Source organism: Arachis ipaensis, chromosome B6 (assembly GCF_059453495.1).
Source record: "Arachis ipaensis isolate K30076 ecotype BB chromosome B6, ASM5945349v1, whole genome shotgun sequence".
Lineage (NCBI taxonomy): Eukaryota > Viridiplantae > Streptophyta > Magnoliopsida > Fabales > Fabaceae > Arachis > Arachis ipaensis.
The window spans coordinates 72,889,374-72,961,462 of record NC_142441.1 but is presented as its reverse complement, the minus strand read 5'-3'; the positions used below and the strand labels follow the sequence as shown (position 1 = coordinate 72,961,462).

Genomic DNA, 72,089 nt, shown 5'->3' with positions numbered 1-72,089 from the left:
GAAGAAAATGGAGGAGATGGAGAGGAAGTGTGTATTCGGCCAAGGGGGGAAAGAAGTGTTTGTAATGTGTGAAAATGAAGTAGTGTTGAGGGGTTTATATAGGGGTGGGGGAAGGGTAAGGTTTTGTGTATTAGGGTTGGGTTTGGGAGGGAAAGGATTTTTGAATTTAGAGGTGGGTGGGGTTTTTGGGGAAGAGTGGATGGATTTTAGTGGTGAAGAGTATTTGGGGAAGAGATATGGATGTGATTGGTGAAGGGTATTTGGGGAAGAGTGTTATGAAAGGGTGTGAAGAGGAGAGAAGAAGAGGTGGGGTAGGTGGGGATCCTGTGGGGTCCACAGATCCTGAGGGGTCAAGGACTTAGCATCCCTGCTCCATTTAGACGTGCAAAATGCCCTTAGAGTGCACTTCTGGCATTAAACGCCAGGTTGCTGCTTGTTTCTAGCGTTTAACGCCAGCTTTTCTCCCATTCTTGGCGTTAAACACCAAGTAGATGCTCTGTTCTGGCATTAAATGCCTGTCTGGTGCCTGTTTCTGGCGTTAAACGCCCATTCTGCTACTCTTACTGGCATTTAAACGCTAGTAAGCTCTTCCTCCAGGGTGAGCTATTTTTCATTCTGTTTTTCATTCTGTTTTTGATTTTTCAATTGTTTTTGTGACTTCACATGATCATCATCCTAAAGAAAACATAAAATAGCAATGGAAAATAAATAGATATAATTAAATAACATTGGGTTGCCTCGCAACAAGCGCTTCTTTAATGTCAATAGCTTGACAGTGAGCTCTCATGGAGCCTCACAGATAATCAGAGCAAGGTTGGGGCCTCTCAACACCAAACTTAGAGTTTGGTTGTGGCCTTCCAACACCAAACTTAGAGTTTGAATGTGGGGATTTTGTTTGACTCTGTATTGAGAGAAGCTTTTCATGCTTCCTCTCCATGGTTACAGAAGGAGAACCTTGAGTCTTGAATACAAGGTAGCCTTCATTCAACTGAAGGACCAACTCTCCTCTGTCAACATCAATCACAGCTTTTGCTGTGGCTAGGAAGGGTTTGCCAAGGATGATGGATTCATCCTCATCCTTCCCAGTGTCTAGGATTATGAAATCAGCAGGGATGTAAAGGCCTTCAACCTTCACTAAGGCATCCTCCACTAGTCCATAAGCCTGTTTCATTGATTTATCTGCCATCTCTAGTGGGATTCTTGCATCTTGTACCTCAAAGATTCTCAGTTTCTCCATTACAGAGAGTGGCATGACGTTTATCCCTGATCCCAGGTCACACAGAGCCTTCTCAAAGGTCATGGTGCCTACGGTACAAGGTACGAAGAATTTTTTGGGATCCAATTTCTTCTGAGGTAATGTCTGCCTCATTAATGCACTCAGTTCATTGGTGAACAAGGGGGTTCATCCTCCCAAGTCTTATTACCAAATAAACTGACATTCAACTTCATGATTACTCCTAGATACTTAGCAACTTGCTCTTCAATGATGTCTTCGTCCTCTTCAGAGGAAGAGTATTTATCAGAGCTCATGAATGGCAAAAGGAAGTTTAATGGAATCTCTATGGTCTCTGTATGAGCCTCAGATTCCTTTGGTTCCTCAAAGGGAAACTCATTTCGGTCCAGAGGATGTCGCATGAGGCTTTTCTCACTGGGACTCATGTCCTCCTCACTCTCTCCAGGTTCGGCCATCTTAGTCATGGTTATGGCCTTGCACTCTCTCTTTGGATTTTCTTCTGTATTACTTGGGAGAGTACTGGAAGGAGTTTCAGTAATCTTCTTACTCAGCTGACCCACCTGTGCCTCCAAATTTCTAATGGAGGACCTTGTTTCATTCATGAAACTTAGTGTGGTCTTGGATAGATCAGAGACTATGGTTGCCAGGCCAGAATGGCTCTGTTCAGAATTCTCTGTCTGTTGCTGAGAAAATAATGGAAAAGACTTGCTATTGCTAAACCTATTTCTTCCACCATTATTATTGAAGCCTTGTTGAGGCTTCTGTTGGTCCTTCCATGAGAAATTCGGATGATTTTTCCATAAAAGATTATAGGTGTTTCCATAGGGTTCTCCCATGTAATTCACCTCTGCCATTGCAGGGTTTCCAGGATCATAAACTTCTTCAGAAGATGCTTCTTTAGTACTGTTGGATGCAGCTTGCAATCCATTCAGACTCTAAGAAATCATATTGACTTACTGAGTTAATATTTTATTCTGAGCCAATATGGCATTTAGAGTATCAATTTCAAGAACTCCCTTCTTCTGAGGCATCCCATTGTTTACAGGATTCCTCTCAGAGGTGTACATGAACTGGTTATTTGCAATAATTTCAATGAGTTCCTGAGCTTCTGCAGGGGTTTTCACATGAAGAGATCCTCCTACAGAATGGTCCAATGACATTTTTGACAACTCAGACAGACCATCATAGAATATACATATGATGCTCCATTTTGGAAGCATGTCAGTAGGAAACCTTTTGATCAGTTGCTTATATCTTTTCCAAGATTCATAGAGGGATTCTCCTTCCTTCTGTCTGAAGGTTTGGATTTCCACTCTAAGCTTGCTCATCTTTTGAGGTGGAAAGAATTTGGCTAGAAAAGCTCTGACCAGCTTATCCCAAGAGTTCAGGCTTTCCTTAGGTTGTGAATCCAACCATGTTCTAGCTCTGTCTCTTACAGCAAAAGGGAAAAGCATAAGCCTGTAGACCTCGGGATTAACTCCATTGGTGTTGACAGTGTCACAGATTTGCAAGAATGCAGCTAAAAACTGATGAGGATTTTCCATTAGAAGTCCATGATACTTGCAATTCTGCTGCATCAGAGAAACTAATTGAGGCTTAAGCTCAAAGTTGTTTGCTCCAATTGCAGGAATTGAGATGCTTCTTCCATAGAAGTTGGAAGAGGGTGCAATAAAGTCACCAAGCATCTTCCTTGCATCTCCACCATTGTTATTAGGTTCGGCCATGTCTTATTCTTTTTCGAAAAATTCTGTTAGGTCCTCTCCAGAGTGTTATGCTTTAGCTTCTCTTAGCTTCCTCTTTAGAGTCCTTTCAGGTTCAGGATCAGCTTCAATAAGGATGTCTTTATCCCTGTTCCTGCTCATATGAAAAAGATGAGAACAGAAAAGAAAATATAAAATTCTCTATGTCACAGTATAGAGATTCCTTATGTGAGTATAAGAAGAGAAGAATAGAAGAAGGAGAAGAGAAAAATTCGAACACAGAGAAGAAGATAGGGTTCGAATTTTGAGTGGGAGAGGAGTGTAAGTAGATGAATAAATAAATAGAAGGAGATGAGAGAGAGATTGAATTCTAATTTAAATTAAAAATAAAAGGAAAATATTTTTGTATTTATTTCAAATATTAGTTAAAATTTGAAAATTAAAAAGAGAAATAAAATTAAAATTAAAATTTGAAATAATTAGTTAATTAAAAAGAATTTTGAAAAAAAAGGTGAGGAGTTTTAGAAAATTAGAGAGAGAAAATTAGTTAGGTAGTTTTGAAAAAGATAAGAATCAAACAAAAAGATAAGATTAATTGAAAAAGATTTGAAAATCAATTTTGAAAAGATAAGAAGTTAGAAAAGAATTTGAAATTGATTTTGAAAAAGATGTGATTTGAAATTTAGTTTGAAAAAGATTTGATTTTGAAAATTGAAGTTGATTACTTGACTAACAAGAAACTAAAAGATATTCTAAAATTTAAAAAATGAACCTTTCTTAATAGGCAAGTAACAAACTTTAAAATTTTATAATCAATCACATTAATTGTTAGTAAAGATTTTGAAATTATGAAATGAAATTAAGAAAAAGATTTTGAAAATCATTTTTAAAATTTTTGAAAATCATAAAAGAAAAATGAAAAAGATTTGATTTTTGAAAAAGTTTTGAAAAGATAGAATTTTTAAATTGAAAATTTGACTTGACTCATAAGAAACAACTAAATTTTAAAATTTTTTGAATAAGTCAACTCAAATTTTCGAAATTTATGAGAAGAAAATGGAAAGATATTTTTTTGATTTTTGAATTTTAATGAGAAAAGAGAAAAACAATAAAAAGACTCAAAACATGGAAATTTTGAATCAAAACACACAATGCATGCAAGAACACTTTGAATGTTAAGATGAACATCAAGAACTTATTTTTGAAAATTTTTAAGAAAAGAAAAACATGCAAGACACCAAACTTAAAAATTTTTAAATTATAGACACTAAGAATTCAAAAATGCATATGAAAAATAAGAAAAAACACACAACAAGAAAAATACAAGATCAAGCAAAGACAATCATCAAGGACAACTTGAAGATCATGAAGAACACCATGCATGAGTTTTTCGAAAATTTTGAGAAAAATTAAAAATATGCAATTGACACCAAATTTAAAATTTGACACAAGACTCAAACAAAAACACAAAATTTTTGGTTTTATGATTTTATTAATTTTTTTTGTATTTTTTGAAAATTATTTTGGAAAAGAAAATAAGGAAATTCAAAATTTTTAATAAGAATTCCAGGAATCATGCAATGTTACTCTAAAACTCCGGTCCAGGAATTAGACATGGCTTACTAGCCAGTCAAGCTTTCAGTGAAAGCTCCAGTCCAAAACACTAGACATGGCCAATGGCCAGCCAAGCTTCAGCAGAACATTACATACAACAGCTAAATTGCTGAGAAAGACAAAGAAGCTCTTCTAAGGATAGTTGAAACCTCGGTCCAAAAGATTAGACATGGCTTAACAGCCAGCCAGGATTCAACATATTTCATGAAACTCTAGAATTCATTCTTAAAAATTCTGAAGCCATAGAATAATTTATTTTTTTTTTTGAAAGTTTTTTTTTTTAAAATAAAAAGAATAAAAACAAAAAGCTTAAAATTAAAATAAAATTACCTAATCTGAGCAACAAGATAAACAGTCAGTTGTCCAAACTCGAACAACCCCAGCAACGGTGCCAAAAACTTGGTGCACGAAATTGTGATCTCAACGGCGCCAAAAACTTGGTGCGCACGATCATAATCTCAATTCTTTCACAACTCCGCACAACTAACCAGCAAGTGCATTGGGTCGTCCAAGTAATAAACCTTACGTGAGTAAGGGCCGATCCCACGGAGATTGTCGGCTTGAAGCAAGCTATGGTCACCTTGTAAATCTCAGTCAGGCGGATTTAAATGGTTATGGGATTTTGATAAATTAAATATAAATAAAACATAAAATAAGATAGAGATACTTATGTAATTCATTGGCGAGAATTTCAGATAAGCGTATGGAGATGCTTTGTTCCTTCTGGATCTCTGCTTTCCTACTGCCTTCATTCAATCATTCATACTCCTTACCATGGAAAGCTGTATGTTGGACGATCACCGTTGTCAATGGCTACCATCCATCCTCTCAGTGAAAATGGTCCAAATGCGCTGTCACCACACGGCTAATCATCTTTCGGTTCTCACTCATGTTGGAATAGGATCCATTGATCCTTTTGCGTCTGTCACTAAGCCCAACACTCGCGAGTTTGAAGCTCGTCACAGTCATCCCATCCCAGATCCTACTTGGAATACCATAGACAAGGTTTAGACTTTCCGGATCTCAAGAATGCTGCCAATTGATTCTAGTTTATACCACGAAGACTCTAATCTAAACCAGGAGCCCAAGAGATAAATGCTCAAGCTATAGTAGATAGAACGGAAGTGGTTGTCAGGCATGCGTTCATAGAGTGAGAATGATGATGAGTGTTACGGATCATCACATTCTCCAGATTGAAGTACGAGTGAATATCTTAGAACAGAATCAAGCGTGATTGAATAGAAAACAGTAGTAATTGTATTAATCCATTGAAACACAGCAGAGCTCCTCACCCCCACCTATGGGGTTTAGAGACTCATGCCGTCAAAGATACAATATGGAATGTAAAAATTTCATGAGGTGCTGAATGAATCTCTAAAAGTAATTTTTATACTAAACTAGTAACTTAGGTTTACAGAAAATGAGTAACTAAGTGCAGATAGTGCAAAAATCCACTTCTGGGACCCACTTGGTGCGTGCCTGGGCTGAGCTTTCAAGCTTTCACGTGCATATGCCCAAAGTTGGCGTTAAACGCCACTCTGGGTGCCAGAATAGGCGTTTAACGCCGAAAAAGGTGCCAGTTCTGGCGTTTTACGCCAGAAAGTTTTAGGCTGATTTTGAACGCCAGTTTGGACCATCAAATCTCGAACAAAGTATGAACTATTATATATTGCTAGAAAGCCCAAGATGTCTACTTTCCAACGCAACTAAGAGCGCGCCAATTGGGCTTCTGTAGCTCCAGAAAATCCACTTCGAGTGCAGGAGGGTCAGAATCTAACAGCATTTGTAGTTCTTTTTCAGCCTCTGAATCAGATTTTTGCTCAGGTCCCTCAATTTCAACCAAAAAATACCTGAAATTACAGAAAAATACACAACCTCATAGTAAAGTCCAGAAATGTGATTTTTGAATAAAAACTAATAAAAATATAACAAAAAGTAAATAAAACATACTAAAAACTATGTAAGAACAATGCCAAAAAGGGTATAAATTATCCGCTCATCAATGGTATATAAGTCAGATTTATCGCTTTATGTTAGCAGTTTTGAACTTGATTTGCTGAATATTGTGATATAGAATTTGGTAATTGTTTGTTATGGTTTACCTCTTCCCCTTATTAGATGCATATGCAATTGTATTTTATGGCTATTTTAATATTTTTATACAGCAACTTAATGAAAAATGGAGCAACTTCAAAGAGGAAAAGACTGGTAAAAAAGTATCAAGCTCATGCAAAATTTAAAGAATTTAAAATGAAGGAAGTATCTTCTGCTGCGAAACTAGTTCGAAATTTTATAACCAAAGGTGATAAAGGAAGTAATCAAGCCAAAATAGCACAACAGCCTAAGAGAAAAATTTCAAAAATTGGAGACAAACAAAGTAGGGAGAATTCAATGGAAGGGAGAAATAAAACACTTGTAGACAATGTTATGAACCGGTCTTTGAGGTCTTCCCATAACCAAGTGAGGAGTAATGTTCAACTAGAAGAACAACCAATTCCTAAGAAGATGAAGAGCAAGGCAAAGTGTCCAGCAATGACTCTTGATGCCTTTTTGCATACAGAAGGAGTAGAAGTGGAAAGAGAAGAGGAAGATAACTTTAAGTCAATTGGTGAGAATGCTGGAGCTACTGAAAAAGAACCAGCTAACTTGACAAACTTAAAAAATAACTTAAAGCGTCCAGCAATGACTCTTGATGCTTGTTTGGGTGACCAAGGAATTCATGTGGAAAGAGAAGAGGAACATACTGAAGTTCCAACTACTGAGGATGCTAGATCTAGGCCATCCCCGAATAATGGAGAAAATGTTCATATCTCCTCTGAGGAAGATTATATTGGTGAACATGAAAGTGACAATTTTGATGTAGAAGGAGATCAAGTTATGGAAGAGGCTCAAGTAGAAGGTGATGTAATTTAGTTTGTTGCTATTTGTTTTACATTTTCTTTTTATCTATGAGCATGGGGCTGCCCTTTCCATACCTTTCACGGTATCCCTCTCCATATATGATTCACGGTTGTCTTTGATTTTAATTTGTACTATTTCTCAATTTTTAATTTAGTTATTTCAAAGGTTAAAAAGACACGTGGAAAAACAAGATGCCTAAAGATTCATGCAAGAACTTGGGAAGAAAGGGAGGAAGTGACTTTTGACCAGGGAGCAACCGTGGGGCCAACTGCTCAAAGAGTGAAGGATTTAACTAATTTTATTGGAACAATGGGAAGGAATAGTGATTTTATTATCTTGATGTACACTAATTGGAAAGCTGTGCCTAAGCAAATCAAAAAGCGCATTTGGAAGTATATTAATGTAAGCTCCATTTATCTTTATGTTTATGCCATATGTTAATAATCTTTTTATGCATATGATATGATGAAATTGATGTGTTTGTAGTCAAAGTTCATTCTTCCAAAATCTTCAAAGTTATGGGTGATGATTGGTGTTCAAGGAGCATGGAAGCGTTACAAAACAAGAATAAAAAAGAAGCATTTTGAACCATATTCTGGAAATATTGAGGATATGTTGGTGAATCGTCCTTTGGAAATTTTAGAATACAATTTCAGAAGCTAATTGCATATTGGAGTATTCCAACTGTCAAAGTGAGCTAGAGGATTTCAATTATTATTATTTGATATGATCAAGTATAATTCTTTCAATTTTTATATTTTTTTCATCATTGTTTATTTTAAACACAGGCCATGTGTGTTATAAATTCTGAAAATCGCAAGAAGCAACAATGGAGGCATAAAATGGGACCAATCAATTTTGCAAGAGTGCGTGTTAATTTGGTAAGGTCACATTTGAGTTAAAATTCTCTACTTGTTACTTCTCCCTAATTTTAGTATGTTATAATTTTGTAATTGTTATCTTGATCTGTAGTGTGAGAAAAAAGAGAACAAAGAGGAACCAAATCAAGCTGAAATATTTGTTGCAACTCGGAATGGACTAAAAGGGAAAACACTTGATATAGAAACACAAGCTGTTATGTAAGTTACTCTATAATTTTTTTGTTTTAGTTGTTGTTTTATGACTGTCATGGATGCTATTTTTTTGCTGTTTTATGGCTATCGTGATTGTTGTTATGGTATCTATTTTGTGGCTGTTTCATGGCTGTTTCATGGCTGATTTAGTTGCTGTTTTATGGCTATTTTATGCCTATTTTATGGCTGTCATGGCAGCTATTTTATGACTGTTTTATGGCTATTGTGGTTGTTGTTTTAGTATCTACTTTATGACTGTTTTGTGGTTGTCATGGTTGCTGACTTGCTGCTTTCTTTTTTATGGCTGATTTAATTGCTGTTCTATGGCTATTTTATGCCTATTTTATGGCTATCGTGGTTGTTGTTTTAGTATCTACTTATGGCTATTTTATGGCTGTCATGGCTGCTATTTTATGGCTGTTTCATGGCTGTTTTATGGCTGATTTATATGCTGTTCTATGGCTATTTTATGCATATTTTATGGCTATCATGGACTGCTATTTTATAGTTATTTCATGGCTGTTTTATGGCTGATTTAATTGTTGTTCTATGACAATTTACAACCATGTTTTATGGCTATCATGGACTGCTATTTTATGGCTCTTTTATGGCTATTTTGGATTACTGTCCCTATTAGTTATCAATAGGTTTTTGGATTCTTTCATTGAATTTTTATCACTAAAAATAGACATATCATATATTTGTGTGTATAGGATAAACTTGATGATCTCCAAGAAGCTGGAGAAACTCCTACTAATGCATTTCAAAAAGTTTTTGGTAAAGAGAATCCAGGAAGAGTTCGATGTTATGGAAGAACTGTTACAAAAACTTCTCTTAAGAAAAATAAAGAAATAGATGAAATCAAAAAACAAAGTGAAGAGAAGGTAACAACTTTAAAAACTGAATTAGACGACCATAAGCAATGACTGCAAGGATTGGAAGATATTGTGAAACTTATGTTGCAACAAACTTCTCCTGGTATGAATGTTGATGAAGCGCTTTCTCTCTTGCGATCTAAGCAATCGTCTGCAAATAGTGCTCAAGATCCAAATTTAGTTCCTCAGCATTCTCCTCCATCGACTCATATACCAAATCATGATTAGGTATATGTATGCTAAATTGTTGTACCACTTGAGTATACATATTATTGTATAGCTGATGTTTTGACTATAATTTTTTTGTTCATTTAAATTTGACTGCAGCTTTCTTATTGTTGGATGAAGTTTTCTGAAGACATAAAGACAATTCTTGGCACAATGGTGAAGCACAAAGTCTTTTTGGTTTTAAGTGGACAAATTAGTTTCTTTTTTGTTTAAGTTCATTAGCAGAAAAACATGTATTTTGCTTACTTAGGTTTATTATTTATTTGACTTGGTAACTTATTAGCAAGTATATATGTTAATTGGTACTTGGAAGACCTTTCTATATATATATATATATATATATGCAATATATATTATTAGCTTATTCAAATGCGGGTGTTATATATTCTTCAAATGTCATATAAATATAACAAAGATAAAAAAAATTATTTTAGATATTAAAAAAGAGAATCTAAGAAAAATTCAATAAGGTGTTGCTTTAGGTATTAAAAAAAGATAACTGTAAATAAACCTACATAAGTGTTGCATTAGGTCTATAAAAAAGGCAACTTAAAAAAACTTGGACAAGTGTTGCTTTAGGTATATGAAAAGGCAACTTAAAAAAACTTGCACAAGTGTTGCTTTAGGTATATGAAAAAGCAACTTAAAAAATTCTGGACAAGTGTTGCTTTATGTATTAGAAAATACAACTCGTAAAAAGTGTTGCCATAGCATTTTATATAAAGCGTTGTGTTTGGGTGCTCTAAGGTAACCCTTTCGCGGAGTTGCTTTATTTGCAGAAAAGGCAACGTTTTTTGAAGGTTGCCAAAAAAAGGGTTCCCTTTAATATACAAATGCCTTAGACCAAAGGTAACGACCGTATAGCCAACCCCCAAAAAGCGTTGCTTTTTGTCAGAAAGTGTTGCCTTTTATCAAAGGCAACACTTTCTCTTATTATAAACAACGTTTTTAAAGGGTTGCCTCAGCCCGAATTTGTTGTAGTGGGACATTCTAGGCTATTGTTTTAATTTAGACAACCCACTTGAATCTAGATGTAACAGGTAATAGATGACTAAATATATAAATGGCTTATATTGTCTATAAGTATAGTATTTATAAGTAGTTATAAGATTTTAAGAACACTTAAAAAATTAATTTTAATTATAAGAAATAATAATACATTATCACTTAGAAGGTTTGAAGAGTTAAAAATAATAAATTATCTTAACTAATTAATAAAAAGTTATTCTATTTTTAGCTAATGTTGGTTCTAATAATGACATGGAGCTTTTAAAATTAGTCAAAGTGATTTTATGAAATGTTTTAGTTTTACAATAAATTTTATTCAATGAACACAAAATTAAAGAAAAAAAATTCTTATATTTCTCATAAAACATTAAAAACATTATTACCATAGTTGTTGTTCAGATCTTGGTCCAGATAACTCAGAACTATAAACTTAAAAAAGGTTAGGTCATTTTAAAGAAGTCCAATAACTTGCTAATTCAATTCAACAAGACCTTAACCAACATGGATCGACCTATTCGACTTGATCGAAGCATGGGTTCCGTAACCTGCAACCGATTCGACTTGCGTGACAAACAAAAACTTATTATCCACTACTTCTGAAGATATTTACAAACTTAATAACTACTCTAATATGAAGTAACTCCCTAAATATCAATATAGTAATTATCCAATATCCACTACTACAAGAAGAAATATTCTGCAGTGATGATCAAGTCATCACTTTTTCTATAAATACCTCATTAACCTATAGAATTATCTAATAGATTAACGGATTTACAAATCGATCTCCATATATAAAGAGAGACAACCATGGACATCCATCCTACAACTTGCTTAAAGCATGACTTCTTTAAATTCGACTTTTAACAGAACACTGTTCATACTCTAATCCATCTAACTCGGAACCATAGATCCAAAAAAGATTGGGCCATTTTAAGGAAACTCAATAACTTGCTGATCCAATTCAATAGGACCATAATAAACATGGGTTGACCTGCCCAACTTGCTCAGAGCGCGGGCTCTGTAACATGCAACTGACTCGACTTGCATGACAAGTAAAGGCTTGTCACTCTACTACTTCTGAAGATATCTACAAGCTTGGTAACTATTCCAAAGTGGAGTAACTCCCCAAATATCAGGAGAGTAACTATCTATTACCATAAGAGGAAAGATGCTGCAGTGATGATCAAATCATCACTTTTTCTATAAATACTTCATCAATCTCTGGTATTGATCAATTTCAATTCTTATAAACATATCTAGAACTCTTGATAACTACTTAAATATGAGAGTCCCTTGCAAGTACCTCCTACCATTCTTCAGAGTTGACGCAAAGCCACATCCAAGTAACTTCACACCTTCTTTGACCTCTTTTTTAAGCCCAATTACATATAGCCCATTTTAAGTACGCTTTGACACTATCGTAAATTTTCAAACCATAACCATATACTCATTATCAACTATCATAGTTGGTTTTCTTGAACAAATATTAATACATACATATTATAAAAAGTATAAAAGAAAAATAGAAGAGAATTTAATCTTGAAGAAATAAATCATCATTAATAAAATGAAATTGAACAACTATTTAAAAAAAACGATTAAAATTAAACATTTTGATATGATGTATTAATAATGAATTTTAATTTGAATAAAAAAAATATGGATAAAATAAAAAATATTGTCATATATTTAAAATAGTAAAACATTTGTGTGGTTTTATAACTTTAGTTACAATTTAGAAGTGTTATCAAAATTTCATAATAACTTTGGATGCTAAATCATAAAATATTATCATAAAGTTGACTTATATATTATTAACTCATAAATCTGGTTTAAACTTGGTATAAATTCATAAAATTGACTTAAATAGTTAAAATTTTATCGAGTTTAAAATCAGATAAAGGTTTAGAGAATAAATTCAGTCATAATTTAGGGTTGGGTCTGATTTAGGTGAATTTGATTTTGTCTACTCATAAACACTATAGTTAATATTCAAATTCATCTCTGAAAGATTATCTATTCATATCAGTCCCTAAAGATATAACTGCAAATTAAATCGGTTCTTTCATAAGTCACATGATAATATCACGTTAAGTGACACTAACACATGATATGATGACATGGCAAGTTAATAACACGTGTCAGAAAGTGATGGATTAATGTATCATCTGATACGTCATGAACTTATATAAAGTCAAATTAATTTCTGAAAATATACATATGAATCATTTTTTTATCCCTAAAAATTTAAAAATTGATCAAATAAGCACTACAAGAAACACCGTTAAAATCGACAGCTAGGCCGTCGATAATATTGAAAAACGATGGCAAAATTTTAATAAAATCGACGGCTTGCCAGTCCGTCGATAATAATTCAATAAAATCGACAACCTTGTCGTCTATAACATGAGTTTGAGAATTTTACATGCTTAATAAAATCGACAGGTTTATCGTCGATATTATTATAAAAAATCGACAACCTTTTCGTCGATATTTGATTCATTAAAATTGACAAAACAGCCGTCGATTTAATTATTAAATAATCGTCAAGTATGTCGTCGATATTTTTATTTTCTTTTGTATATTTTAAATTTAAAAAGTAATAAGAGTGTCGTCAATTTTAATAGTCATATTTTTTTTATTGGAAAAATAGTTGACAATTAATACAAATAAACTTTTAAATATAGAAATAAAATTTATACTAAATATTAGATAACGAGGCAACTAAACTTTTAAATATAAAAATAAAATTTGTACTAAATATCAGATAATCAATTTACAAACTTATCAAAATAATAAATAATCCTTTATCATAAAGATTCAAGACAACATAAATATGATAGTCCTATAGACTATAGTATATAAACAGAATTACTTCTCCATTCTTAGTTGAGATTAGACATAATTTCATTTATTTCCATTTGCATTTCTCAAAAACTTGTTCTACAACTTCACACTTCTCAGCAGTATCCCGAATCAAATTCTTGTCTCTCTCTCAAACTCTCTAAGGAGTTATGTCGATGTTGTTGCTGCTTCTTCTTTTGGCTTGCACCACTCTTTATTTTCTCTATTATCAAAATGTAAGAAGCAGCAAAGCAAGCTACAAGCTTTTACCAAGACCTTCTCCTCTTCCCATCATTGAAAACCTACCAAGCGTTTCATAATTTCAATTATTCTTAGTGTTTATGTTAATTTTCTGATTAATTTCTGATAAATGATTTCAAATGCAAGTGTTGCTCAGAAATACCAGGTTGGTTATATAAATATAACAGTATTATTATAACTAAATATTGGTTATAGCTTCTTCCATTCACTTTACATTATTTTATATCATATTATAGCATATATGATTCTATGTTCTATAAATGGCATATGATGATATGATTAAAAAAAAAGGTTATGTGCTTCCTCTTCGACTCCATAGTCCATACGCAACGCTTACACAAAACACAACTGAGTGGTATTGAACCAATCATCATCAGCCCAAAATAACAATTAGAATAATTATTTTTTTATTTATTTTTGTCTCATGCATGTCTTTCTCTGTTTATTCTAGAATAAGGTGACTCATCATTCTGTTACGATAAGATTTCTTTTTTAGATTTGTTTGTTTTAATTTGATGAGTTGTATAGTCCTTTTTTTCTTGTATATATTGAATCAACATAATCATTGAAAGAATATATACAATTCTTTCTCATACAATCTTGGCTTCTCTGATCTTAAATAATTTTTGTTAAGTGGTAAAACTTCTTGGAAAAGAAAAACATTCTCATAATCAATTATGTCAAAATTGGTCACTATCTTCACCTTGTCTCTTCTTCTTAGCTTTGGCTTAATCTACGCCTCTCGCCCACACCTTGAATTTGATGCCGTGACGATGATCTCTTCATCATCCCTGCATGATGAGGTACGTATAGTATATCTTACTCAATAATAATTAATTCTTATTAATTAACCTCTTCAAGTGTTCGATTAGTTTTCTTATTTGGTATATAGTCATGATGCGATGATGAGACATTATTATATTTTTGTTCATATGTATTACTTTGTTTGAGGAATTAATATAATTTGGATGTGTGTGGAATGAAATTGAAGGATGTTAAGACATACAAAGAAGGAGATCAGTCGGATGATGAGAATTGTGAAGGAGAGGAATGTTTGACGAGAAGAACTCTAGCAGCTCATCTCGATTATATCTATACTCAGAATAAGCCCAGAAATTAAATCAATGCATATCACCACCCAAATATATGATCCATATCTATATAACAATACAATAATAATTTGTATATATAAATGATTCCTCATATATAATTATCATTATTATTATATGCATATATATGTAATATATACATGTATCAAAAATCAAGAGACTGAAATTTTAAAATACTACTATATTATTGTTTTGTCGATTTTTAGCAAATCGATGGTGGTTCGATTCTAATGGTCTGGGAGCGAAACCAACTCCTCTTTTGCAGGTACCAATTTTCTATAAGTGTATCAAAGTGTCTTCGATTAGACAGGTATCGAAATAACAAATAAATAAAAATTTGTAAAAGGATAAAAGAAGTTAAAGACAATAAATTCGAAAAATAAATTAACTGAAATCGGAAAAGGTTTGCATTGAAATTTAAAGAAAGCAGTAAAGGTGTCTTGAACTAAGTCGAAGGGCTTTTGGCAGGAAAATTAAAGATACTAGAAGATAAATTGCATTCGAAAGTTAAATCATTACTTGAAACATAAATTTGTTTGAAAAGATAACGTTTATAGAAAGTTAAATTGAAAAGATAAAGACATGTGGAGGGAACCCTACAGATAATTGACTCGAAGCAGACTCAGAAAGTTTCTGGAGATGTGAGTGTGCGTGAGTAATTTCTGAAACGAAGTTCCAACTCTTATTCCCTAAAGCTTTCTAGTATTTATAGTCTACTTCTATAACCGATTATTAATTACATAGCGCTGTCTTGTATGCACACTCCCAGGTAACTGTTCCCACTCTTTTGCCAATAAACGTTACCAACAAATTTCTCACATGATGAAAGCCTTCAATTTCTCCACTTACGTAACTGCTCGATCTGCTATTTCGAATACTTGTTCGACTAGGCCCGTTCGATTTAATATGGTGTTTGAAATCGAGTCCGTGTCAAGTTCCTCCGACCAATACCTGCACGTGCATCTTTTCGACAACTACTTACATCTCAATCGATCTTTTCACCGCTTCGAACTAACTTACCTTAATCAAAAATATTTTTCGACTAACAATTATATTATGAGATCTAAAAAAATTAAATTTCTTTTAGTATATAACTAACAATCATTTGACAAAATCATTTAAGTAACAAATAGGATTTATAAAGTGTAATAAATGAAATTAAATAGGATTAAAAAATATTAAAAATAGAGTATATAAAAAAAACTACAGATTAAATTGATTAAATTTTAAAATTTTAGTAATAAAAATGACTCATGTATATATTTTTAAAAATTAATAAATTAATTTGACTATATATAAGTTTATGACATATCAGATGATATATTAACTAATTATTTTTAGATTCGTGGTATTAATGTGTTATATATTAGACTACATTTTACTTAACGAACGTAACACATTAATTATCTAACTGATAAAAAGATCGATTTGATTTATTATTGTATTTTAAGAAACTAATAATGTAATTAACTAATTTAATCTTTAGGAGATTAATTTAAAAAATAATAATTTTTAAGAGATAAATTTAAATATTAATCTTTTATATATATATATATATATATATATATATTCGAAAGAAAAAGGTATTTTTTTGCAATTACTGTTATTTTTTATTTAAATAGTAACATTCTATGCTATAGCTGATTTTGGGATTTTTATTATCATTACTGCTTGACTATTTAATTATTAAATTTAGATCCCGGCCCTTTTCAGTTTTTTTTCTCCTGCTTTTTTTTTTTTAATTTTGTCAAAGATAAAGAAATCGTGTTTTTTGAGTCTTTAAGCTATGTTACTCTTTTATTCTTGATATGTGATGAATTAAGATTTTTGCACCGGTTTATAATTTCACTCTAGAAAAGAGCTTTGTCGATAGTATAGTCCAAACTGACAATTAAATTCCAAATATCAAAGTTTAAAATTTCTAATTCAAATTAATCGAGAGTAATTAAATCTCGGGTCGTCTTCCCTAGGAACTAATGTCAAGAGTGCACAATTTTAGTTGTGGAAAGCAAAAGGGGTGTTTTCAATAAATTAAAGAAACGAACAATTAAAGAAATTAAAGAACGATCAAAATTACAATTAATAAACTAATAAAGGAATAAAAGAACTATGTATATAATATGGACAAGTAAGATTCAAAGTTGAGGAAATTGTGGTTCAAAACATAAATGGAACCTTGACTTGGGATGAGTTCTGGAATCTCTTCCTTGCCATAACCACAACTATGATAATTATGATAGATTAATCTCATTAAATCAATCCTTAACATCGAAGGATAGGTCAAGTGAGCATAATTGTTATTAATCCACAAATCCTAGCTAACTTACTAATTACCTTAGCAAGAAGCTAGCGTTATTGGAAACAATAACAACTAACAACCCAAGAATTATTACTAAATGTCGGACATTATGACTCTAACAATCCATAAACTCATTTTCCCAAGTCAAGGGGTGGAAATCTACCCCATAATTAAAATTGGCATTTCATCAAACACATGGAGGGCATAATCATAAAACATGATAAAATTGGAAAAATGATAAAAACTATGAATCACAAATGATCAAAAATAACAAAGGCAACTCAAACAAACATGTAATAATCATCAAACATCAAATTAACCAACTAAAAATCCAAAATTGCAAAACTATGTATATATTGATAAAGGGAATTAAAATATATGAAAGTGTAGAACAAGTAATGTAATAAAAGAGAAAATTAAGGAATACTTACAATGAGATAGCTAAATCCAAGATCAAAATTGAACTATAAAATGCTACATTGAAAACCTAATTAAAACTGTAAGAGAGAATTTTGTATACTAGTACACTATTCCTACTCCTACTATGAGTTTTCTAATCTAAAAGTGAGATCCCTCTTTTGATATGTGAATGATGCCCCTTGATATAGCACTTCAAAACAAGCTTCAGCCTTCCAAAATTGGGCCAAAAGAGCTCCAAAATCGCGAGCCACGTGCTTTATTAATGAAGTCACGAGCTGGTACGTATCTGTGCGTACGCACACTTCGCTGAATTTTCACTGGTGCGTGCGCATAGAGGGTTATGCGTACGCACGCATGCTGATTTCCTTCTTGTGCGTACGGACACATCCCTGTGTACTTCTTCTTTGATTTCCTCATGTTTTCCCCATGTTGCATGCTTTTCCTCCACTCTCATCAAGCCATTCCAACCTATTATACCTGAAATCACTCGTCAAAACTATCAAGGTATCGAATGGAATGAAAGTGGAATAAAATTGGTTAAATTAAGCACAAAATATCATGTTTTCACAATTAAGCTCAACTTAGGAAAAGAACACAAAAGTATGCTATTTGAATAAATAAATGTAAGTTTATATGATGAAATCCACTCAAATCTATTCAAAATTTATTGTCAAATGTGAATTCATCAATATGTTTCTTTCATGATCAAGAAGAAGCTAATGGAATTAAGAGATAAGAAAAAGAATAATTACGTGAAGATTAAATCTTAATAAACCATTTCCTATAATTACAGGAGTTACAATATCACTCAATCATAAAAGGATGTAAACCCTTTGGTAATTAGTTAGTGTCCATAAACACTTTAGAGTTAGTTGAAGTTTTTCAACTTCCTCAAGTTTTTATTTTTTTTTTTAATAATGGTCCTTCACACCCTTGTAATTTTATTGAAATTTTTTTCACACCACACAAAAAGAGAAAATCCAAAGAATTCTAACTATATTCTTTTCGTATAATTATTTTTTTATGTTATTTTTTGAGTAATTACCCAAATCAGTCTTCGAGGATTTGAAAATCGAACATTTTGGTCCCTGAAAAAAATTAATATACAAATTAGTCCCCATTGTTTTTCTCTAGTGGTCAAAACAATCCCTAGACCCATTTCTCCATTTTATGCCACCAGAAAAAGCTGAAGTGACACAGTTACTCTCCAGCGTGTCCAGCAACAAGTACAAGTGTCATAGAAGGACAAATTAGTCCCTAGCCACCTCATCAAGACGGCGCCGTTTAGGGCTTGGCACCAAACATTGAGTTTTAGTGGGAGACACAAGATCACGCTTCTTCTCCTCTACTTCAACCCCTTTCTATTTGAATAGAAACCAAACCCTACACATTCTTCAAACTTTTACAGAGAAGGTGGCTATCACTGCATCGCACTTAATCTCCCAAAGCACTATTGTCACTATCGTTGAAGAATTCGATCACCAACGTTAGCATTGGGTGACTCTATTGACGTGTCGTTCCCGAAACAGCAGCAATAATTGGTGCGCAGGACCGAGTGAAGTGGATGTAACGACAGTTGAACACGTTCATTGAGAAAGGTGAGTTTGTATTCTCTTATGTTGATTAGATTTATGGAATTTTAAATTAGTTAAGTACAATGCTGAATGTCACCATTACAGAGTATGTTGGGGTTTGAGTTTCTATTCTGTGATAATTATAGAGTATAATGGTTTGTTGTTATGTTGTGACTGTATAGTGTTTGGTTAGGGTTCAGTTACAAAAATTCTTAAAATAGAGTAGTTTAGGGTTTGATGATTCTGTTTGTTGATTTCAAGTATGTTGTACTTGCAGTTAGATGGAGAATTATGTAGTTCCTATTTTTTATCACGGTGGACATTTTGTAAGGGATAACTAGGGAGTTCTTCTATATATTGATGGAAAAGTTGACAAATTTTCTAAGATGGATATTGACCTCATGTGCTTCTTTGACCTGAAAACTCTGTTCAAAGGTTTGGGCTATTTGGATTATAAGGCTAGGTACTAGTTTGATCCTAAGGCTCCTAACTTGGAGAGGGGGCTGCACCCTATAAAAGGAGATTTGGAGATTAATCATTGGCGTGAGAATAAACAGATGAACCAGGAGACTGACGAGTTTTATCTATATTTCGATCACCCGATAATGGTTACTCCACTAGAGGACATCAATTTGGATTTTGATGCTAATGCAGATGTTGAAGAGGAGTCTAGTGATGAAGGGTATGAAACGATAGAGGATGAACCATATAGACCACCCAGTAGGATTTGAGGATGAAGATAGTGACTCAGATTGTTTGATTGTGAAGAGAAATACTAGAAAAGTTGGCAAAAAAATAGAAGATGGTATAGGAAAGAAGATTTCACAGAGGAATATAGGTGCAATAAGGAAGGCTTCAATAGAGAATAAGACAAACACTAATGGAGCTACTAGTTTTGGATCAAAGTATGCAGGTCCAGACAATTCTAGGGCTGCTGATGCTGCTAGGCCTAACACTAGGACTCCAAATAATGCTGGACAAAAAGTTCATGGGTCAACCTCATCTGGCCCAACTGCAAATGGGCCAAAAACTGTTAGAACAAGGGTTGGATTGCCAAATTCTGGGGCTGCCAGGGCTGCTGATCCTACCAACAGTAGTGGTGAAGATGAGATTGTGAAAAATATTGAAGAAGAAGATCCAATTTTTGAGTATGAATCAGAGACATTATTGACTCTGGAAAGCTCTGAAGATGAGAGAGATAGGTATGAATTCTCTCAATTTAATGAAAGTGTTGGATTTGGGGAGGTAAACTTTGAGTTGGAAATAGAGTTTGCCACAATTGAAAGTTTTAAGAATGCTCTTAAGGATCATGTAATTTTTTAGGGGAGAAAAATTAGGTACAGAAAGAATGATCAAAGGAGGGTTAGATGCGATTGTGAACATGGGGTGGAAAGGATTAAAAAGCCAAGAAATCCAAAGGGGAGCCATACATCTTCTACTGCGGCTACAAATGAGCAAGTTAATGCTTCTGATGAGAATGAAGGAGATGTGAATGACGGTGATGCCAATGTGAATGAAGCTGATGTGACTGAAGAGACTGTGACAACTGAGGCTGCCAAGTTGAATCCTTGTCCATGGCCAATTTACTGTGCATGGAATAATCAGCTTAAGAGTTACCAAATCAAGACTTATACTCCTCATCACACTTGTGTCAGAGAATTTGGAAGCAACATAGCAGATCAGAAGTGGGTGGCCAAGAAGCTGGAAAAGAGACTTCAAACTCAGCCTCACATGACCCTGAGTGAGGTTTATAAGCACATCAAGATCGACTACAACGTTATGATTAATAGGAAGATGGTATATAAGGCCCTCAAAGAAGCAAGGGAGTGTGTGATTGGCAACGAGAGAGCACAGTACAACAAATTGAGGGACTATCTGACAGAGATACATAGAAGTAACCCATGAAGCTCCACCATTCTCGAAGAAGTAACAGAAACAGCTAGCAAAACGCAACAAAATCCAAGGTAGCAATACAAACAAAGGTAGCAAAATTTAGATAATGTTTATGACTTTTTAAATTTCAAAATTTAATTTACATGCTAAATTTTAGAAATTTTAGAAGGAATAGAGGTCAATCAACTATAACTCAAATGACTCTCTTCATATTCACCTAGACGTCGTTTCCTCTCTTTAAACAAAAAAAAAAAAAAGTAGAGGCGAATATTCCACAAATAGAGTTAGGATACAAAATTTTACTTCTGATATATAATAACAAAGTAACTTCTATATAAAATAGAGTAAGACGAAATGAGACCATTAAAAAATCAAATAGTACGAAAATTTGGCCCTACTCATCCCATTGTCATTCCTCTGCCTCATGGAATTGAAAAGAGTTATAATCGGAGCTACAAGGCTTGAAAACGTGCCATAAATCGATTCGTGGCAATTAAAGTCTACAAGATTTGAGAGACGAAAGATGTTTAGGTGTAGACGAATAATCTATCGTGGCATATATAGAGGATCACTCACTCTACACCGTGCCGGGTAAGCTTAGCTTCTTCCATTTCACTTTACATTATTTTATATCATATTATAGCATATATGATTCTATGTTCTATAAATGGTATATGATGATATTATTAAAAAAGAAGGTTATGTGCTTCCTCTTCAACTGCATAGTCCATAAGCAACGCATACACAAAACACAACTGAGTGGTATTGAACCAATCATCATCAGCTCAAAACAACAATTAAAATATTTTTTTCTTTTTTTCTATTTATTTTTGTCTCATGCCTTTTTCTGTTTATTCTAGAATAAGGTGACTCATTTGTTTATTCTGTTAAGATAAGATTTCTTTTTTAGATTTGTTTGTTTTGATTTGATGAGTTGTATATTCCTTTTTTTCTTGTATATATTGAATCATCATAATCATTGAAAGAATATATACAATTCTTTCTCATACAACCTTGACTTCTCTGATCTTAAATAATTCTTGTTAAGTGGTAAAACTTCTTAAAAAAGAAAACGTTCTCATAATCAATTATGTCAAAATTGGTCACTATCTTCACCTTGTCTCTTCTTCTTAGCTTTGGCTTAATCTACGCCTCTCGTCCGCACATTGAATTTGATGCCGTGACGATGGTCTCTTCATCATCCCTGCATGAGGTACATATAGTATATCTTACTCAATAATAATTAATTCTTATTAATTAAACTCTTCAAGTGTTCGATTAGTTTTCTTATTTGGTATATATATAGTCATGCGATGATGAGACATTACTATATTTTTGTTCATATGTATTACTTTGTTTGAGGAATTAATATACTTTGGATGTGTGTGGAATGAAATTGAAGGATGTTAAGACATACAAAGAAGGAGATCAGTTAGATGATGAGAATTGTGAAGGAGACGAATGTTTAATGAGAAGGACTCTAGCAGCTCATCTCGATTATATCTACACTCAGAATAAGCCCAAGAATTAAATCAATGCATACACCACCCAAATATATGATCCATATCTATATAACAATACAATAATAATTTGTATATATAAATGATTCCTCATATATAATTATCATTATTATTATATGCATATATATGTAATATATACATGTATCAAAATCATGAACGTCTTAGTTAATAAATAATAATCCTTAACCTGTCTTTGCCCTTCTGTTTTTTGATGGATACTTAGATTTAGATTGAAGATGGATATCTTGATTGGCAATAATTGGCATGCCAAAAATAAAAACGGTTTACATGTGGCACGTGCATGAATGATCCGACCGAATCCAAATCTTGCACCATAAATTTTATTTTCTTTCTGATTAACACGTTAATTCTCTTTGTTTTTCTGCACACTTTGCATTTCTAAAAGAACTCTACTATCTCAATGTTCATTGATGCCTGATTAATTGGCCCTACGTGAAGTTTAGAAGACAAGGCCTCAATAATTGATAGCACAACGTAAAGATTAAAAAATGCTTTAACTCATGTAGCTAGTTAGTGACATTTAATTTATAGGTTTAGTTAACGAGTACAGCATTTTTTAAGTAAAATATATAAAATTTAAGTTTTTAATATATTTGTTGTGATATATTTATTAAAACAAAAAATTTTTAAAACAATAATTAAACCCTTTGATTAATAAACAATAATTGATCAGACTAATTTTTTCTATTTACTTTTCGAGCCCTGCGCCCTAATCAAGAAGTCACTGATTTGAACAGCCACTGTCACTCTCAAGTGATAGAACTCCTCTGTTTTACTTAAACAAAAGGACTGTTTCAAAATTGAAAATTGATATAACTCAACTTAGAGAGATAATGCACCAAATGGCATGGTTTGTTTTAGTCAAATAAAGTCATGGTATGAACCAATTATTAAGCAGTGTTTATGACTAGAGACGTAGAAATTTAAGTTGTAAATCATATTATTATATGTTATGTTATTATTTTTCATCCAAAACCCTATCTTTGCTTTCCACTTCATCAGTCTCTCTTTCTCTAACACCCAAACCTGTTGTTAAAAAAGTAAAAGAGAGTGTCAAACACGACTGCGTTACAGGAAGAATCTAAGACGGCGTTTGATTTCGTGATCATATCCATTAACACAAAAATATGATAGTATATTTTTGGCGTTTGTTTACTAACACAAAATGATAAAGGATACAGTTACCCAATATGTATTTTATGTCTTTCTAAAATGTTTGAAACATAAATTTATAACTTAAAATATACTTTTTGTACAATTTTATTCTTTAATATTTTAATAAGGATTATGTTAGGTAACCAATAACTTTCTTGAACAACTTGAACAACCATCAATTAAATAAAAACACACTACATCTCCAAATTACCCCCTTAAATTTTAATATTAGAATAACTATCCGTACACCTAGTGAAATGAACATCTGCTATATCTATTGTTCACATTATTTAGTATTTTCATTGTCTACTTATACAACCATACCCCTTCATCTTCCACCTACTCTCTTCTCTCTCACAAGTCACAACGAGCCTTCTCTACTCTCTACCGTCGTTGCCTTCGGACTTCGATGGTGCCGCCTTCCAACCTCTTCTCCAAGGAGAACGTTCCTTCTCCTTCACCCTCTCTCATGTGCCTATGTTGTTCTCGTTCCTCAAGAAAGGGAAACAACCATTGGTCGGCGCTGAAAAATGACCACAAATCTATGGTTCTGCTTCTCTTCCCCTCTTTGAGTGTGTCTTCGTTGTTCCCTCATTCCCTCAATCCATAGTCTCGCTTGCGTCTCATTGCTTGTTGTCTCAACCTGTTGTTTCTGTGTTTGAATTTTTTATTTTTATTTTTTATTAAAAAAATTGAATCTGTGTACCTTTTTTCATTTGAAATGAATCTAAAAATGTTTTGTTGATTTATATCTATTAAATTTAATTTGGATTTGTGCGAAAATAGAAATGAATGTTTCTAAATCACTCACTAGGCCACATGGCTATGATGCAAATCTATATGGAGATTTTTTTTCGATTGTTGAGTTACAAACTCGACTTAAAAATGGGAGAAAAGATACAAAATAAATCCTACATCTCAGTCATATTCTCTTTGGCATTGTTATCAAGAATAATGATCAAGAATAGGACAACACTACTAATATAAAAATGTCTGAAATACAAAAAAAAAAAATCACACCTAATACAAAGACTAATACCAAATCAAAAAGAAAGTTCTCTAACTAAATACTAGAGCTATAATAACTCTTGCTATGATGTATCCACCTTTTATTGCAATATTCCGTTTTCAGCACTGTATAAAAGACCACATCCCTATTATCAATGCCACAGTTGCTCACGAAAATTATTTTGGAGATCACATAGCTTGTCATTAGCACTACAAGACTTTCCTATTCTCATTCTGATTATTGACCATTTTTTTCTAATTGTTGATGAATTTGAACTCCTTGTGTGAAGCATATTGAACCTTAATATTATTGAAACTTTGCAGAAAATTTTTCAGTTTATTTCTTTCAAAATTCAGCTTCCAATAGTTATCACCTTGTCCTTTGGCCCATCTCACCAAGATTGTTTCATTGGTTTTGAAGACCACCCGCTTTAGAATTGCACTACACTCCTCCAGCAAGAATTGACCGGATGTTTCAATGCACTCCGCCAAGGCATTAACTCTAGAATCTGCATTCAAAAACTCACATAAAAGCACAACAATATTACTCTCAGCATTCACAAGATAGCCACCCACTGCTATATATTATTTTGAAGCAACATATTCAGCACAAATCCACATGGAGATTGCAACACTAAACCCATGATTTCTTCTTTCCTCTTTTGTGTCTTCCTTAATGTTAGAGAATAAGAATCAGTTAGAAAAGTTTTACTTGTACTCAAAGTGATTCTTCATTATTTTTGAAAAATAACAGCTACTTCTGTCACTTACATTTTTATATATGTTGATGATATGTTAGTAACGGATAATGATGATATTAAAATTACTTCTACAATTACACAGTTACATTCAATTTTTCTGTTAAAAGAGTTAGGAGATTTGAATTACTTTTTTGGTATCGAGGCTGTTCATCATTCTTCTTCTTTGATTTCTCTTAATCAATCTAAATATATTGGTGAGTTATTAAATAAGGCAAGTATGCAACACTCAAAAGGAGTCATTACCCTTATGATAAGTTTGATTAAGCTTCAATCCAACAGCAGCTCAGCTTTTGAAGATCCAACTTTATTTAGTTTTATCATTTGAGGGCTGCAATATGCAACCATTACTAGACCAGACATTACATATTCAGTCAATAAACTGAGTCAATACATGGCTTCACCATAGCAAGATCATTGGAATGCAGTAAAAAAGGTAATGAGGTACCTAGCAGGTAGTATCAGTATGAACCTCTATTTTCACAAAAGTTCTTATTTACGATTAATTACTTCTGTAGACTCAGATTGGGCATCCGACTTAGATGATAGGAAGTCTACTTCTGATTTTTGTGTATACTTTGGTGCCAATCTTATATCTTGGAAGTGTAGCAAACAACCTACAGTTAGCAAAAGCTCTACAGAAGCAGAATTTAAAGTCATGACCGCTGTATTTGCAGAGCTTACTTGGATTCAAATACTCTTAGCTGAAATGAGACAACCTTGCAAAATTCCTCCTATTGTGTATTGTGACAACATGTCAGCAGTTTTCTTTGCCAACAATCGGATATTACATCATCGAACTAAACATTTTGAAATTGATCTATATTTTGTTAGAGATAAAGTCACCAAAGGGCTGGTCACAGTCTGATAAACCACTATATTATGGTTTATCTTGTGCCCAATTGAGTGATTTTTATCAATTCTTTACTCACTTATTCATATAAATTGCATGGTTTTACAAATCCTTCCTAATTCTGTGATATAGTTGAAAACAAGTTTCCTAGGCCTTTAAACTGTCAATTTTAATTATCCTTTATTACCACTCGATGCCGTGATATGTGTGTTAAGTATTTTTAGGCTTTATAGGGCAGGAATGGCTTAGAGGATGGAAAGGAAGCTTGAATAAATAGAAGGAGCACAAGAAATAAAGGAGATAACCAGCGAGGAGCGACGTGCACGCATGGCTCACGCGTGCGCGTGAATTGGAGTTCGCACGGCGACACGTGCGCGTGCCTGACGCGTACGCGTGACATGCGAGGATGACCAGCGATGCGTACGCGTGACATGCGCTACCTACAGAAATCGCAGAAAACGCTGGGGCGATTTTGGGCTGAGTTTGGACCCAGTTTTCGGCCCAGAAACACAGACTAGAACCAGGGGACAAGCAGAGACTCAAGAGACATTCACATTCAGATAGTTTTTAGTTTTAGTTTTGAATCTTAGAGAAAAATTACTCTTCCTCTAGGTTTTCTACACATTCATAGATTTCTAATTTTATGCTTTTGTTTTGGATATTGAGAAGAGTCACTACCTCCGTTGAAGTTGTTATTATTCTAGTTTTTTTTCTTATTCCTTTACTCTTTTGATTACTTATTAACCCTGTTCAGATAAGTATGTTATGAATTTGGGATTTATTAATGCAAAGTACTATTTTTTACTTTTAATTAATTTTCAGTTATTATTTAATCTATCATGTCTTCTTCTTATTCTCTTTATATGCTTGTGAACGTTGTATTCATGTCAATGGAGTAGACTCCCAACTTGACTTGGGGGTTGATTAAAAGGAAACCCTTGAGTTGGAATACTCAAGTGCTAATTTTGATTGGAAGTTGTTGATTGACTCTCTAGTCTCTGACTCTAATCCTTCCTTAGGAAAGGATTAGGACTTGGGATTCAGAGTTGGTTAGTTAGTTACCTGACTTCCCTTTATTCAGTAAAGGATAACTAAGTAGAACAACAACCTATTACTATTACACTTGGGAAAAATCCAACAAGGACAGAACTTCCAATTAATCTTCTCCCGGTCAAGGATTTTATTTTGATTATATAAATTCCCTCATTAATTTCCATTCCTTTAATTTACAATCATTTACTTTTTTGTTCTCCAACTCTTGAAATTTCTCGAAAAATTCATGACTAGTAAAATAGCACTCTTTTGTCAACTCGTTGGGAGACGACCTGGGATTTCTACTCCCAGTATTTTTATTCTAATTTTCTGACAACCCTTCTAAATTGATAAGTGGATTTTCGTCGATTAAGAACTGTACTTGCAATGTTAGTTCTATATTAATTTCTTAATCGGCTAATTTTCGCCACGTCAATTTTTGGCGCCGTTGCCGGGGAGTTGCAATTGCGTGCTAAATTATTAGTTGGTGTACATATTTTTAATTTTTGCATATTTTATTTTATTTTATTACCATGAGCTGTATGTTTCTTTCATTGAATGACGCATTCGCTGCCTAATCCGAGCTTAGCCGCGTTTGATCCTGAAATTGAAAGAACTATTTCACGTATTAGGCGAGCTCGGCTTCGGTTAGCCTCTGAGGGTAGTGAAGTGGTTCTCGCCAATTCACCAATCTCATCAGAGGGCAAATCTGAAGCGCCATCTGAGGAAGAAACAAGCTCCTTTTCTACTAATTCTGTTGATTCACGTGAAGGTAATATGACGGATCCCAGAAGGATTACTCTACAGGAAGCAGGAGCTCCAGACTTCACCCTGCAACCGTATCTAGCGCGTCACCCAAATTTGGCTGCAGATTTTGAACTGAAGACTTCGCTAATCAACCTAATACCTAAGTTTCATGGCTTACTAGCTCAGGAGCCTATCAAGCACCTTAGGGACTTTTAGACAGCCTGCTCAACCATTAGGCATCATGGTGCAGATAAAACTACTATTTTGCTATTTGCCTTCCCGTTTTCTCTTAAGGAAAAGGCAAGGGAGTGGTTCTACACTCAACCGGAAGCAGTTGTTACCGACTGGGATCTGCTCGGAAGGGAGTTCCTGGACAAATACTTTCCAGCTGAAGTTATAGACAGACTGAGGAAAGAGATCTCCTGCATTATCCAAGGAGAGTTAGAAACCCTTTATGAGTATTGGGAACGCTTCAGGAACCTCTTAGATTCATGCTCCCACCACAAGATTGATGAGATGGTGTTGATCAGCTACTTCACACAAGGCATGAAGCCTCATGATAAGAATACATTAGATGTTGCAAGTAATGACTCTCTGAAGAAGTACAAGACGGCAACAGAAGCGTGGCAGCTGATCGCCGATCTAGCTGAATCTACCTGGAATGCTAGGCATAGGACCAACCATCCCAAGGCTGTTGCGAAGGTTTCCTCTAGCAGTGAAACTGCTGCCCTCACACAGACTCTGGGAGAGATGACCAACATACTGAAGTAGCTCCAACTAAATCAACAACAATCTCAGCCTCCCTCACCACAACATAGTCAACAACTGGTTCCTCAGAGAGTGTGTGAGATATGTGCCGATTATAATCATTATACTGATGAGTGTCCGCAGCTCCAACAAGAAGACAACACCTTGGCAGCTACTCATAACTTCTATGACCGCCCGAATCAAGGATACTATCAACAAGGCGGCAATTATAACCAAGGTGGGAACTATAACCAAGGTTGGCAAGACAACTCCAACCATGGGTGGAGAGATAATTCCACCCAAGGCTGGAGGGACAACTATAACAGAGGAGGCAGAGATAACCAGGAAAATCAGAGGTGGAATAATAATAACAATCAGCAGCACCGGAATCAGCAGAACCTTCCCTATCAACAGCAGAACCAGAACCAGCCTTATAGAGCACCTCACCTAAGGCAGTCCTAATTGCCTCAGGACAACCAACAGCAGGCTCCTCAGATCACTTATCCCCCTTCCTCTTCTAATGATGAGATACTTCGTTCTCTTGCACAAGGACAACAAAACATTCAGACTACAGTTAACTCTACCATAAATGGTCTGAATGCCACTTTACAAACTCTTGTCTCCAGGATGGATTCATTCTCCGCTCCCAATAATCAGCCTTCAAGCTCCAGTGGAATTCCTTCTCAACCTCTACCCAACCCCAAAGGTGGAATCAATGCCATCACTTTGAGGTCCGAAACCACACTACAATAGAGGAATCATGAGGAGCCAAGCTTGCAAGAAAACGCCCCAGTTGAGGACATGGTTGAAGTGGAGGATGTTGAAGAGGAAGATGAAGCACAAGACATGGTTGAAGAAGAAGCAACTCAACCAAGAAATGGAGAACCAAAGGAAGATGAAGTCATAAGAGATGCCATTCCTATCCCATTTCCACACCTTGCAAGAAAGCCCAGAAAGCAGATGGAACTCGATCCCAAAATGGTAAAAATCTTCAAAAAGGTTGAGGTAACCATTCCCCCTTTTGATGCAATTCAGCAAGTACCTAAATATGAAAAATTTCTAAAAGATTTGTGCATACATAAGGATAAGATTAATGAATTAGAAACTATTCCTTTAGGTAGTTCTATATCTGCTTTAATGGGGGATATACCTGAAAAATATAGTGATCCAAGTCCATGCATGGTTAACTGTACCATTAGGGGTGTAATATTTTCTGACAGCATGTGTGATTTAGGAGCGTGCGTGAGTATTATGCCATTGTCTGTATATGATACTTTGAGGCTCCCTCCCTTAAAAAGGTCGGCAGCTCGTTTTGTTTTAGCAGATAAAAGCATCATCACAGTGGTTGGAATTGCTGAGGACGTGCTGGTGAGCATTAAGGGGCTCACATTTTTCCATTGATTTCTATATTTTGGAGATGCCCCCTAATGACTCAGGAAGACCATTGTCCATCCTGCTTGTAAGGCCATTCCTGAAGACTTCAAAGTTCAAATTAGATGCCTTCTCAGGAACTTACTCCTTTGAGATAGATGGCAGAGCAGTGAGCTTCAACTTGGATGAAGCTATGAAGCACCCTCCGGAAGATCATTCCATCTTCCAGTGCGACATCATTGATGAAACTGTGGCTGCAGTCCAGCAGGAAGAAGTAGAAGAGATGCACATGGAGCACGGTCCAAGTGTGGGGAAACCCTCTGAACACAATGAGGACACTTTTCCATCATCACTAGCTCCAGATGATCCAGTACCTAGCCATGAGCAGAAAATGGAATTGAAGCCCCTTCCACCCCACCTCAAGTATATATGCTTACCTTGAGGACCATCAGAAGCTCACAGTCGTCATTGCAAGGGAACTCACTTTCCAACAGGAGGAGCAGCTGCTTAGTGTGCTGAGAAAACTCAAGAAAGCAATTGGGTGGAGCTTGACGGATATAGTAAGCATCAGCCCTCAAGTTTGTGAGCACCGAATATTTTTAGAAGAGGGAGCAAGGCCTGTTCGCCAACCCCAGAGGCGGCTGAACCCCACCATCTTGGAAGTTGTCAAGAAGGAAGTAACCAGACTGTTGGAAGCTGACATCATCTACCCAATCTCAGATAGCGAATGGGTCAACCCAGTGTAAGAGGTGCCCAAGAAGTCTGGAGTCACTACAGTGAAGAATGAGTAAGGAGAGCTCATAGCAACTAGAGAGCAAAATTCCCGGAGGGTTTGCATTGATTACAGGCGCCTCAACCAGTCCACTCGCAAGGATCATTACCCCTTGCCATTTATTGATCAGATGCTTGATCGCCTGTCAGGTAAATCACATTACTGCTTTTTAGATAGTTATACCGGCTATTTTCAAATTCATATAGCTCCTGAAGATCAGGAGAAGACTACTTTTACATGTCCCTTTGGAACGTATGCATACAAAAGGATGCCTTTTGGCTTGTGTAATGCACCGGCTACTTTTCAAAGGTGCATGATGAGTATCTTCTCAGATCTTATTGAGAACTGTATGGAAGTTTTTATGGATGGTTTTAGCGTATATGGTGATTCATTTAACATTTGCTTGGATAGTTTAGCTAGAATATTAGACAGGTGTGTTAGTTCAAAACTTGTATTAAATTTTGAAAAATGTCACTTTATGGTAAAACAAGGTATTGTACTAGGACATGTTGTTTCTAATAATGGTATTTCTGTAGATCCAGCAAAGGTAGATGTGATTTCTAGTTTACCTTACCCCTCCTCCGTGAGGGAAGTCCGTTCGTTCCTTGGTCATGCAGGTTTCTACCAGAGATTTATCAAGGACTTCAGTAAGGTAGCGTTGCCTTTATCCAGATTGCTGCAGAAGGATGTGGAGTTCTAGCTGAGTGCGGACTGCATGGAAGTGTTTGATAAGCTGAAGATCGCCTTGACTCAAGCTCCGATTGTGAGAGGACCATACTGGAGCCAGCTATTTGAGATTATGTGTGATGCCTCCAACCATGCAATAGGAGTGGCGCTGGCTCAGCGCAAAGGTAAGGATCCTTTTATAATTGCATATGCTTCTAAGACATTAGACGCTGCTCAATCTAATTACACTACCACTGAAAAAGAGCTTCTGGCTATCGTTTTTGCTCTGGATAAATTCCGAGCTTATTTACTTGGTACTAAGGTGGTAGTGTACTCAAACCATGCAGCTCTAAAATATTTATTAGCTAAAAAAGAGTCCAAACCAAGGTTAATACGTTGGATATTGTTGCTGCAAGAATTTGATTTAGAAATTAAGGATAGGAGTGGTTCCCAGAATTTAGTGGCAGACCACTTGAGTCGCCTTGAGCACATTAAGGATGACTCCACTCCTATCAATGATGCTTTTCCATTAGATAGCTTGCACGCAATATCTAAAGTAGTCCCTTGGTATGCACCTATAGCTAATTATCTAGTTAGTCATACCTTCCCTCCCAACTTTACTAAGCATCAAAAGGACAAGCTGAAAACCGAGTCCAAATATTATATATGGAATGATCCATATTTATGGAGGTATGGTGCTGACCAGATAATTAGAAGGTGTGTGCCTCAATCAGAATTCCAGTCCATTTTAGAGGCCTGCCACTCCTCTGGGAGTGGTGGACATTTTGGCCATCAAAGAACAGCTATGAAAATTTTAGACTGTGGATTCTGGTGGCCCACTCTTTTTAAAGATGCTACTGCCTTCTGTAAATCTTGTTCCCCATGCCAGAGGTTTGGTAATATATCCAAGAGGGATGAGATGTCCCAACAAATTATGTTGTTCTGTGAGATTTTTTATGTTTGGGGCATTGACTTCATGGGTCCATTCCCAAACTCTAATGGTTTCTCATATGTATTGTTAGCTGTTGATTATGTTTCTAAATGGGTGGAAGCAATTCCTACTCGTACTGATGATGCTAACACTTTTGTCTCCTTTGTTAGAAACCATATTATTTGTCGCTTTGGATCACCACGAGCAATCGTGAGTGATCAAGGCACTGACTTTTGTAACAGGAGATTAGCAGGTCTACTGAAGAAGCATGAGATTGTTCACAAAGTAGCAACAGCCTACCATCCTCAGACCAATGGGCAAGCCGAGGTATCTAACAGAGAGATCAAGCGCATTTTGGAGAAGATAGTCAAGCCTCATAGGAAGGACTAGAGTACCAGGCTACAAGATGCGCTTTGGGCATATCGGACAGCATACAAGACACCAATCGGGATGAGCCCTTTTTGCCTGGTTTATGGAAAAGCTTGTCACCTCCCAGTAGAGGTAGAGCACAAAGCATTCTGGGCGGTAAGAAAAATCAACATGGGATTTGAGAAGGCTGGAGCTGAAAGGAAGCTGCAACTACAAGAATTAGAGAACCTTTGCCTAAAAGCATATGACAACTCCAGGCTATACAAAGAGAAGATGAAGGCTGTGCATGACAAGCACATCAAGAGAAGACATTTCAGACCTGGGGAGCTAGTTCTCCTTTACAACTCAAGACTGAGGCTCATGCAGGCAAGTTACGTTCGAGATGGGAAGGCCCCTATAGAGTAGAGAAGGCAGAGCCATACGGAGTCTTCCATCTGAGTCATCCTTCAAGTTCCAAATTCATCAAGGTCAATGGACATCGCTTAAAGCTGTATCATGGTGAGAAGATGAAGAACAACAAGGAGCTAGAGATTTTCCTCTTGGAGGATCCATCAATAGAAAAAGACTAAGCTTGTGGACTGTCCAACTTAAGCACGTAAAAGCAAAGTGCTAGGTGGGAGACAACCCACCATGGTATGATCGTCCATTTTCATTCCTAGTTTCATTTTATTTTGTTTTTCATAGTACTCTTCGTAATTCCTGCATAATCATCTGCATTCTGCATTTTGCATTCTACAAAAAAAAGGCACTCGACGTGCAAGCGTCGCTGACGCGTACGCGTCATATGTGTGTGTGTGACATAAAGGAATTGAACAGAAAGTTGGGCTGGAGTGGTGCTGGATGTAACACCCTACCACACTAAGCTTTACGCTTAAGCCGTAAAACAGAGGTGGTGTGGTATTACGACCTCTAAAATAGAATGAGTACATATAATAGCAGAAGAATTATAATATGCTAGGAGCCTTGAAGAAAAGAGGAAACAAAAATCGCAAAATAAAAGCGCAACGCTCAAGGTATGAGTTAACTTACGTGCTAAGAAAATCATAATTATTAAACATAAGATAACAGAAGTAGGAATAGAGTGCCAAAGAAACAAAATAACAAGCTCCTAACTCAGCCTGCGAAGTCAAGACTGGCTGGAGAATATTTACATATATATACATACATATCCAAAACCCAAAAGTACATATACACAATCATGCCTCTCCATAAACCTCTAAGAGGATCAAAAAGAACAAGTTATACGGAGAGAAAGCCAAGTACATATATATTTATATACATCATAGCATAACAAAATAACCCAATAACCACTCCGCTTTAAGAGTCTAGACGCCTAACGAGATGCCTCTCGACCTGCATCTGAAAAATAACAACATAGTATGGAATGAGAACCGGGGGTTCTCAGTATGGTAAAGATGCCACACACATAATATATAAGGTCCTGGGAATGCCAGAGGCAATCCTAGAACGCCGACACTCAGATTATAGAGCTTAAAGTATTAAACAGAAGCCATAAAAGGTGGTTTCCTAAAAATATTTAATCCTAACTTAACTTAACCTTAAATCTAAGTTCTATACTGACATTCCTCCATACCTCCAACTCCATCATGCATTTTCACAGACAAATAGACAGATAAAGGCAAACACAAGAAGGTTACAACTACTGCAGGTAACAAATACACATTTAGCATGGCAAATACAGATAGGCACACCCAATTAGAGCACAAGCAAGTAATTCAAGTAATATGCATATGATGCATGCCTGTCCTATGGCTGATGAGGCTCATCTGTCGGTTATCCAGCCAACCCGACAAGTCTGAATTGTCCTTAGACTGTCCCCCGACGTGCATCCCCAAGAGTCTATGCATAGATTTTTCTCATATAGTCAATATTGCTCAATGGGGGTAACATTCCCGGGAATTTATATAGTGCCCGGTCACACTTATGTCGTAGGGTCAACAGAGTATCAAGTTTTCAACCTGGTACACGTGGTGGCAAGCCACGGCACTTAATCCAGGGAATCTCGTATCTCAGATTATTCAAATTCATTAGCCATATAAATAATTCAATTATAATTCATCAACATCCACATCATTCTCAATTGCATCTCATTCATCATCATACATTAAACATATTAAATCCTTATCCTTCATTATCACACCTCCCATTCCGTCCATCAATAGTTCCAATTCAAAACATAATTCATTCTTTTCTAAGAATCAAACTTCAAACTTAAAACATACTCATTTTCTTAATAACTCAAAATCAAACCATATAACCTTTAAATCTAAATCTCTTTTAAATAATCATCTAATTAAAATCTCTAATTTTTATAAAATTTCGGCAGCATCTCCTCTAAAACTCGGACTTTGCCACCCTTTTCGGGTCCAAACCTGCATTCTTTTCAATTCAACATACCCTTCCTCATCATCATAACAATCACCACAATAAATCTACCTCAGATCAACAATTAAACTCATGCAATATTCAAATCCAACAACCAAAATTCAACTAAGGATCATAGTTCACTAATCCTAGGCTTTTAACACAAAATACCTCATTATCACAACAACCTCCACAATAATTATACCTCAAATCAATAATTCACCAAATCATTAGTTAATCAACAAGCACCAAACTAACCATGTTCATCAACAATAACATTCAACCATAATTCTCTCCAAATTAACATAACAACATTCACCATCCAAAATTAAAAACTAATTATCCAATAAACTTCAACCAAATATATTCATCGACAAATTACTAAACATTAAACATACACTTGCATTCCAACTTATCCAATGGTCATCTAGCATAAGTTTTCACAGAACATTATATATTAAATGCAAGAAACCTAAACCATACCTTGGCCGATTTCCACGTAACGACCAAAGCTATTTATTCAAAACCAAGGCAGCCCCTCAAAACTTAACTAATCCGCTTCCTCCAAGTTCCAGTATTCACAATTCCAAGCTCCAATTATTTATTCACAACCTAATACACATTCATAACACATATATATCCAATTTAATACTCAAAGCTCAAATTCAATGAAAATAAAATAGAATTATCGTATCCTCACCTTACCCAAGCTTCACATAAGCAAGAGTGAACGTTTCTCTCAAGCTAATTGGATCCTAAAACATCAGAAATCAAAGAAATTCAACATTCCCACTTAAAATTCGAAAATTAGGGGAAAAGAGGGCTGAGAGTGATTAAACAAGTTACCAGTGAAATTGTTCTGATATAAATGTAGAGCTCGACGCGGTGGACGCGTGGTCGCAAACGGTGCGGCGATTGGAGCTCGGACGGAGAAGTTACGGGGATTGGAAGTTTACGTGAGGGTTACAGGAATGTTTCATTCTTCTTTTCCCCTGGGAAGCTTTCAGCTTCATTTACGTTGAAATGAGGGGGACGAAGGCTTGGGTTTGCTTAAAAGGGCTGGTCCGGTTGGACCGACAGACCGGTTCGGGTCCGGTTCAACCGGTTCGGTCCGTTCGGTCCAATTTTTGGACCATTTTCTTCGAAATTGGTGTCAAAATTCTCGTTTCGATGAGCTCTATCCTAATTTAATATAATATTTACGTTTCTAATCCTCCTTATTAAAAACTAATTTATTGACTAATTATCTACTAATTTAACCGGGGTTTACACTAGACACGTGCCTTGCGCACAAGCAAGTCCACGCGTACGCGTCCCTCATGCATACGCATCGTTTGCGATTTCAGCCCATCACGCGTACGCGTCCTTGACGCGCACGCGTGACCACGTAAAATCGACGTAAAAGGTGTTTGGTCAAAAAGTTATGATGGTATGGGGCTGGAACGGTGCTAGGAGCACAAGCCTCATCACGCGTACGCATCCCCGACGCGTACGCGTTGTTTTCCCATATTGACCATCCACGCGTGCGTGTCCCTGACGCGTACGCGTCATATGCATTTTTGGCTCTCGTGCGTATCAAAACAGAGAGTTGTGCGTGCGCGAGGCTGCCTTCGCGCCATTCGCACAACCGCGATCACGCGTACGCATCCCCGACACTTATGCGTCGCCTGAAAATAGCGCGATCCACGCGTACGCGTGATGCACGCATACGTGTCGCATGCGACGCACAATCTATCCACTTAGCGCCTGATTTCAAATCTCCTCTCTCCCAATCCTAATTCTTTTCAATCCTAATTATTTCTTCCTTCTTTCTTTCTTCTTCCTTATTCTTTCTTACTTTCTACTACTTTCTTCTTTCCTTCTTCATCAAGGTTCTTTTCTTCCTCCCATCTACTCTTTCACTATTGCATTTATTTATGTTTCTTTCTTCTCTATCTTTCTTTTAGCTTACTTATTTATGGTTTCTTTTTCTTTTCTTTTTCATGCATTCTTATGTTGGTATTGGAGTTCTATTTGGGTATTACCTTATTATCCTGAAGCTTGTGGTTATTATATGGAGTGATTTGACAAATGATTTTTTTAATTTGGCTCTAATATACAATTGAATTATATTATTTTCATTCCTACTTTAACTTGCTCACCAAGTGTTTGTGAAAAAGCCTATGGCATCTTGAACTCTATTTTGTTTTACCCTTTTACTTGCATGCCCCTTTTTCACATCACTTGCACTCCACATGTATTTGGAATTATCATTCACAATTGTCATCATTACACATGCTCTTTAATTTGGCACATTTTCTACTTGATGCTTGAGTTATGCCTCTCATGCCCCTTTTTGCATGCTTTTAACCTCTTGCATCTAATTATTATGAATTGCCTTTTTTATCTTAATTGATGTCTTACCTACATGTTGTAGCTACCATATATTTGAGCTAACATCTTTCCTTTGGCATTCATTATCACTTGGAATTTTCTCCCTTCCGGTTCTTTAGTTATCTATATTTAATATTCTCTCTTTTTCTTTCTTCTTTAGTGGGTACCAAGAAAGGAAAAGAGAAAGTCACTGACAAGACACCAGCAAGGAGAGGAACTAAGAGAACACTGGCAAAGGCACTTCCATCTACCAGTGTCAAGCCACCAACAAAGCGGGTGAAGAGGATTTTTAAGGTTGATGAATCAAAAAAAGCTTTTCCCGCTCGAGACTCCACACGGTTTGTTAACCGTTATTGCGAACAGATGTTCCCCATCCTAGCCGAGAGGAACTACAACAATGAGCATCTGCTCATTGTCCCAGCACATTTTGTTGATTTTGTGGAGCCCCGAATAGAGAAGAGACAGTGGCGATTTATGAGGAGGCAGCCGCGAGAAACCAACTTATCATGGGTAGTTGAATTCTACTCCAACTTCCACTCGCCTACTCTGCAAACTATCTGCGTTCGTCAGCAGCAAGTCCTTGTCTCCGAGAGTGCCATACAGAGAGCACTGGACCTTCCTCCTAGTCCAGAGGGATGGGATGCTTATCAAGCAGCCTCTTTTAAGCGCCAGATGTATTAGTTCGATTGGGATAGTGTTCTTGGAGTTATCGCCCAACCCGGCAGCAAGTGGATCTACGGGCAGCATCGTTCAAAATCCAAGAGCATCTCAGCCCAGTCACTCACTCTAGAGGCTCGCGTGTGGGCACAAATTATGTCTCACTATATCTTTCTGAGCACTCACGAGTCGACCTTCACAGCAAACATGGCTGTCCTCAACTGGTGCATCCTGACAGAGCAACCCCTCAACCTGCCCCGACACATCCGGCAAGCAATGAGACATGTACAGATTGCGGGTAATCTGTCTTTCCCCACCTTGGTTTCAGATTTAGTCTCTGCCACAGGAGTGTCCTCTCGGGCAGGCGACATGAAGGTCATGATCCCTAGGGCCGACCAGTATGTCCCGAATGAGAAGTACATCAGGCCACCAGTTGCCTCTGCGAGCCGGCCTACAGGCCCATCTTTGGATACTCCTCCTACTTCTACTCCACCATCATCCACACCACAAGCACCATCCACCCATCAGATGTTCCTTCAGATCCTTGAGAGGTTCAACTGGCAAGACCAGCGGATGGAGCAAATGGAGCGTCGTAACAAGCACCGATACAACTATTTGAAGGACCTCATAGTTGGTACACACCCACCTCCAGAACCAAAGGACACCCCGGTCTCCCCTTCATCCAGTAGTATAGAAAGCCAAGGTGAACCAGACACTGGAGGCGACGCTTCCAGCCCTCCCTTACTCCTTACTGATGGTACGGAGGACGGTGCCAAGCCTTATGTGTGGGGAGGTCAGTCCTTGACTTCCGGAGGTAAGCTTTCTCTCTCTCTCTCTCTCTCTCTCTCTCTCTCTCTCTTAACACCAACATTTGAATTTTTCTTTTGTTAGATAGGATAGATTGCATGATAATAATTGTTTGCATGTATGTTTTGCTTGGTTGGAGTAATGAGTCTTTATTCAAGACCCTTCTTATAGTATTTCACTAATTCAAATTAAAATTTGTGTTAAACTTGTTTGAGGATTGTAAATTGGAACATGAATTATAGCTAAGGACACACAACCTATGAGAGTTGAGCTTGATTACATGGTTACACTATTTAACCATAATATTTTATTCTTGTGTATTTCTTCTCTATGATTGTAATCTACATTTTGTTCCATTCTATATGTCCATTGTTTAGTATATTTACATGCTTGCATATGATTGAGGCCATCATTTGATTTTAGCTCACTTATCCCAAATAGCCTACCCTTTCAATTACCTTTGTTTGTCACTTTGAGCCTTTTAATCCCCATTTGTTCTATATTTTACCACATCACTAGCCTTAAGCGGAAAAATAATTAATTACCTCAACTGAATATTTGGTTAGCTTAAGATAGAGATTGTGTGTCAATTAAGTGTGGAGAACTGTGGGAACTTGGGTTGATGAAAGTGTACAGTGTCTCATTGACAAAATATTGGAAATTTGGATACCTACTCATGTGAGACTAGAAAAATTAGAAACCCATGTGCATTGATATGTTATGTTTACTTTTATATTTTTAATAAAAAAAATCAAAAATATTCAAATAAATAAATAACTAAGGGGACAAAATTACCCCAATGTTAATTTTAATGAAAGATCAATGCATATGTGATAAAATTAAAGAAAAGTGGATGCATGAGTGTGTGATGCAAAAGTGAAAATTCTAGGTAGCTAGGCATGATTTTAGAGTTACATAGAGTGTGTGTGTGTTTAGGTGAGAGCTTAGGTTAGTCAAAGATTCATATTATAGCTCACTTGGCCATACATATATCCTCACCCTTACCTTAGCCCTATTACAACCTTAAAAAGACCTCATGATATTTGCATTGGTATACTAAATTTTTGTTGATTGGTTAAGATGAAGAACAAAGTATAGAAAGCACGACTAGAGAAGAGTAGAGTGAATTAACCCTAGACACTTGAGCGATTAGAGTGCATATACACTACCAGTGAGGGTTCAATGCTTGATTCTATGTTCCCTGCTTTCATGAGCTATCTTCTTACAAGTTTACTTGTCTTTTATTGTATGATTTGAATTAGTGGAATCTGGTTTATTTTTGTCTTGAAGAGCTTATTTACTTTTGACCAAGTAGACAAAATCATCTTAGCATATAGTTGCATCTCATGAGTCTTACTTTCCTCCATTCATTTTATATATCCTTGAGCTTAGCATGAGGACATGCTAATGTTTAAGTGTGGGGAGATTGATAAACCACTATTTTATGGTTTATCTTGTGCCCAATTGAGTGGTTTTTATCAATTCTTTACTCACTTATTCATATAAATTGCATGGTTTTACAAATCCTTCCTAATTCTGTGATATAGTTGAAAACATGTTTTCTAGGCCTTTAAACTGTCAATTTTAATTATCCTTTATTACCACTCGATGTCGTGATCTGTGTGTTAATTATTTTCAGGCTTTATAGGACAGGAATGGCTTAGAGGATGGAAAGGAAGCTAGCATAAATGGAAGGAGCACAAGAAATAAAGGAGATAACCAGCGATGAGCGACGCGCACGCATGGCTCACGCGTGACTGACGCGTACGCGTGACTGACGCGTACGCGTGACTGACGCGTACGCGTGACTGACGCGTACGCGTGACATGCACTACCTGCAGAAAATGCAGAAAATACTGGGGGCGATTTTGGGCCGAGTTTGGACCCAGTTTTCGGCCCAGAAACACAGACTAGAACCAGGGGACAAGCAGAGACTCAACAAACATTCACATTCGGATAGTTTTTAGTTTTAGTTTTGAATCTTAGAGAAAAATTACTCTTCCTCTAGGTTTTCTACACATTCATAGATTTCTAGTTTTATGCTTTTGCTTTGGATATTGAGAAGAGTCACTACCTCCGTTGAAGTTGTTATTATTCTAGTTTTGCTTTGGATATTGAGAAGAGTCACTACCTCCGTTGAAATTGTTATTATTCTAGTTTGTTTTCTTATTCCTTTACTCTTTTGATTACTTATTAACCCTGTTCAGATAAGTATATTATGAATTTGGGATTTATTAATGCAAAGTACTATTTTTTACTTTTAATTAATTTTCAGTTATTATTTAATCTATCATGTCTTCTTTTTATTCTCTTTATATGCTTGTGAACATTGTATTCATGTCAATGGAGTAGACTCCCAACTTGACTTGAGAGTTGATTAAAAGAATACCCTTGAGTTGGAATACTCAAGTGCTAATTTTGATTGGAAGTTGTTGACTGACTCTCTAGTCTCTGACTCTAATCCTTCCTTAGAAAAGGATTAGGACTTGGGATTCAGAGTTGGTTAGTTAGTTACTTGACTTCCCTTTATTCAATACAGGATAACTAAGTAGAACAACAACCTATTACTATTACACTTTGGGAAAATCCAACAAGGATAGAACTTCCAATTAATCTTCTCCCGGTCAAGGCTTTTATTTTGATTATATAAATTCCCTCGTTAATTTCCATTGCTTTAATTTACAATCATTTACTTTTCTGTTCTCCAACTCTTGAAATTTCTTGAAAAATTCATGACTAGTAAAATAGCACTCTTTTGTCAATTCGTTGGGAGATGACCTGGAATTTCTACTCCCAGTATTTTTATTCTAATTTTGTGAAAACCTTTTAAATTGATAAGCAGATTTTCGTCGGTTAAGAACTGTACTCGCAACGTTAGTTCTATATTAATTTCTTAATCGGCTAATTTCTGCCACGTCACAGTCACTCACATTCCAGGCACTGAACAAGTTGCAGATGCTTCACCAAACAAGTATTTTCTGCAGTGTTTGACAAGTTTTTGAACAAACTCAGGTTGGCAATAAAGCCACAATGAGTTTGAGAGGGATGTTAGGAGAATCAAAATCAATTAGAAAAGTTTTTCTTAATAGAAGTAAGTTACAAGTTTGTTAGATGAATATTCATTCAGTTAGGGTTGGTGTTAAACTCTGCAGCACCAATATATATACTTGTATTTTTGTTACCAAAAATAATAACACAGAATTGATACATTTTCTCATTCTCTATTCTCTACATTCTACTTCTTTCTTTCAACTTCTCTCTATCATCTTCAATTCTCCAACACTGGTATCGAGAGCTCAACTGATCTATGGGTGACCATAATTCATCAAGCTCTTCATGTTCTGCTAGTATCATACTAGAAGATTCTCCTAACACTTAATCCCTATGGTTGTCAATCACTCACCTTTTTACTATTTCTTATTTGGGATGAGATTGATTTTTTTTAATTGATTTTATAAAAATATTGAATTTAGTTTGGATTTGGGTTTCATTATTTCTGGGTTAGTTTGAAGATAGTGGTGGTTTTTGATAATTCTAAAAGAAGAGTGAGAAAAGTAGAAGTGATAGTAATGGTACTCAAATGATGAGAGTAAAATTGATATTTCAGTATAGCAATGAATGATGTGTATGTCTTGTCTAATTTACTAAATAAAATATAAAATTAGTGTCTTTTTGTGTCTATGTATTCTTATATATTTATGTCTATGCCTCTCTTATTTTGAGACAAGCCAATTCCACAAAGAAAATGTGGCCATCGCCAGCAGTTTTATATTCAGGGCATGTGAGTTGATTAAAAGGATACTTGACACCGAAACAACTCTACCTTTATATGAGTTGATTGACGAAACAAAATAATATTGATAACATTTTTTTTTTTGAAAAAAAAAAGAGGATCCATGAATAACTTCTATGACACCTATTTCTTTACGAGTGAAAACTTAGGTACAGTTAACTTAATGTGAAACTGATAACTGAGAGTCGTTAAATGATTTGACAGATTTAACTAAATTTTCATCTAACGACTCTCAGCTATCAACTTCATATAAATTAACGACACTTGAGTTTTCACGTTCTTAACGTCAAAAGATCTTTTTGCTCTTACTAAACCAAACATTCCAAACTATATTTATTAATGTATTAAATATAGAAGATTTTTATTAAAAATTTAAATTTTCTAGTGTTTTTTAGAAAAAAGTTATCATTTTTACCCACAAAATTTTAGAATGCTAACAAGACTACTCATAAAAAAACGAAACTAATTTTATAGTTTATATTCATTAAAAATAAATTTCGTATGACAAAAGTATCTAAATGTTAAATTTTGGTTAACTTTATTAAAAAATTATCTAAATTTTCAAAATTACTTTCATCATCTCTCTCCATCACATCCTATTCCTAATCCATACCCACTCCAAACCCCAACTCCCACCAACCACTAGGTAATTTTCAACCATTGTCACCACCCTCTTACTATGTCACCACTCACCGCCATTGAATCTTGTTTTGCTTGCCCCACTCTCACCGTTACTCTCACTCTAAATCACCACAGCCAACTAAAAAAAAAATAGAAACAGGTTTAATAACAATAACAATCATTACAACATGTTTTGCCTAAAATAACCATTATTCAAAACGACGTTTAACAAAAGTTATCTTAGATAGATAAAGATAACATTTTTGTTTGGTTACCTTTAAATAGGGCAAAGATATAAAATCTTTTGTAACCCATAAAAATAGTTATCTTTGATATCTAAAAATATATTTACAAAATATTGCAATATAAAAAATTTAAGACAACCTTTTTAAATAAAAAATACAACATTTTACAAGAGTTGCTAAAAAATTTTAACAAATAACACTTATAAAATGTTACCTAAAATTATTCATAGCTAAAAATTTTAAAAGAAAATTTGTGATCATGTTCCCACTCATTTTATTTTTTTACCTCCAAATAACTTAAGAAAAAAAAAGACAAAAGAGTTTGAAATAGGTTTCTGGAACCAAAACCCATTGAAATCCCTAAGTCTATTCAAAATTTTAAAATTCCAAAACTCCAACCCCTTTGTCTAGTAAAGCGAGCAGCTCAAAGACGATGGTCTTCCACGACGCTGCGCTTCTCAACGACGCTGGTCCTCCACGGTGCTGAGCTTCTCGACGACGCTGTTCCACCTCCACCTCCACAGCAGTTGACAAGCTCCACCTCCACAGCAACTGACAAGGCCTGAGAAGTTGCCACCTTAGAGAAAAATAACACCAAGGATGGACCCAATGCAAGGAGCAAGTTCTGGGACAGCTGTTCGCTTGGTAGAGTTTATGAAATTCATTCCCACCCAGGCTTCAAACAACCAAGGAAAAAATAGTTTATAACTTAGGGTGTTATTTGAAATATGTTGTGTTTCTAATATTTTGTACAAAACCTTTTCAAACTATGTTATTTTGAGACTATGTTATGAGGTGCTGTGTCTTGGTTTGGAGAAACTTAATTATTATTGATGATACTCTAGACATCACTTTTGATATATTATAGCAGTTAATGCTGTTGCTGTTTGAATACTATAATTAACTATTATGACTTTTAGTTAATATGTTTAAAGTTTGTTTCAGTTTAATTAATTTGGTATATTACAACAGTTAATCTATTGCAATGATTAATATGTATAGCCAATGAGTTAACATATTTTGTAATATGCATATTTCATTTTCTATTTTAGAAACACAGCTTCCACAATAGACATGGTTCATCGTTTCATTGCAAATAAATATATTTCACTTTACATGTTATCTCATACTTTAATCAATACTTTCTCTTCCATAGACCATAACCTACAGATACAAACCCAAACAGAACAACAATAATAGACAGAACAATCTTTCACATTCTTAAAGTTCTAATTTCAGCTTCAATCCCAGATTGATCTTCTAATGCTCTTCGTTGATTTGAGTTTCATTTTTTTTCAATCATGCCATCATCTTTACTTACATCTTTCCATACAAATAAACTACACCATCTCTTCCCAATGGTTTGAAGCACAAAAAATAAAAAAAATCAAAAAAAAATTGAGAGGAAGAACAATAAAAAATTAAAGGAAGAACAATAAAAATTAAGAATGGACATTCAACCAACTCACATTATAATTAGGACATCCATAAAATAGTATTTCTGAGTTTGCGTTTGTACCAGACCAACAAAGAATGGGTTGCATCCCATAACCACACCAATGCGGAACCTTCCCTCCTCTGTCATGATGTGCGTTCCTCACCCAGCTGCCATGTGAACGAGATCTACTAGTGCTTTGGAAAGCTTCGTTGCTGCTCCTCAACATTCTCCTTAACTCACCAAAAACGGGTTCAATTTGGGGCACTTCTAGGTTTTAAAGTTCAAATCCGAAATTTCTAGAGGGCTAAATTGATGCCTATAAGAATTTTGCCACATCATATAATAGTTAAAAGTGCCAGGTGTCAATTAAACATGACACATCAGCGCTTCGGTGCCGGAGATTGACAAAATGATCAACTTGAGCCCCGCGTTAAAATTTCAGGGTGTAATTTGTGTCAATTAAAAATTTGATGACTAAATTGTATCGAGAGTCTAATTTCAGAGACCATTTTAAGTATTAACCGTACTTTTATCACATAAAACTCATTTTTTTATGGGTATAAGTTAATTTCGTTCTTTTATAGATAATTTTGTCAATTTTCTAAATTTTTGTAGATAAAAATGGTAAGATTTTTCAAATAGTGCATTTATTAAAAAAATTTAAAAAATATTTATTCTAATTGAATAAATAAATAATTTTTGAGTAAACAATTATTTTTCATCATGAATGTTCAGAATGCTAATAAATTTATAAAAGAAATTGACTTTTTATACTCACTAAAAAATAACTTCGGTTGATAAAATTATTCAAATTCTAAAAGATTATACAAAACTTTTAAATTATCCCTCTTAACTTTTGCATCCCCAATTTTCAAACCCCTACCACCACCTCAACCCTCAACCTTTTACTATCATCCAAATCTGTCTTCTTCTAACTCCCGTTCCCAACCACCGTCACCACCATCTTCACTACTGTTGCCTCCTTCTCTTTACTACTGCCACCATCACACTCTCCTGCATTATTTGGGCCACATCCAGGTGCAGCGCTGCTAGTGAATTATATTTCTCTATAGCTCACTGTTTATTGAATTGCCTTCTAGGTAATTGTAAGCAATTGTGAATAAATTAATGAAAATAGAGCTTCCTGTATTTTGTATTTTCCTCTTGTCCTATTGTAATTTGTATATAACGTACGTTTCCACATCTCTTCCTCCAGGGAAATAAATATTGCTATTTTTCTGGCTGAGATACCTGCCCCAAGCTATTACTCTTCCACTCCATTAGGCAAGCACTCACCAACTGTTGGTGGAGGCTCATCGCAATGCCAACGTTCATAATCTGAGAAGAGAGGATCAGAGAGGATTTTGGAGTATGATGGTGGTGGTGACGGTAGCAATGATGGCGACGGTGGTGGTGGTGATAGATGGGGATGAAAGTTGGATGATAAACAATTTGGGTAATGGTGGCAAAAGGTCGGACATTGTAGTGAAGAGTTGAGAATTAGAAATGTGATAAGTTAGATGAGGAAGAATAGTTTAGAAATTTTGAATAATCTTTTAAGATTTAGATAACTTTGTTGACCAAAATCTATTTTAGGGTTATAAAGTTAATTTTGTTTTTTGTTTTTTTAAAGTAGATTTATAAGTATATTTGTCAATATTCTGAATATTTGTGAATAAAAATAGTTGTTTTTTTATAAAATTGGATAAATGGGGCTGATTTTTTTTAGTATGAAAAAAATATTGGTGTTTTTGTTAAAAATGGGATTATTTGGTGTAATTACAGGTAGGTGGATTTTGCATAGGAAGTCAACACCTGGGGGCATGTTGCAACACGTAGAGGGCGTGTTGGACAGGTGGCAACATCTTGACCAACACGTGGAAGGTGTGTTGGACATGTGGCAACATCTTGACCAATACGTGGGGACCGTGTTGAATGACTTCCACAATACTGTAATACACTTCAAATATCAATATTTAACCAAAACACCATCTCTATTTCCATATCAAAAATAATTAAGTGAATACCCCATCCGGCCCCTAACAATTATCTCGAAAGGACAACGAGATCCCCAAGAAAAAAAAAACACCCAATCCGGTCCCTGATCTTTTATTTTTGGGACTGATTAGCCCCTGTGCCAAAAAAAACAACATTGACTTTTTTTTGGCACAGAAGCCTCGTTGTCCTTTCGAGGTAATTGTCAGGAGTCGAATTAGGATTTTTTTGTCAAGGGCCTCGTTGTCTTTTAAGGTAATTGTCAGAGCTGTTTTGGATTTTTCTCAAAATAATTTCCGGATAAATGGATAACGTGATTCATGAGTAGATTTTTTTAATTTTGGTAACCATCGTTGACTACTAGTCGCTACCTAATTTTTTTCCCCTCCCTGTTTTGGGGTCATGTCCTTACCTCTAAATTCAATAAATACCGAGTCACAATTAACACAAAACTAACAATATCAATAAATTCATGCAGGTCCAAAAATCAATTACGCTAACTAACCTTGCACTCCTAGGATAGGGACATTTTTCTCCCAACAACCATCATCAACACTCCTTTTCTTTTTCTTGACCCAGAAAGGGTTTAAAAAAAAGACCACTATTTTCACGAGATTATTACATAAGTATTGTTTCTAAATGCCAGTAGTCTCACCGCAGATGGCATATGAACACCTAATTTATTAGACTCCTATTCCCTATAGTTAATAAAAAAGTATCAAATTGCTGCAGAAATGTTAAACAAGAAACATTCAAAAGGATTAAAAAGATCAATAGTATGTATACCTGAAACCTTGTTGGCTCTGTACCGGAATCACTGGCATGGCATGAAGTGAAGACAACAGGCCAATTTATAAGTGCAGACTACAGACAATTAATAATATAGAGAGATAGAGATGAAGAGACGACACCCTCAAGGCCTCAACAGATAATCCAATTGTAATCCGTAACTAAGCACGGTTAAAAGGTATTACTACTTAGTATTTACCAGCTAGATGGCAGTTACACAGACATAACTGCTATCCAATCTCAACTTTAGCTGTTAAGTTTCTTTTCCTTAGTTTTCTACTTGCCAAAATATGACCTCAGTTTTTAACATAGAGATAGAATTAGTGGAATTTGTTGGAATTATATTCAAAGATGAAACTGCATTACAATTACAACTAACTGGGCAGGGTTTAATCATCAGACTAAGCAGGCAATACAAGGGTACTGCCACCCAAAATATGCAAGTAAAAAGCAAGGAACAATGTAAACATAACTGATGACTTAGCTCCAACATATCTAACAACTTCAGACCCTTTGTGCACAGCTTCATCATGGACGTTCTTGAGACTTCTGTTCAATGCATCTGATATTCTCCATAAGAACAACGCCACAAATGATCTCAATGCTTCCATTGTCACCTTCCCCGTCACATCAAGAACAAATCTCCGGTTGGCCGGAACCGCCATCGTCGATTTGATCTGGCCAAGCAATCCTGCATCCTGAACACCACCACCAACCAAGCCTCCAACTTTGAAATGCTGAACAACTTCTCCAATTGGCTCAACGCACCCATTTCCAGTTACAATTGAACCACTAAGAACAAGAGAATTCACATTTGAACCTGAACTCGAGCTCGCACTCAAATTTGATTTTTGAGTTCTCGAATTCGTCAAGACTTGGTGAGATGTTCTAACCAAAGTTTCCACGGCACCATTGCACACAGAAACCAGAATCCCCTTAACTTGTTCCTGGTGTTTTGGATTGGTCATTCCAGCAAACATCTCATCGAAGTTATTAACATCCATTGTTTTGTCGAGAAAAACTGCAACGGCGGTGCTCACAAACACTTGTACAACGTCCCCTATAACCTTCCCACACCTCTCATCACTAATCACATTCAACCAAGCAGGCGAATCCGAAGACGCAACACCAAATTCAGCACTCTGAAGACCCAAAACCAAATTCCTCGCAAAGCTTCCAACTACCACCGAGGCAAAACCGGTTCCAGCCTTCGAGAAAAGCTTCTCCAACACCCTATCGGTGGCGCTATTAGGGTTTGTGATGAATTCGGGACTCTTATCGTTGCTCTGTTGGGTTTTAAGACCTAGCAAAAGTCCAATCGTTACGGCCTCGGAAACCTTATTGACCGAGGCGGAGCATTCCTTGGATGTGACAATTTTGGATAACTGCTTCAAGCTGTTGGGGATCTCGTCGGAATCAGAATTCAGGAATCGGTTGAGGTCCTTGGACACGGTGGCAATGGTTTCTGAGGATTCCGCAACCAATTCGGAAAGGGAAACGAAGGCTTTCACGAGCTTCATAAGGCGCTCTCTCTTGCGAGCCACGGAGGGAGAGTGGTAAGCCTTGTATGCGCCATAGCCAGAAGCTCCGAAGAGAGCAACGAGGAGAAGCCACTTCTTGTTCCTTCGAGAGAAATCCAAACCCTTCTTGATAAGTTGACCTTCCATAGGTAAGATCAACAAACCCTAGAGTTTACCAATCAGGAACCCTAGGAGCGCGAAATTGAAAATCTAGGGTTTCAGAATTTGGCAATATGGTTGGATGGTTAATTGAAACGGGGAGGGGAAATGAATGCAGAGGATTGAATTTGAAGACGAAGAGAGACGAATTGGGGGGAAATAAATGCAGTTAGGTGAATTTGTTGTTGGAGGGAAATAGATTGAATACGTCTTTTGTTGTAATTGGGAAATTAAGAGAGAGGAAAAGAAGGTAGTTGTTCGTTCCTCTCTATTTTCCAAGGTACGAATTTTCCAAGATGGTGATGGTTTTAACGAACTTTGTGTGAAGTGGATTTTGGAGGCAGTGAATTAAGGAGAGTGAATGGCAATGTTGAAGAAAAAACCAGCAAGTTTCGGTCAAGACCAAAGGCCAGAGTACCCGCCAAATAAGGGCTTCTTTGCTTTGTTTTGCTAAGTGTCAAGTTATCAACTATGCAAGTCTGGTCAATCCCCGCACCACAAGGAAACAATCATACAAAGCAGAGCACAACATAATAACACAGAGAACATGACTTTTTAGTCTTAAATGGTTATAAATATATGAGTAAAGTATTAAATTAGTTTTTAATGTTTGGGCGTAATTCTATTTAGGTCTTTCAGGTGTAAAATGTTTTATTTGAATCCAAAAAAATTTTATTTAGCTTCAATTTAGTCCTACCGTAAGGTCAAAGATAAATAATTAACGAAATATCATACAGTATAAGAACAAGGTCAATAATTTGGAGAATAAGTACAAGTTCTAGCGGCATAAAATCAACCGTGGATGCATCAATATATGTATTTAACATTTTTTTAGTTTTATAGAAAATATTTCATTTTAATTATAAGAAAAATAATAAATAAATGTATTGATTTATCCACGTTGATTTTATGCCTTTGGAACTTGTACTTATTCTTTAGATTATCGACCTTATTCTTATACTGCTGTCATATAGGAAATTTCGCTAATTATTTATCTTTGACCTCCGGTGGGACTAAATTGAAGTTAAATGAAACTTTTTTGGATTCAAATAGGACACCTTAAACCTTAAGGACCAAAATAGAAATACGCCCAAATGTAGGGGACCAATTTAGTACTTTGCCCTAAATATATTTGTTATTAGGAGTGTTCGTGGTGCGGTTTGGTTCGATTTTTTAATGAAAAATTATCCGATTCAATGTTATATTAATAGTGTGATTCGATTTAGTTCGATTTTTTTTTTATTAAGCCTATCCGAATCAAACCGAATTTAACCAAACTAATTAAATTCGGTTTGATTCGGTTCAGTTTGTTCATTTTTTAAATTGTTTTGAAAACCTTTCCTATTCTAATCATCAAATCATATTTAGGGTACTAAAATAATTAACAATTTCGCAAAATCAGGAGATGCAGATGGAACAATGATCAACTTATAAATCACTAACAAATTAGCAGAAGCACAACAAATTAAAATCATTAACAATTTTGTTACAAAAACAGCAGAAACAGATAGAACAATAATCAACCTGCACTGAATCAAGAAAATCAAGAAATATAACCAAATTAATTCCAAAAATTTTGCAAAAATGGTGCACCAATTCCAAACTAAATCAAGAAATAGAACCAAACTAAGTAAAAAATACAACCACACTAATTTCAAAAATGTTCATGTGGTGCACCAATTTCACAAATTCTTCCTCTTTCACCTTCCCTTTTTTTTTTGAAGTAAAGGAACTCAACACAACAAGGTGGAGCAACAAAAGAGCTAAGAACTAAATAATAATAATAAATAATCCATAGTCATCTCCGGCATTGCCATCAACAACCATTTGGATCAACTCTACTCTAATCCTTACAACTCGTAAGCGACCTATTAATAATTTCCGCAATTCCTACTTCTTGACTCCTGAAGATTCTGTCGTTCCTTTCCATCCATATATGCCAAACAATAGCAAAAAATCCAATTAGCCACCTATTACGTTCCTCCTTCCTTACAGTCACTCCCGTCCATCTTTCAAAATGCTGCTTAATTGTCCCTGGAACAACCCACAATCTGCCATAGTCAAACAACCATGCACACCACACCTGCCAAGTAAACTGACAACGAAGAAACAAGTGGTAGAAGTCCTCAACATCCTTTCTGCATAAAACACACATGCTATCCAACTGATCAATAACGCCTAGCCTTCGTAATCTTTCCTTAGTATTGACTCTACCAACTAGCACAAACCAGGTGAATAACTCAATACGTAGAGGTACTAAACCTCTCCAAATGGAACTAGTGAAACTATAGGTCGTAATTTCTTCCGGAAGTGTTTCCGCCTGTAGAGTTAGTAGTATAAACGCCAGATTTATCAAATTTCCACACCAGTTGGTCCTTTCTCTCAGTTGTTAACTTGACTGATCGTAGAATTTCATGAAGTTGGTTAACTAGTTTCAACTCCCATTGGAATAGTTCCCGTCTCCACTGAAAGTTCCATATCCATTCTAACCCATCCCAAAAATCACAATCCCCTACAACAGATCCGTTCTGATTTGAAACCGAGAAAAGTCTTGGAAAAGTGTTCTTTAACATACCAGTCGGCAACCAACTGTCCTCCCAAAAACGCACTTGTCTACCATTATCTACTTCCAGAAATAAAAAAAAAAGTTCAGAATCAACCCTAAATCAGAATTTTCCTAAATCAAAATAGAACAAAAATTTCAAAATTTAAAAAACTAAATCAGAATCAACAACTCAACCATAGAATCAAGAATAAGTCAACCAAGTGTTCATTACGAATTAAAATCAATAAGAAGACTAAACCAGAATTGATAAAAATAGAATCAGAACAAAAAAACAACCAAAGACTTAGGCATCATGTATTATAAGGTGATGACTCATCAAGATTTAATTATAAAATATAATTCTGGAGATAATTTACTAAAATTAGATACATTAGATTACAATACTAAAGGATAAGCATGAGTTTTACTAGTATAAATGATATTAGTAACATGATAATAATGAGAATAGAATATATATGATGAGACATTAGCATTGTTAAAATTATCCGGGAGTGCTAATGTTAACCTGCACCAATAGACTGTGAGTCCGGTTTAACTTATCTCTTATTTTTAACTAAAGCAGATCAAATAATATTATATTACTTAAGCAGCTCTAATATTAATATAATAATAATATTATATTATTATTTCTCTTTTCTCGCGAATTGAGTTTGCCTTGTCAAACTGAGACTAACTACGAAAACTAGAATATAAAACTCTCAACCGATGCAGCTCAAAAGCTAGGTTCTTCGCGACTGTGTCATCAAGCTTAACTCAGTAGAAGTGCTGGCTTAGTGATGACATAATGATGATATAGATTGAGGTGTTTGATAATGCAGCAAAAATACTTCTTTTATTGAACTTCCGAAAATTTTCTTATCTTTAGAAAAAGTCTCGTATATTCGAAAACTAGGTTGTTACAACCAAAGTTCTTTTTATAGTTGGTTTTATATTTATTTTTATTTATGCCAATACAAAACGTCATCGATATTTTCATTTTTTTATAAGCGTCACTGTCGTTTTGACCAACTTTAACTTTTAAATTCGTATAATAAGCAAAACATCGCTGTCGTTTTCTATTTTTTAGTTTTAAAAACAAACACGAATCACAAAACGGCATTGTCGTTTTCTAATTATAAAATGTTAATATAATTGTTTTATTACAAAACAGTACTGGGCTTATTTTTTTAGTTATGGAAGTTTAAAATGTGTTATGCTTAATTATGGAAAAATGATGTATTTTTTATGGATATGGAGATTAGTTTTTTTTAAATTGAAATTCACAAATCAGAGGCTCAGTTTTGTTTTAGAAACAAAACTTAGGGTCCGATTTGGGATAATAGAGAAATCCGAGCCTCAGATTTGTGTGGGCTAAAGATTTTTTTTAATGGATAAGCAAATCGGTGGGTCAGTTTTGTGAAAAAAAATTATATTATGGTATCAACAAAAAAAAATTAAACACCACAAATCTGACCCTCGGATTTGTGATATCCATACAAATAAAAAACGCACCAATTTTCCACTTTATTAAAAAAACGCCACCATCAACCCCCATATTAAAAATACAAAGCGAACAGTGCTGCCGTTTTTATATTACATAATTAAAAATATTTAACACACACAAAAAGGCGCTTTGTATTTTTAATATGGGAGTAAAAGATGGTGTTTTTAAATAAGGTGAAAAGTTGGTGTATTTTTTATTTATATGGATACTACTGGTGTTTTAATTTTTTTTTTTTTTTTGTTGATAACCACAAATTTGAGGGTCAAATTTGTGGTTTTAATTTTTTTTAAAAAAAATACAAATCTGAGGGTCAGATTTGAGTTTTTTTATTTTAAATTTTTTTGAATATATAAATCTGACCCTCAGATTTGTAATCCTATAAAATCTGACCTTTAGATTTCTCTACTTCCCCAAATTTGAGGGTCTAATTTGTTACTTAACATTAAAAAAAATTAATCGATATCTAAGAAAAACACATCAATTATCTATGATAATAAATTACACACAATTTTTTTTCATATAAAAAAAAAATTAGCCACAAAAAGGCGTTGACATTTTGGGTGTTCTGACGGATAATTTTTTTTTCTATAAAACTGTTAAACTCACCTATAAAAAAATAACCAAGAAAATCACCCATCTCCCTGCCATAATAAAAAAACTCGGCCGATGAAGATATGCTTAGCCTTTTTCCCTATTATTTTCATTTTAAGGTATTGGTATTATAACTCTAAAAATTCCTTTCTACAAACAATAATGGCACAAGGTAAAGCAGAAATTAGACACTTTTATTTTTGATATTGAAATGGTGATGGTGTTTTTTTGAAATGTGGACAGTTGGAGTTTTATTCTCAAATGTGGAACTGTTTAATTAGAGAAATAGAAATCGGATCGTCCGATTTGTATAGGTACAGAAAGCGGGCTGTTCAGATTTGTGAGAAGTACACAAATCGGACTGTACGATTTGTGTTAAAAAAATTAAAAAATTAAGGTATAGAAATCAGACGGTCCGATTTGTGTGCCCCAAATTTTTTTTAATTTTTTTAACACAAATCGGACGATCCGATTTATGTAAAAAATACCAAAAATTACCATGTTAAGGTATATCACTCATACCACTTCCATATCTAAATCTTTTAGCCGAAACTAGAGACACGTCAACTTTATTTCTTCTATCATATTTATATCACAAATTTATTCATCAAAAGTTTCTTTTCTCGTTACATAGTAGGTTAAACGATTACTGAAAGAACACAAATGTAATTATTCTGCCATTTTTGAAATCAAGTTTCTTAAGTTCTATTATTTTCCAGTTTTCAACTATCCAAGAAAAAGGATGTAATATAATGAACTAACAAATAACAGAATGGAAAAAACGTCCATCGTCTATTACAGAGATAATTGTTAGTTAGATTGAAGGAGGAGATTGAGGCAAAACAGAAGTCTTACTATTTCTGATTCAATAGAATGAGAGATCTCAAAAAGCTGTATTTACAATTGATGATATACATAGCTAGCTAATTAACTTAGTGAACTAATAAGTAACTAACCACTGAACGAATCTCTAACTAACTATGTCAGATGGCAGTAGATTATTCACCATCTTTAACTAACAGTGCCAACTGCCAACTTGCCACAGATATCTAGCAACCAACTGCACTAATACTCAATAACAATAACCAAATAAAATAATTTGCAAATCCGTTTAAATGTAAAACAAACCTTCATGAATTAAAAATGTCGGTCATTATAGAGTATTTCTTTCAAGATTTAAAATGACAAGTGATAAATCTACTTTTATTATTAAAATTCTAAATTGAAACCGTTGCGGCTAGAAGAAAATCATGAGGCGCCATGTCAGAAGACAAATATCATATCATTTGATCACTTAAGTAATCACATTATTGGTTTCCTTTCCAACACAGTTGACAGCAAGGCAATGACGGGGAGGCCAACACAAACAAAAAATAACAAGACTGAACACCCCAATCAGTCAATCACCACTAAAACCGCCATAAAATAATTAAAAAGTATATAAAAGAAATCAACTAAACTATATTTAACAACAAACAAGACGAGTCATGTACACTTCTTGTGCCTATATGATGTATACCTTCTGAAACAGCTCTCCCTCGAATTGGTGCGTATATTCATCCCCATTCTCAGTTTGGACCTCTATAAAACAGAGATCAAACATCAACCGAGCACGCACTTGGTTCCAGTCTTTCCATTTTCATTTGAGTTGTATCCCGAACACCACATTTAGCCTTGCGGCAAACAAATGCATAGTAATAGATGTTACAAGTTCGATTCAAAACCTCAAATAATATCAAGTAACATATCTTGACACTTCCAAACCTTGTTGACCATTCAACTATGTACAAAAGAAGCTCAAGAAAGACACAGGTAGTCAAGTTTTTCTGAACATCAGCCACCTGTCCTTCATGCTCTTACTTCTAAGTGAGGATCAAGTAGCCCTGAATGACCACAATCATGTTCTCTGGCTTGAAGCTTTATGCCACCTTTGAACCTGTATTACAAGTAATAGGCTTAATGCCATAATCGTCATCTTCAAGATCACTAAAAGATATGTCTTCTTCATTCACGATGGAAATAATTGGTTCTCCTAAATCAGAATCTTCCTCTGGCCAATCAATATCATCATCATCATTAACATAGTCCTGAGTAATAATTTGAGTGGAATGGCCACATTTTAGATCCTTGTTCTCATTTTTAATGATTGTATTTTCCTGAATTACAGACTTGTCAATGAAATGTGTTTCAGAACTTTCAACTGCAATCGTGTGCTTCTCTATCTCTTTATCTGCTAGCATGGATAAAGATGTTGTTTCATATCCATATGTTTGATGAGAAAGGTCATCAGAATAGGCATCATCTACTAAGCTGCAGGCAAAATCATCATGCCGAACAGGGCCTTTTGAGTACATAGTTCTTATTCTGGAAAACTCAAATTCAGGCTTTGTTTGTTTGTGCAGCTCCTGCATCCACATTGCCCTGGCTTCCATCACCTGAAAATATCAAAACCCACCTCAACTGACTATTACAGAGAACCAAAGCCTTGTCCCACTAGGTTGGTTCAGCTACATGGATCAAATGAAAGTTGAGCACATGAAAGGCATACATGGATGCATCACAATATTGGTAAAAGTTGAGCACACAAGAAACTGACATGTGCTTATTGAAATCCAAAGACAGAAAAGAAAGAAAAAGACGGACTGCTGAATAAGAACTTCAACTAAAAGCCCAAATAAATCTTCTAATTAACATCAAAATTTAACATTCACTTAAATAACCATTGACAAAATCAAAATCTTAAAGAAACTCAAGTGAACTCATCTCATAAAAGTTACAGTCCAGCTTCCTCCTAGAAGCCAAAAAGACAAACAGCCTAAAGTTACAGAATTTTGAAATTCTATAAACAGAATCATAGAGAACAATATTGAAACTCTAGAATGAATTCCAAAGTACAAGCCTGAGTACTAAGTAACATAAACTAAAAAAATTCGACCTCAACACAACAGTAAGGTAACATTCACACCTCCATATCAGTCTTCCAGTTTTATTGTTTACACTGATTATGCAAAGATGAAGTTAAAAAACCACTTCCATCAAAGTTTGAGCCAACTCTTATGAAAAAATAAAGGGACAATTCTATGATGAAGAGGATTTTGTATAGAGAGAATGTAAGAGGAGTGTATAATCTACTTTAAAAAATTAATAAAAATAAAATAACACATTAACCTAGATAAGTATCTAACTATCTATCAAAGAGAATCTTCATCACTTCACCATTTTCCCTCTTAACCATAGTTATATAAGTAATTGTGGTAAGGAATTATAAAAATCATCGATATCTTTCAAGACAGGAGACTGCAATCTATGGTCCTCGGAAGAGAGACACCAAAGCAAAAGTCCCAGTTACTGACCTGCGGTGTAGACAAAATGGAAGCATCTTCTTTATTAAGCCTTGAATGCAAAAGCACAAAATAGACTTTCCAGAAGTAACTTTCACTCATATGGCAAGGACACAGTTCAATTCTGAGTGCATTCAATCTAGGAATAAGTCTCTCAATTGCCACCGCATGCTCTTGTTGTGCATCGGACATGTCAAAATCTACAGGTACAATGAGCCAAGAGATGCAATCAGAAATCCCAAAATTCACCATTATAAAACACTGAAGCTTGTATGATGACCAGCAGAATTGAATTTAATTAAAATGAATTGAATTGAAACACTTATCACCTAAGATTAAGATTCACAACAAAAATGACTATAAGCAAGAACAAAATTGAAAAACGAAATGATGAACCAGCGATCTAATGCATTTCTTCGTTTTTTTTTTTTATTTAATTTCAAAAAGGAGGTTACCTTGAGGATCGTCTTCCTCATCAATAGGAAAATCGAGCCAGGTCTCGGGATGCATAGCGATATTGAAGGCGAAGGACAAAACCTCGTCGGTGATCCCAACGGCGCGTTCAGGAGCGTATTCCTCCAATTCAGGTTGGTGGTTCCCTCCGAAATCGGATCCGATGGGTTCAGGATCAGGTTGGTCGACGTCGGAATAATCGGGCCGAGAATGATCGGGAATAGAGTCTTGGTAGAGGTCGTGAGAAGGGGGAGATGAAGGGTTGGAATTGGAAGGTGGAGGAGGAGCGAGGAAACTAGCCATTCCCCAGAATTGACGAGTTAGGGTTTGTTTGATTTCATCAAGATCCTCTTTGACTCCACGGCCTTGGCCTTGATCCTCTTCGTCTTCGTCGTCTTCTGGTTCCGATCCATGCGCATTATCATGATGTTCATGTGGTTGGCTTGTGGGAGAAACAGCTGGAGGGTCCGCTACGACGTCGTTGTCATCGATTCGGAGGGAGTTTGTTAGGGACCGAGCTAGCCACGATGACATGCTGCTGCTTCTTATTGTAATTTGAATTTTGTGATTGTGATTGTGAGTTTGCTTTCGGTTTGATGCGTAAAACAGAATGTGAGTGAAAAGGTTTGGGGGAGAGAGGGGAATATTATGGTGGTTTTATTCACTAACGTCTAAGATGGTCGTCTCTACTTTTAGACGCATCTGACATCGCTGATTGGCTGTAAATGTTTATTTATTCTCTCACTTGGCACCACTTACCTCGCTAAACGGGAGAATCAAACTTACACAAACATTAAATCCATGCACAGTAACTGGTCTTCCCGTTTTGTCGCTTTTGCTCTTGGACCCCAATAAGGACAAAATAATTATGCTCCAACCACACGTGAATCTTCCCATTGGGCTATGCTTTCAAACCGGACTGAAATTAATTGGATTTGGGCTTTTTGAGTTATACTGTAAAGCTTTAGACAAAAAAGATAAATAAACTGACTAACTGAGAGAACTTGGTAAATCCTCCGTCAGATGGGGGAAAAACCCACATTTTTACTTAGAAAAATATTAATTCCTGAATTATATAGATGGATTCATATTTGTGCAAAATTCATACCTATAATCAGTTCTACATGTATAAACTAAATTATTCTTTTACTATGTGTTACCAGTTCGATATGGTGGTTGATGTTGAGAAAAAATTCAGAAATAAGAATAACTTGGACGTGCTCGAGAGGTGGTTGTCAGGGTATGTGGGCGAAAGCTAGTGCACTCTAGGCAAAGTAGGGAGTGCAGCACTCTTTAAAAGTTAACCTGCTATCAAAAGTAATTAGGTAAATTAAATTTATTTATTATTATTTTTTTTTTGTCATGGGCTGAACAAACAAACCGGCACTAACAAAAAAAACTAAGTCGCTCGTTTAACACAGGACTATCTTTACACCAGAAGAGTACTCAGAAAAATTTGATCAATTTCCTCCGTTATTCTGTTATTGTTGATGTGATGTCTTCAAGCATCTTCACGGTTTTGTTTGCTAGCAGGTGCTTCCACTATTGTTCTGTCTAGCCACATATTTTGACGCTCTTAAATCCACCCCATTCCACATCTACCATAAATGGACCTTCAAAGCCCGAAAAATTGCTGCCATAGAAAAGGAAGACGCTGTCTGTCGCCGCTGCTGGTTGGCTAACTCCAAACGTAAAACTAATTCTGTAGAAGAACCGGTCTCCATGAAGGCGCCATAATTCTCAGATGACAACGCAATCAAAGCACAAAATACATGACAGTTACAACAAGTCCATTATCTTTTATTTCAAATTATCCTCAACTAGAATGAAAAATTAAAATACAATTATATTTAAACAATTATTTGTATTATTTTTATTAATTTATTCAAAAAATAATTAAATTTTGAAGCTAATTGGTATAAAATATTACATATATAAAACTAAGAAAAATTTTTATTTGTATAAGAATGAGCCTAATAAATAATTATTTTATTTAATATATAATTAAGAGTATTTCTTTCTTTGCCAACGAGTTATAGTTCAAATGACATAGTCTCTATATTCACCTAAGAGTTGGTAAAAAAAAAAAGAATACTTTTTTTATTAACTTTTTTAAATATTAATTATTTATTTTACATACAATATAGAAATAAATGAATATAATATTTATTGAGTAGACGCAGTTACGTAAAAAAAATTTATTGTCATAGTATTTAAACCAAAGAAAAAAAAATATTATTTTAAGAAAAACTAATAATATATTTTTAATAATATTCTTAATACAAAATAATAAATTTTAAATATTTTTTAAATAATATATATTAACTAAAATAATATAATTATCCCAAATAATATATTATAAATATAGTAAAATGACACATTTCAATAAAAAAATGGTTAATAAAAACTTATATGAATTTTTGTTTCGCACAAAATAAAATTATTATATGTTTGTTTGCTTTTTACGTTGTATATATATTTTTTTAATTAAATTAGTATAATACAAAATCTTTTATCATTCTGTTCATATTTAATGTTTTAATTTTGTTTCTTACAAAATAAAATTATATATATATAACACAAAATTTTTTATCATTGTGTTATATATATATATATAGGGCAAAAAACCCTAATAAGCCAACGTTGGAAATGTGTAACGTAAATACGCCAAACTGAAAATCGTTTCAGCAATAAGCCAGAAGCTATTTTTATGTAATTCGAACCAGGTTGGTTCGAACTACAAACCTTAGTAATTCAAACCAGGGTGGTTCGAATTAGGAGGAGAGTAGCTTTGAATGGAATTCGAACCAATGTGGTTCGAACTCCCACCAAAATTTTCTTCATAAATCGAACCAGGTTGGTTCGAACCTTGGCTGCACATAGTTCGAACCAGGGAGGTTCGAATTATAGAGAGAGATCCGGCATGAGTAATTCGAACCGTGCTGGTTCGAATTACACAAACCATAATTTGAACCGGGCCGGTTCGAATTAGTGGGAGATAGACCTCTATATAACCGTGCTAAGCGTGAGTTGGTCTCATTAGACCAGTAAGATGGCTAGTGAGGAGAGTTTTGTTGTTCTGGTTCACCACAGAGGATCCATTAAGAGGAAAACTCGTTCCGGAGTGAAGTTCACAGATAAGGATCCTCTCTGTATTGTCGTGAATCCAACGACAAGCTATGATGACCTTGTTAGATCTGTGCTGATGAAACTTGGCCTGGAAGGTGCGAAGCGGGTTAAGAAGTTTTTCTATCGCATTCCAGTCACGATCCTGCACGATACGGTGAAGTATGATTGTCTCACGATTGGTAGTGATGAGGACCTGCAAGTCATGTTTCTTTGTCGGAGGCAGTTTCCGGAGGTGAGGACAGCAGAGTTGCTCGCAAAGCTGATTGATGTGGTATCCAGCTCAGGGGGTTCCAACCGGAATACCACCAATGTAGCCACGGCAGCTGGCTCCAGTTCCAGGGCTGCCGTGGCTTCTTCCTCCGTCCCAGTGTACGAGCCAACGGTCCAACTTGTCGCCTCCCCGTCTTTTGCTGTTGATCTGAATGACGGCGTAGGCGACGATGCAGGATCCTTTGATATTATGCCGAACGCTTTAGAGGGCGTTCCACCGGTTGGCGTCGAAGACGGAGTCTTGGGTGATGCAGATGAGGACGACGTCGAGCCGGATACGATTGAGGATGACAGCGGTGACGAGGTTGGAGCGACTGGTCCTGCATTGGCGGGCGGTGGTTCTAGTTCTAGCACACAGCAGTATCCACCACATTTTTCCTCATCGGACTTGGACGCCATGAGGCATGAGGGGGTTTTAGGGCACGCTATTGGATTCGGAGCTAGAGATGCGAAAGGGACTGCTGGTCTGACAGAGTTCCAGGTTGGTCAGCAATTCCAGGATAAAGACGAGGCCCTGCTAAGTGTGAAGAGTTACAGCATCCGGCGAGGGGTACAGTACAAGGTGCTGGAGTCCGATCACCGCAGGCATGTGGGCAAGTGTTCCGAGTTTGGGAATGGGTGCACATGGTTGATTCGACTGAGTCTCCGGAAGCGCAAGGGTCTTTGGGAGGTCAAACGGTACAACGGACCTCACACTTGCCTGGCCACATCCATCTCTAGCGACCACAGGAGTTTGGATTATCATGTGATTTCGGCGTTCATTATGCCAATGGTTAGGGCTGACGCATCCGTGAGTATAAAGGTGCTCCTAAACGCCACGGCAGCGCACTTTGGTTTTAGGCCGACTTACAGGAGGGTATGGATGGCAAAGCAGAAGGCTATTGCCCTCATCTACGGTGACTAGGATGAGTCATACAACGACATCCCTAGGTGGGTGTTGGGTGTCCAGCTGACGATGCCTGGAAGTGTTGCGGTCCTCAGAACGAGCCCGGTTCGAGTTGGAGGACAGGTGGACGAGTCTCAAGCGTATTTCCACAGACTTTTCTGGACTTTCCCTCCGTGCATCGAGGCATTCCGTCATTACAAGCCGCTAGTCAGCATTGACGGCACACATCTGTATGGGAAGTATGGGGGAACGTTGCTCATCGCGATTGCACAGGACGGGAACTCCAACATTCTACCAGTCGCATTCGCCCTGGTGGAGGGTGAGAATGCAGAGTCCTGGACATTCTTTCTCTCGCACCTTCGAGAGCACGTGACCCCGCAGCCCGGTCTGCTGATTATATCGGACAGGCACAACGGTATCAAGGCTGCGCTTGAGGCCCCTGACGGAGGTTGGTTACCGCCATCTGCGTACCGTGCATTCTGCGTACGACACGTAGCGGCTAATTTTGCCCTTACCTTCAAGGGCAAAGATGCTAGGAGGCTACTAGTCAATGCGGCGTATGCGAAGACCGAGGTTGAATTTGATTACTGGTTTGATATTCTTCGGTCTGAAGACCCGGCGATGTGTGACTGGGCGAACCGGATTGACTACTCCTTGTGGACTCAGCATCGTGATGAGGGTCGGAGATTTGGTCACATGACGACGAACATCTCCGAGTGTGTGAATTCAATCCTCAAGGGGGTCAGAAATCTCCCTGTAGCATCCCTGGTGAAGGCAACATATTGTAGGCTTGCGGAACTCTTTGTTCGCAAGGGGAGGGAGGCTGAGGCGCAGATGGGAACCGGACAACAATTCAGTCAGCATTTGGTGAAGTGTATTGAGGCCAACTTGAAGACGGCCAGGTGCTTCACGGTGACGTTGTATGACCGGGATAACTCCGAGTTCACCGTAGCAGAGACCACTCCGACTGGTTCTTTCTCCTTGGGTACCTACAGAGTATCGCTTGCATCGCGGACATGTGACTGCGGGTACTTCCAGGCGCTTCATTTCCCGTGTCAGCACGCACTTGCATGCTGTGCCTACTCACGGCTCACCTGGACCTCTTACGTTCACAGCGTCTATCAGATTAGCTCGGTGTTCAGTGTGTATCGGATGGGATTCACACCTCCGATCTCGGAGGGCTTCTGGCCACCTTACGACGGGCCCACGGTGATTCCGGACCCTGACAGGAGGCGTGCGAGAGAGGGTCGTCCTAGATCCACAAGGATACGGATGAATATGGACGAGGCAGATCCGAATCGGCCAAAGAGGTGCGGCCTATGTCGCCAACCCGGACACACACGACGTTGTTGCCCACAGGTTGGAGGATCGTCTCAGGCAGGACGCCATTAGTGGGAATGTAGTTAGTGTTAGTATTATTTACATTTTAGTTTTCCTGTTAGATGCAATGTCTTAGCACGTATGTAACTGTTTGATCTTTATACATTGTACTTTGATTGTTGTGAGTAGTAATGAATATATTGTCTTTCATTATGAATACTGCTACAAGTTCCGTCGATACAAATTTTAATATGCAAAGGTAAACACTAAACTGTTTCATGATTCGATGATTATAAATAGTCAATGTCCCACAACACAAATAACAAATAACATAGGTAAATAGACTACAACATAACAAGGAAAGTACATATCGTTATCATACACGATTGAACCATAGGAAAAAAATACATGAAACGTGCATCATCTAAACAGATGCGATCCAGTACCACAGCGACGGGCTACCCGTGCCCTCTGACCTCGGCGGATAAACGGCTCCTCATCCTCGATGTCATCCCCATCCTCCTGCGGGGCAGGCTGTGCAGGTGGCGCAACATGCAGGGGTGCCGCAGCCACCCCTGCGACAGACTGTGATGCAGCGGTGAAGGCGGATGGAGGGGTACCTCCGAGACAGAACTGCTGACCACCGGATGACGATGGAGGCTCATTCAGATCAACATCTAACGGGGCCTGTGTGCCTGAGCTCTGACCACCACTGCGGGGAGTGACGTCCCCCTGCATGATGGCGCTGATATCCTCTAGGAAGCGTGGACTCCCGAAGTCCCCAACAAGCGTCTCGAACCCAATAAAGTCTGACCATTGTGATCCCGGGATAACCCAAGGTGTACCCCCCTGCTCAGGCTGGTCATCGGCTGGCACACCAACGAAGTAATGTCCAAGAGGGCCCGATCCAAGTCCAGCGTCACCCGTGTCAGCCCCGTCACCCATCCCTGTACCATACCACTCACCCCCATGACCGCCATCGTGTGTACTAGTACCCGCAGCTGCAACAGCCCCTGAACCACCCCCGCCAACGGGCCCATGCTGATGATCGTCGTCGTCCCCACGGTCAGCATGCCCCCTCGCCCAACCTCCCTGGGCTCGTCGTCCGCCTCTAACTGGACCGGCGTCGTGATCATCGTCCATACCATGATCAGGCCACCTAAACTCACGCTGGCTCCGCCGTGTCCCCACACCCATCCTCCTCTCAACCCTACGCCTGTCCAGCACGTCCTCAGGACGATCCATGTCAGGAACTCGCCCCGGACCTCGCTGTGACGCCTCAACTGGAACCGGAACTGCTCTAGGATCCCCCAGCTGCGTGTCCGGAGACAAGAACCTCTTCCCATGCTGACTCCACCAATCAAGGAACTCATGCGATGGTCCGGGGTCGGCAACAACGTCGAACCTCAGCACACTCTCCTGACGAGAGTCCCAGTAGAGATGCCACTTCTCCAAATAACACGGGAACCACCGATCGCCACCTCTACCGTCCTTGGACATCAGAAAGTCGATGTTCAGGGCGGAAAGCGGAGGGGGCTGAACCCCTCCAAACTGCGGAAGAACACGATCTATCTGATGCCACTCTATGACAGCAAAGTAGATCAGCGCGGTCACAGAGCGCCACAACGCCATATGCCGAGGCTCCAAAACCTCCGGATGCAAAACCTGAAGTACGTCGGGGCTACTGTACGGCATCCATATGAACTGCACAACACAAGGAAGCCATTCTTGTTAGGGCAACTGTTGGAACCAAATAGAAAAGCTTGCTTATAATACGACACTTGTTAACTTGCATACTCACCTCCCTGTCCTGTAACCGGTCTATCCTGAGCCTCCACATCGCCACTCTAGGACCCTTTTCGCTCCCGGAAGGGTTGTAACCTGACCATCTGCAACATACACATGTGTTACATCAACTGAAATATGTGTTTAGAGTATGCAATAGACTATTAATGAAATGCAGTGATGTGTGTAAAATTGAAACAGATAAGGCCGTTTCGAGTACCTCGAGGCCAACGGCCAGCTGAACGTCTCATATCCTGCAGGCCTAAACCGAGGAAAGCGCCAAAAGATCCAAGACTGAAGTAGCTGAAGCGGGCCGGCTAACTTGACGACATGTCTGTTCGCCACTCGGCACATGCAACGGTACAACCAAGCCAGTGCTGCAGAACCCCAGCTGTAGGTACCCAGCTCCTCCAGCCTCGCTATGTACGGAAGCCATCTGATGTGAATCCGGTTCCCGGACTTGTCCGCAAACAGCTGCGTGCCCAACAACATCATGATGTACGCACGGGCATATCGGCGCACAGTCTCCTCATCTGCATCCTCCGGGCACTCGCCAAAAGTCTCCTGAAACCAGCTGCAGTTCACGGCGTACTTCTGAACCTGACTAGGAGGAGGTATAACTCCGAGCAACTCCTGGAACCAGACCCAGGCTGGACGGCCACCCTCGATGTATATATGGAACTCTGACAGGCACCCGCTCACGTAACGGCCGTCCACTGGCAAACCTAGCTGGTATGCCACGTCCTGGAGTGTGATAGTGCACTCTCCGAACGGCATATGAAACGTGTGCGTCTCGGGACGCCATCGCTCCACGAATGCACTGACAAGGGCCTCGTCTAGGCGGAACCATCGGTTGTTCAACCTTGCAAGATGGTATAGACCTGCCATCTGCAAGTACGGAACGTATCTATCATCAAGTCGCATGCCCTGCTGCCGCCGCATGCTCCTAATGCATCGCTGGGGCTGCGAGTAGTAATGAACCGCATAGTTAAAACCAGCTTAAAAACCAACCACAACCGTAAGCAACGCGATAAATCATCAACAAACCATTCTGCTAAATAAAACCGCATAACATTACATGAAAGATAAGCAACTGGAAAACAAACCCATATACCGCACAACTAAGCCGTTAACATAAACCGGCTTAACGAGATCCACTAACAAGAAAAACCTTAACTAAACCGGTTTACATAAAATATCTAGCGTAAAACAACTACAATCAAACAAGTCAAACAAATCACCAACATAAAACCACTAACGAAAACCACCTACCCTAAACCACTCAAATAAACCGCTTGCATAAACCACTCACAAAAACCGGTAACATAAACCACCAAAATAAACCACTAACAAAAACCACTAACTTAAACCACTAACTTAAACCACAAACATAAACCACTACCCTAAACCACCAACCTAAACCACTAACATAAACCACTAACTTAAACCGCTAACTTAAACCACTAACATAAACCACCTACATAAACCACTAACATATACCACCATCTAACCCACATGCAAAACTACTAAGTCACAAATACCGCTATAATCAAAAATATTTCCGTACTAACCTCGTCGTTGATGACCCCGGCTATATGAGCGACTCCGTCCAAGCGATATAACCGTGCCGGATCGTCCCCCATCAGCAGAGTATTCCGTTCAGGTCTTCCTCGGAGAGAATCTGGGTCGTTTTCTCTGAGATTTGGTGGGGTAGGGGGAAGGAATAATAGTTCGAATGAGGGTGATTCGAACTCCTTATATAGCCGAATCACTCCTAATTCGAACCAGCCTGGTTCGAATTACATACGTTGCACAATTGGCTATAGTTCGAACTAGAGGAGTTCGAATTACTTGGGTTAGTAGTTCGAACCACATTGGTTCGAATTACACACAAAGCTCCTCTTCACCTAATTCGAACCACCCTGGTTCGAATTACATAAAATTCACGTTTGGCTTATTGCTGAAACGATTTTCACTTTGGCGTATTTATGTTACACATTTCTTGCCTTGGCTTATTCTAGTTTTTTGCCCCATATATATATATACAAATTTTTTAGCATTGTGTTTATATTTAATATTATAATTTTATTTCACACAAAACAAAATTATATATATATATATATATACAAATTTTTTAGCATTGTGTTTATATTTAATATTATAATTTTATTTCACACAAAACAAAATTTATTTAAATTTTAATATTATATACATAATATATATTTAATATTATTTTTTTATGTATTATTTATTTTAATTCTAAAATTCAATAATTTTTTTTACAGGCATGTTATTTTTAATATTTATATACTATTTTTTTATTTTGAACTTCAGCCCAATACCTGAGACTTACAAAAAAAAATCTAAAACTTATCAAAAATGATTAACCTGATTAACAGGTTACCTTTTTAAATCCAGACCATTCAAATAAAATATAATAAATGAAGAGTTCAGATTTACGAATTTACAAGGTGTGCAGCACTCCATACTTAGCAAGGAGCGTTTAAGGATGAGCCGGGTATGTGCGTCGAAATGTCCAAGAGTACTTAATCGAAAGGCATGCAATATGAGAAAAGATTAGGCGCGAATAGTTATATTTTGATAACTGTTCGAATGACAACGTGTTATCAAACAATTGATCCTGTTGGTTTATAAATTAAGGAAAAATTTATTTTAAAAAAGGTGAAAATTAGGTGTAGTCGACTTTAGGTGAAGTTGATAGTTGAGAGTCTTTAAATAAAAATTTAATCAAATAAATCAAATTATCTAATGGCTCTCAGTTATTAACTTTACGTGAAATCAACTGCACCTGAGTTTTCACTTTTAAAAAGACACTCACACAAATCTTACATCTCCAACTACTTTTCGAGATTTAGTTTTGAATTAGTTTTTTGTAAATTTTTTTCTATTTTATTTTATTGTTCTTTATAATTCTGTACTTTATATTTATACAATTTTTATTCGTTTCAGTTTCATTTGTTTTATTTATACAATTTCTTTTATTGTTAAAATTTATTTGTTCAGACTCGAATCTTCGAACTTTTAGTAAAGTTAAAAGATAAATCACAATACCTAAGCATTTGATTCAATTAAAAATTATCTTACAAATAGATGCTTTTGTTATGGCAACGTTTCAACCATTAGAACATCTGAAATTATATATTGCAGCTTCAACAACTACAATCAGGTACATGCTACCACAAGATGATGAAGCAGATAATGAACAATCGATATATTATTTAAGTAGGGTTTTATTTGATATCGAATTTTGATATTCACCTGTCGAAAAATTGTATGTCGTTTTATTTTGCTTGCACTAAATTTATGTGCTATATAGTTGCCAACATTGTTAAAGTCATTTCAAAAACAGACCTTGTGAAATATATACTGTCTTATCAAATTATGCGTGGTCGAATTGGTAAATAAATACTTGCTTTGACTGAATATGGTTTGCATTTGCAATATGTCCTTGCCAAAGATGTTAAAAGGCAAGTGATGGTAGATTTTTTGGTCAATCAAGTAGATAACCTAAATAACCATGAGGCAAATATATTTAGGTTAAGTTATGAAAGTTATATTTTGATGGGTCAAAATATAAGTATTAAACTACTCTTCCATCTTATCTCATGACAACAATAAAGAAGTCTCGTAGTTTACAAATTCAGCCCAACAGAATACATAAATTCAATTACAATTTTAGTCTTTATTATCTTATCTTATCTTTTCTTTATCTTATCTTTAGTTGTTTTTATCTTATTTTTATTTGCTTTTATCTTTCATAGGACAATGCTCTATATATATTTAGTTTTACCCTCATGGTTTACTATATACAATTCAATTCAAATTCAATCAATCAAAAAATATAAAGTATAATATTCTTCCTCTCTTCTTTTCCTATTCTTTCACAATTTTATCAATAAGGATGGTGATGGTGTGAGTGTTTTGATTATATCACCAAATGATATCCCATCGAGATTTTTATTCTTATTAAAGTACACTTGTTCTAATAATGTGGCTGAATATGAATTTCATATTAGATTTAGAAATACTAATTAACAAGGAAATACAAGATGTCAAAATATTGGAAGACTCCCAATTGGTACCGAAGCAATTGTCAAAGGAATTTAAATGTGCTAGTGAAGTATTGCAAAAGTATTTATGACAGCATGGAAGTATTGGTATCATTTCAACATGTGTCTTTAATTCATATACTAAGGATTTTAAATGAAGAGACAAATGAGTTAGACCAAATTATTTCAAAATATAAATTTCTCCTTATACCGTAAAAAAATTGGCAAAGATACAACAAATCCTACTGCTAATTGGGAAAAGAAAAGTGATGATTATAGATGATTGGGATGATAATGATTGGAGAAAACCAATTACTTCATATTTAAAGAACCCTGATACACAAATTGATCAAAGGTTAAAGTTGCAGTCGATGAATTTTGTGATGTTGGGAGATGATTTACATAAGAGTATTGATGGGAATATTATGAGATGCCAAAGTAAATTCGAGGCTATGATTGCCCATGGTGAGGTTCATGAGGGGATATATAGAGCACATCAATTTGGAGAGAGAGAATGAAATGAGTCCTTTACGTGATCAAGTGTTTTGACCAATTATGGTGAAAGATTGCATTGAATATGTCAAAACTTGTTTGGAATTTCAAAAACGTAGGATAATACAGCATGTGCCAACGTTAGACTTGTATTCGACTATCAAGCCATGGCCATTTTAATGATGGGCTTTTGACTTAATTGATTTGATCCATCCATCATCGTCAAAAAGTCAAAGATACATTTTGGTACCAATTGGTTATTTTACCAAATGGGTGGAGGCCATTGCTTTAGTCGATGTGACACAAAGTGTTGTTATCAACTTTATTGGCGAAAATATAATTTATCGATTTGGTATTTCTCAAACGATAAGTATTGATCAAGGAATTATGTTTGTTGGTCAACAGATAACTAATTTTGCAGCTTCTAGGGATATAAAATTGGTTATGATGACACCTTATTATGCACAAGTAAATGGTCAAGTAGAGGCAGCAAATAAAATCATAATAAATTTTTAAAAAAGCATGTTGGTTGCAAATATCGTAATTGGCATGAAACTTTAAGTCAAGTATTGTGAGTTTATCAAAATTTGCCGCGGGGGTAATACATTCTCTTGCGAGTTAGTTTATGGTCACGATGTTGTATTACCATTAGAAATTAACTTAAATACTATAAGGATGATGAAACAAGAGGATTTACCTGTCGAAGAGAATTTACGCAATGTTTGATGAATTAAATGAATTAGACAATGAGCGTTTAATTGCATTACATAATATTATTTGATAGAAAGAAAGTATATCTAATAGTTATAATAGACGCGTGAAGAATAAGGTTTTCCAAATTGGTGAATTGGTAATAAAGGTTGTTTTACCTTTTGAAAAGAAATCGAAGACGTTTGGTAAATGGTCATCAAGTTGGGAAGGTCTTTACCAAATAGTCAAAGATGCTGATACAGGAAAAGAGATGAAGTCGATTAATGGCAAGTATTTAAAGTGTTTTAAAACATTAGAACAAAACATTTAATGAAAATGAAAGTACTAAAAATAACTAGAATATAAAAGAGGACCAAATTACAAAGGTTTACTTGGCATTCCAAGCCTCAGCTAAATTTAGATCTTCAAAGCTTTCTTACTTACCTCAGCTAAATTGAAGTTGTGGATGATGCTTTTGACACTTTAATTCTTTTCTTGGAAGGTTTAGAAGTATCTGCTTTGCACTTTGAAGTTGCTTTGATAGCAGGCTTCTCAATCATCTCAGAGGAGACTTTCATTATTCCTCGCAAAATTTGTTCTAGATTTTGATCATATCGTGAGTAATATTTTTGCCACCAAATGAGGAAAGATTTGGTCATATAATAGCTTGAGACAAAGTCGACAGGATCATAGTCAGCTCATGGAATGGTAAATCTGTCTGCCAAGTTAACTAGATTTTTTTACCCAAAGAGAGCTGTTAAAGCCTGAGAAAATCCTATTTTTCGAGAAACCAAGTGAGGTTCATGGAGAATTACTCGATATTCATCTTTCTTATATACTGGAAAGTCAGTAACAAGTACTTGAATATCCACATAATTAACCCAAGTGTTATTGACATGTCGCTGAATTCTATCATTTGTAAATCTAGAGATCCTCGAAGCTGAAACCAAGTCGGGCCACATTTATGCTCAATAAAAGGAATAAAATGGATATCCTCATTTTGAAAATATTTGGAATTGTGAAATTTAGTGAAAACTTTCCAAAACAAATCTCTTATAGTAGTACCAGAGAATTTGGTTTAAGTATCGACAACCTATTGCCCTCAATCCTCTGTTTTGTGGCAAGGGGTACTCCTTCGACAATCATGAACTTTTCAAAGACAATATTTAATCATAGTTGAAAAAACTCAAAGAGGACCTCCTGAGTGGAGCTCGATTACGTGGCCTCTTGACCATTTGGCCTAAT

General features: G+C 36.2%; 6 protein-coding genes and 1 pseudogene across 6 annotated transcripts; 4 read left to right on the top strand and 3 right to left on the bottom strand.

Annotated features, from left to right (window-relative positions):
- The first annotated feature begins 6,687 nt into the window (after positions 1-6,687).
- On the top strand, positions 6,688-8,532 carry LOC110265164 (uncharacterized). The gene is made up of 5 exons (XM_021108006.2): positions 6,688-7,447; positions 7,604-7,851; positions 7,936-8,067; positions 8,238-8,330; positions 8,422-8,532. Exons 1-5 carry the CDS (start codon positions 6,688-6,690, stop codon positions 8,530-8,532), a joined length of 1,344 nt encoding a protein of 447 aa, XP_020963665.2.
- A 10,892-nt stretch (positions 8,533-19,424) lies between these two features.
- LOC148561327 (uncharacterized) lies at positions 19,425-21,048 on the top strand (annotated as a pseudogene).
- An 816-nt stretch (positions 21,049-21,864) lies between these two features.
- Positions 21,865-22,747, top strand: LOC148561326 (phytosulfokines 3-like). Its single transcript, XM_088492017.1, has 2 exons — positions 21,865-22,249; positions 22,439-22,747. Exons 1-2 carry the CDS (start codon positions 22,127-22,129, stop codon positions 22,565-22,567), a joined length of 252 nt encoding a protein of 83 aa, XP_088348143.1. The 5' UTR covers positions 21,865-22,126; the 3' UTR covers positions 22,568-22,747.
- Positions 22,748-48,409: 25,662 nt separating this feature from the next.
- LOC107606351 (protein PHLOEM PROTEIN 2-LIKE A10) lies at positions 48,410-50,300 on the bottom strand. The gene has a single exon (XM_016308404.3). It carries the CDS (start codon positions 49,754-49,756, stop codon positions 48,491-48,493), a length of 1,266 nt encoding a protein of 421 aa, XP_016163890.1. The 5' UTR covers positions 49,757-50,300; the 3' UTR covers positions 48,410-48,490.
- A 5,371-nt stretch (positions 50,301-55,671) lies between these two features.
- On the bottom strand, positions 55,672-58,829 carry LOC148561325 (uncharacterized). The gene is made up of 3 exons (XM_088492221.1): positions 58,205-58,829; positions 57,762-57,949; positions 55,672-56,843 (listed from the first exon to the last, which is right to left on the bottom strand). The coding sequence occupies exons 1-3, from the start codon at positions 58,734-58,736 to the stop codon at positions 56,328-56,330; spliced, it is 1,236 nt and encodes a 411-aa protein (XP_088348347.1). The 5' UTR covers positions 58,737-58,829; the 3' UTR covers positions 55,672-56,327.
- A 2,704-nt stretch (positions 58,830-61,533) lies between these two features.
- Positions 61,534-64,057, top strand: LOC148561324 (uncharacterized). The gene is made up of 5 exons (XM_088490742.1): positions 61,534-62,013; positions 62,101-62,190; positions 62,761-63,077; positions 63,603-63,797; positions 63,997-64,057. The coding sequence occupies exons 1-5, from the start codon at positions 61,534-61,536 to the stop codon at positions 64,055-64,057; spliced, it is 1,143 nt and encodes a 380-aa protein (XP_088346868.1).
- Positions 64,058-64,227: 170 nt separating this feature from the next.
- On the bottom strand, positions 64,228-66,480 carry LOC148561323 (protein MAINTENANCE OF MERISTEMS-like). Its single transcript, XM_088490740.1, has 3 exons — positions 65,813-66,480; positions 65,609-65,696; positions 64,228-65,511 (listed from the first exon to the last, which is right to left on the bottom strand). Exons 1-3 carry the CDS (start codon positions 66,478-66,480, stop codon positions 64,228-64,230), a joined length of 2,040 nt encoding a protein of 679 aa, XP_088346866.1.
- Between the last annotated feature and the right edge of the window lie 5,609 nt (positions 66,481-72,089).

Coding starts and splice junctions, on each gene's coding strand:
- LOC110265164 (XM_021108006.2), top strand. CDS start 6,688: ATGGCTATTTTAATATTTTTATACAGCAACTTAATGAAAAATGGAGCA. Junction 7,448..7,603: donor GGAAGAGGCTCAAGTAGAAG/GTGATGTAATTT, acceptor TTTTTAATTTAG/TTATTTCAAAGGTTAAAAAG. Junction 8,068..8,237: donor GAAATATTGAGGATATGTTG/GTGAATCGTCCT, acceptor TTTTAAACACAG/GCCATGTGTGTTATAAATTC.
- LOC148561326 (XM_088492017.1), top strand. CDS start 22,127: ATGTCAAAATTGGTCACTATCTTCACCTTGTCTCTTCTTCTTAGCTTT. Junction 22,250..22,438: donor CTTCATCATCCCTGCATGAG/GTACATATAGTA, acceptor ATGAAATTGAAG/GATGTTAAGACATACAAAGA.
- LOC107606351 (XM_016308404.3), bottom strand. CDS start 49,756: ATGGAAGGTCAACTTATCAAGAAGGGTTTGGATTTCTCTCGAAGGAAC.
- LOC148561325 (XM_088492221.1), bottom strand. CDS start 58,736: ATGTCATCGTGGCTAGCTCGGTCCCTAACAAACTCCCTCCGAATCGAT. Junction 57,950..58,204: donor TGAGGAAGACGATCCTCAAG/GTAACCTCCTTT, acceptor TTGTACCTGTAG/ATTTTGACATGTCCGATGCA. Junction 56,844..57,761: donor CCATTTTGTCTACACCGCAG/GTCAGTAACTGG, acceptor TGATATTTTCAG/GTGATGGAAGCCAGGGCAAT.
- LOC148561324 (XM_088490742.1), top strand. CDS start 61,534: ATGTTTCTTTGTCGGAGGCAGTTTCCGGAGGTGAGGACAGCAGAGTTG. Junction 62,191..62,760: donor AGTCCGATCACCGCAGGCAT/GTGGGCAAGTGT, acceptor GCGATTGCACAG/GACGGGAACTCCAACATTCT. Junction 63,078..63,602: donor GAGGTTGAATTTGATTACTG/GTTTGATATTCT, acceptor TTACGTTCACAG/CGTCTATCAGATTAGCTCGG.
- LOC148561323 (XM_088490740.1), bottom strand. CDS start 66,480: ATGGCAGGTCTATACCATCTTGCAAGGTTGAACAACCGATGGTTCCGC. Junction 65,697..65,812: donor AGCTGGCCGTTGGCCTCGAG/GTACTCGAAACG, acceptor TGTATGTTGCAG/ATGGTCAGGTTACAACCCTT. Junction 65,512..65,608: donor ACCGGTTACAGGACAGGGAG/GTGAGTATGCAA, acceptor TGTGTTGTGCAG/TTCATATGGATGCCGTACAG.